This window comes from Humulus lupulus, chromosome X (assembly GCF_963169125.1).
Source record: "Humulus lupulus chromosome X, drHumLupu1.1, whole genome shotgun sequence".
NCBI classification, from domain to species: Eukaryota; Viridiplantae; Streptophyta; class Magnoliopsida; order Rosales; family Cannabaceae; genus Humulus; species Humulus lupulus.
In genome coordinates, this window is record NC_084802.1 from 68873087 (window position 1) to 68945175 (window position 72089).

The 72089-nt window shown below is 37.6% G+C and overlaps 2 protein-coding genes, 1 long non-coding RNA gene and 1 other non-coding gene across 5 annotated transcripts; 3 read left to right on the forward strand and 1 right to left on the reverse strand.

Moving 5' to 3' along the window:
* Nucleotides 1-35299: 35299 nt before the first annotated feature.
* LOC133805071 (uncharacterized) lies at nt 35300-39215 on the forward strand. 2 transcript variants are annotated; one of them, XM_062243172.1, is made up of 5 exons: nt 35300-36333; nt 36874-37011; nt 38265-38504; nt 38582-38720; nt 38936-39215. In XM_062243172.1, the coding sequence occupies exons 1-4, from the start codon at nt 35458-35460 to the stop codon at nt 38669-38671; spliced, it is 1344 nt and encodes a 447-aa protein (XP_062099156.1). In that variant the 5' UTR covers nt 35300-35457; the 3' UTR covers nt 38672-38720; nt 38936-39215. The 2 variants fall into 2 exon arrangements, with proteins under 2 accessions (XP_062099156.1, XP_062099155.1); XM_062243171.1 differs by having other exon boundaries at nt 35301-36333; nt 38582-38714.
* A 4344-nt stretch (nt 39216-43559) lies between these two features.
* On the forward strand, nt 43560-51934 carry LOC133805072 (uncharacterized). The gene is made up of 2 exons (XM_062243174.1): nt 43560-43735; nt 44387-51934. The coding sequence occupies exon 2, from the start codon at nt 45870-45872 to the stop codon at nt 47004-47006; it is 1137 nt and encodes a 378-aa protein (XP_062099158.1). The 5' UTR covers nt 43560-43735; nt 44387-45869; the 3' UTR covers nt 47007-51934.
* On the reverse strand, nt 44982-45088 carry LOC133807561 (small nucleolar RNA R71). The gene has a single exon (XR_009879467.1). It is a non-coding gene; the product is annotated as a small nucleolar RNA R71 (small nucleolar RNA).
* Nucleotides 51935-62982: 11048 nt separating the features above from the next.
* LOC133803789 (uncharacterized) lies at nt 62983-66346 on the forward strand. Its single transcript, XR_009878152.1, has 3 exons — nt 62983-63058; nt 64078-64151; nt 66291-66346. It is a non-coding gene; the product is annotated as an uncharacterized LOC133803789 (long non-coding RNA).
* Nucleotides 66347-72089: the final 5743 nt, after the last annotated feature.

Below are 72089 nucleotides of genomic sequence, written 5' to 3' on the forward strand. Positions count from 1 at the left end.
GAAATAATTCCCAAGGAATTTGAGTGAGTGTGTGAACATGAGAGAGACATAGAGAGCCGATTGTTTTTCCTTCTGTTTTTTGTGTTCTGTGAGGTTTACTTAGACTCTAAGTAACCTTAAGCAAATCCTGAGGCTCGGGGTACCAAAAACGTCCCCGATGGCAAAATGGTCAAAATCCTCGATATTCTCTCCTAATCACACTAATACCAAATATATCCTCAAATATTCATTCCCGTTACCCGATAACCCAGTAATGTACTAGATACCCAAAATACCCCTTGACTCACCCTGAGTCGGGTATTAGGTCCCGTTGTGACTTTCCCGCTAACTTGCTCCCTAGGATTGCCTCGTGTCGAGTAACTCAAATATATCCACATAATAATGTGGTCTCACACACATATGCACATATATACCCGTAATGGGTCAAATTACGAAAATTGCCATTCTAATAAGAAATGGGCCCACATGCATATTTAATACACCTAAACATGCATGTCTAGTCATATTATAATATAACTCACATAATCATATAATTACACATATATACGTCACATAAACACATAAATTTCCATCTTGGCCCCCTAATCAAGGCCCTAAGCCTTATTAGGTAATTTGGGACGTTACAATTATCCCCTCCTTACAGAAATTTCATCCTCGAAATTTTACCTGAACAACTTGAGATACTGATTCTGCATATCTGCCTCCATCTCCCAGGTCGCTTCCTCGACCTTGCTGTTCCTCCATAATACCTTAACTAAAGGTATAGTCTATTTCCTTAGGACCTTGTTCTTCCTGTCTAAAATCTGAACTGGCTGCTCCTCATAGGATAAATCTGTCTCCAGTTCCACATCCTCATAACTCAACACATGAGTCTTATTTGATACATACTTACTCAGCATGGAAATATGAAACATATTGTGCACACTAGACAGTGCAGGGCGTAAGACCAACCTGTAGGCCACCTGACCGATCCTCTCTAGGATCTCAAAAGGACAAACAAACCTAGGGTTCAGCTTGACCTTCTTCCCAAATCTCTTCACCCTTCTTAGTGGTGAAACCTTAAGGAAGACATAGTCTCCCACTTGGAACTCCACGTTCCTTGGCCTTGGGTCTGAATAACTCTTCTGTCTACTCTGAGGCGTGAGCATCCGAGCTCTAATCTTTTCAATAGCCTAAGTGGTCCTCTTAACTGCCTCAGGACCCAAATATTTCCTCTCACCCATCTCATCCTAGTGAATGGGTGATCTACACTTCCTACCATACAACATCTCATAAGATGCCACTCCAATAGTCGACTGGTAGCTGTTGTTATAGGAAAACTCTAACAAAGGTAAATATTTACTCCAGGACTCTTCAAAGTCCAATTACATGTTCTCAGCATGTCTGCCAGTATCTGGATAGTCCTCTCAGACTGACCATCAGTCTGAGGATGATAAGATGTACTGAACTTCAGCCATGTACCCATCGCCTTCTATAAACTTCCCCAAAGCTTGGAAGTAAAGATAGGGTCCCTATCCGACACAATAGACGTCAGAGTCCCATGAAGGCATACTATCTCTGTCACATAGAGATCTGCATACTGGTCAATCATGTAATTCATCCTCACTGGTAGAAAGTTAGCTGATTTTGTATACCGATCTACAATGACCCAGATTGAATCATGCTGGTGTTGGAAAAACATTCAAAGCACGCAATGAAATTGGCATGGTGGGCCCACTGTATACAACAATAAAAAATTTCATTATTCATATAAACAGTTTATATTAGGGGTGGAAATTTGGGTCACGACACGATGACACAACACGACATGAAAATAAATGGGTTTGGGTGACACATTTGATAATCGTGTAGTGTTCGTGTTTGAGTTTTGACACGTTTAATAATCATGTCGTGTTCGTGTTTACCTTAATCGTGTCGTGTCATAATCATGTCAGACACGATAACACGAATAATTTTCATGTCGTGTCATGTTGACCCATTTAATAACCATGTCGTGTTCGTGTTCAAATTTTTGACACGTTTAATAATCGTGTCGTGTCATAATCTTGTCAACACGAATCTGATAAGTTTACATGAATTGCCAGCCCTAGTTTATATGACCAAGAAAACAATCCAGAAACATTAACATACAATATTATTAATCATGCAACAAATATATAAATATACAATATATTTATATCTAAGATAAACACAAAAATTCAAAAAAAAATATACAATTACCTCTTGAAGCCTATTGTTGACCCTGGATCTGGCGGAGTCAAGTAAAACGATAGAAATAAGATGAATTCCAAACAAAAAGATAAATGACACAAAGATTTATACTGGTTTGGCCCCAAAGATGGTAATGACCTATGTCCACTTAGTGTTCTTATTAATTTATGAAAACTTATGATCAGTAAACTAGGATCTACTGAGTTTCACAAGCTCCACCAAAGACACAAGGTATTGCATAAAACAATAATTCTCTCTCTCTCAAGATCTCAAAAGTCCCTCAAATGAGCCCCTTTTAATCTTATTTATAGGCTCAATGATCTTCTCATGGGCCAGTAGGCCTAGAATACATTTAACACAATCGTTTCTCAAATAATAATGGAAATTCCAATTATCACATAAATGTGTGATTACATATCTATATAAAAATTATCTGATATACTGCGACCAGCTTGGTCGACTATGAAACATGCCTTCTCCTGAGTGAATTCTCCTCTGGTCGGTGGTCGACCGGAAACGCAACTGCTTAAATGGTCACGCGCATTCTGCGTGCACACTGGACTTGCCACGTCATCAGATGAATCATGACCTTTACAGTTTCACAAAAATATTATGATGGCTAATACAATTTCCAATGCATAAAATCTCACCCCCATTATTACCTCTTTATCTGCACCACGATCAGTATAAATATCTCTCCTTTCTTACTTTTCACTTTTTAACGTATCCTTCTCTCTCCTCAAGAACTCAAAAACTCTTAAGAAAAACCCAGAAAGCTTCGGTGATCCGAGACGCGTTCAATTAGCTTAGAGCAACAACCTTCGTGACTTCTCTGAAAACCACCATCCAAGTAAGTTTTTGAACTCGTCTTCTCTGTTATACAATGTAGAATAAATTTCGTAAGTTTTTCGGTTTGAGTTCTTAATGTTCTTGAGAAATTTTTTTGGGTGATTGGGCTCGTATGCAGAAACATGATAGAATAGGAATTTTAGGTAGTAAAAAACATTAGGTGAGGCTTAGAAATTATTGTGGGAAACAGGAATAGGGCCTGAAATCGAAGTGAAAATTCGATTTTACTGTTTTCGAAAAAACCGGGTCTTTCCCGCCTTTTTTCGGAGTAGAAAAGTTTTTTAACTTTTCACTTCCACTTTTTGATCTGTTTTTCCAAACTGCTCGTATAAAAGCTTAACTTTTATACATGAGAAACGTTATCATTACATTTCCTCTTCTTCTATCTATTGGTCGTAGATTCTCATTTCCCCTTTACTCTTCTCAGATATTTATACATGATTCTTGGGGAGGTGAGAGGCCAATAGACGACGATCTTCTCGCACTGCTATTCGAAGATCAAGAGCAACCGTCATTGTCTTTCTCTGACTTTCAGTCATCTCAACCAAACCCCACGACTAGCTCTCCAAACCGACAGCCACACATGGGTCGTGTTAAAGACGTAGCTTGTAGGAAAAAGAAAGTTACCCACTCTCCTTCTAACCATCCAGCAACATACATTGAGGGTCCTTCAAATGATCCTCAACCTGTAAATGTTGCACCACTAGAAATCCAACCCAAAGCCCGACCTCGTGACAGCCTTCGACCAGAAGTTGATTGGTATGTCGCGCCTCCTACTGTCATATCAAATAGGATGGTGTCAAGGTACCTCAAGAAGTATGGTCTTCCTTGGGTGACCTTAATCAAACCTACCTCCAACCAATGGGCAAACGTGCTTGGAGGCGCCTTCAGCGCCTGGTCGAGGTTCCACATTGAGGCAGGGGCAATCTTGCCCTTGCACGAATTTTTCCAAGGGGTGGCCAATTGCTTCGAGGTCGCCCCCTTCCAAATTACACCCAACGGATATAGAGTACTATCAGCACTCCATATCCTTTACAACCATAAAAAGTGTCATATGCCCACACCGCACGAGATCAACTATCTGTTCGATCTCAAGTCCAACCCCAACCAGAACAACACGGGGTTTTTCCATTTCTATCACCAGGAATCTACTCGCATATTCCCGAGTGATGTCACCTACAAATCAAACGTAGGAAAGTACTTCCTTACAACGGACCTGGTCGCCAAAAACTTGGCCTTCCTTCGAGGAGGTAAATTTCATAATCTCTGGTCGTTTCTTTTTATTGGTTTTTCCTTCACTATCCTTAGAACCCTGATGTTGTGTCTAGGTCCATGGTACTGACTAGACCCTACTCCAGAGATGGAGATGAGGGCCGCAGCTCTAGCCAGCATGATGAATATTGAGAAGAGCCTCAAGGAGTTGGTCACAGAGAGCATTCTAAGGTTGGTCAGCCTTTTGACACCTCACCAGGAAGTGAGGGAGTCCACCACGGGGAGTGCTACTAGAGAGGAAATCCTCGAGCAGCAGCAGGATGTGTCTTAACCCCCGAGACAGTGGGCAACGAGAGTGACCATCCGGGAACCCTCCAGTAACCCCCAACCTGTTGTTGCCCCTACCCAACATAGGAGAGGCAAGCAAAAACTTTTGGGGTACAACGAACCTGTACTCGAGTCTTTCGATGAGAATGGTATTGACTTCTCACTCTTAGATAGCTTGCCAATCCCCTATCATTTATTTGACAGGGAATGCAACTTTAAATTTACAACCAGTAATTTTAATTCAGACTTCTTCGAGGTAGAGAATGAGTGTAGCAGTAGTTCTATAGATAATATATCGACTAGTAATAATAGCTTGGGTATATTACTTAGAATTTCCCTTTTTCATTATTTCCTTGCTCTTTTAAATTATATTGTTTAATCGATTGTTTTTATCTGGCAGTCATGCCTTTTGAGGAAGCCTTCAACATATACACTAACGTTGAAGCTCCTGTGAGCAAAAAGAGAGCAAGCAAGAGGCACCCAGGGGAGAGCAGCAGCGATCCCTCCAAGAAAAAAGCTCGAACAGAGGATCCTCCAGTGCCTCCCCCAGCGCCCACTCCTTCCAGAAATATGACACCTCCTCCTCGCAATAGCCTTCCCCCCGAGCAGACGAGGAGACCCTCGACCAATGACCCACTGAGTAGCTCCTTCAATGCTACTTATTAGAAGCTGCAAAGGCTAACAAAGCATCGTTGTAGTCAGGAAGCCTTCTCGTATCTTCCTCTGCTATAGAACAGCCAGGTCATTAGCCACGGACTGTTTGAAGTCCTCAGCGTAAGTGTGTTTCTTCTTTTTTCTTTAATCGAACAACAATTTCATTAATAGCCCCTGACTGGTTTACCTTTCTTTTTCTGTTCGTAGGGTATCCTCACCATAGGACACAGCTGGCGCCGAGCTGAGGAGACTGAAGCCAGATTTGCTGAGGAGATCAAGGCAGTCGAGGCCAGATATGCCAAGGAGATGAAGGTGGCCGAGACCAAACATGTCAAAGAGATGAAGGCGGTCGAGGCCAAACATGCTAAAGATATTAAGGTGGTCGAGACCAGAGTTGCCGACCTGAGCGAGGAGCTGAGGAGATGCCAAGAGTCGGTGGTCAAAATTACTATTGTCAAGGAGAATTTTAAGGAGGCTTCGAAGATTAACTTCAAAGAAGCCTACAAACTTCAAGATGACCTGGTAATCAGCTGGAAGGAGACCGCCAAGCTGGAGGAGCGCGCTAAACTGCTCGAGGAAACCAACTCTCGCAATCTGGAGAAGTTCAAGGGGGCGATTTTCATCTGCTTCTACTTGTTCTGGAAGAATAATCCATAGGCGAACTTTGATTATCTTCCCGAGCAGGTAAAGCAAGATAAATTGGGAAAGTGTGCCGCTCGTCTGGCGGAGGAACAGAAAGCTCAGGAGTCCCCTGAAATCTCCTTGACGACTGGCACCGAAGCTGCTGAAGAGGATGCAGGGACCACCGTCGACCAGCAATCCCAGCCAGATCCTCCTGTTGCTCAGTGATATATATATATATTATATTTGTAACTGGAACATGCGAACTACGATTCACAATGTTAAGACAATTTTGCTGCTCAAGGCAGCTATCCTTTTAATTTATTAATTTACATCCGAGCAGTAACTGCTCGCGGTGTAAAACATTTCATTTTGATATTATAATATTTGTTATTATTATAATATTTGTTATTATTATAACACCTATTCATATGACCGAACTTAGCATAGCACTTTGTTTTGATTTTACAAAATTTAAACTGAATTTTTTGAAAAATACTCTAAGTACCATAGTATGCTTTCCCTTATTTTGCTCGTGTGTTTACATATGCCTGTTGATATGCTTTGCTTGCTTAGTATCTTGTATGCCCCCCCAAGTGATTGAGGAACTTAGGGTTCTCAGTCACTTTCCATGACCAAGTCTTGTTTGAACATTGTTGCGCACGTACTCATAATCAAAAAGGGTAATATAGCAAAACAACACACGTAATGAGCAAATACTTGTAATAAATACTATAATTTGGCAAGAATAACTGGCTGCGCATAGTTCCTTTTATTTTTCGTAATAAATGGACAATATCGTGTCTATACGAGTGGTCAAAAATTTATCTTACACTTGAAAGCAACCAATCAGATAATTGACTAGCCCTTATTCATAAACTTGTAAAAAGTGAAATTAATACAAGCCAATTCTTTAAAAAGAATTGTTTATTGATAATACTTGTGCAGGTGTTCTCCATTCCAATAACAAGGAATGAGATCTCCGTTTAAGCGAACCAGTTTATATGTGTCTGTTGAAGAACTTCTTCAATCTGATACGGACCTTCCCAGTTTGGCCCGAGCACTCCGGCAGCTTGGTCACGACTGTTAAGGAAAACTCTTCTAAGTACTAAATCTCCCACGTTAAACTTTCTTTTGCATACTGTTGACACCATTTTTTGTCAACTTAAAATGTAGAGCAATTAAACGATAGGAACTATGGCGCAGATAAATAAGATGGTAGAACAACAAGAATTTTACGTGGTTCAGCAGTTAACTCTGCCTAGTCCATGAGTCTATTTTATTAAGACTTGGAGTTTTCTGGAAATCCTTTAGGGATAAATTCTCCAGAATTTCTCTCATTATATCAAAAGATCTGTCCTTTACATATGCTCATGAAATCTCTATTTATAGAGAGTTTCTAGAGTTCATTCCCACATATTTCGGGAAGATACTTCTACTTATTAATTAAAGTAATGACATTAAATATTGTAACTCCTATATACAAGGAAACGTCCCTTAAAGACCAGGGGGCGAATAATAGATTTGTTAATATCCCTTTAATGTTGGGATGTTACAACAATAAATATCCTTAAACGCATGGAACGCGTTACATCAGATGATTCGAGGTCGGCAATCAGCATCATGTCGATCCAGGTCTATAGATAAGTTACAAACTAGCTGCCATACTCCAAGACCAGCTCAGAGTGGGTAAATACCATCGAGATTGTTACATTCCGAGCTTGTACTCTTTTTAAGCTCGAGCTACTTGATCCAAAGACACCCGACAACGGATATACCCCGATGTTGTGTTCTTTTGAGCTCAAAAAGAACTTCGAGGTTAAATGTCTTTGAGGTTACCATCTTGATTCGATGGTTTTTCATCTGGGCCACGAACATGCATTTTAGATATCTCAAGCTCACACTTGACAAGTCCAGCCTTCGAGGTCACAATCTCAGGTCTCGAAATCTGGGTGTAACATTTTGCCCCCTCAAAAGTATTAGTTCGAATCCTATGAGAAGGAAACTTTTGAACTACTTTCTTTGGGAACCGTTCCGTCACACACTCGAGTATGGACACGCGTCAGTTGGGTATTGCTCACTCAAGGTACTTGAGTGCCTTGAAACTCTGCCCATGTCTATCCGCTTGCCCTCCTTTTGTGTACTATCATTTCACTTGTCCCTGGTCGTCATATCTGATATGGAATCTAGCCAATGGCCCAGATTAGTTCAACTTTTAACATCTCCATGGGCCTATAAATAAGCCTCTGGTCGTCTTCTTCATTTTTCTTTCACGTTCAAATTCTCAGAGAGAAAAAACCAGAAACTTTTTTGCCCAATTCTTGCATGTTCTCCAAGCCGAGAAGACAAAGCAACCTTGGACTTTTTGACTCAGTGAGATCGCACTTGCAACCGCTCGTACAATCGTCCATTTCTCTGTTTCCACCGATCACATTGTGTAAGTTTTCGATTCATGGCTTCTTTGCGTTATATATACATTTTTTTTTCTTCGTGTATGCTTATGCTTTTGTTACACTGTGGGCACTATGATTTATTTTCGACCCATTTATTAGTTTAATGCAATAGGATTAGGGTGCTTCGACTGATAAGCATTAGATTCAAACCCAGTTTTTGCGAAAAAGGGTCTAAATATGGTTCCTTTTTTGGGTTTTCAAATTTCAGAGACCATATCTTGCACACCAAGATATCGGGTACAAAATCAGGGTTTTGAAAGGAATACACGATTCCCAAAAATATCACCTTTTTAATAACCGCCACCTTTTTTCCCTAACATTTCAGGATTTCCCATAACTTATCCACCTTCCCTCCTTTCGGTGGAATACATGCTCTAAGATTGGCCTCATCCTTTGGATCGAGCTTGCCTTGTAGCCTCGATCATTCGAGCTTAGGTCCTATTTGTCTCTTTATTTCTTGTTCGCTTGGCCCTCACCCTTTTGCTTTCTTGTTAGATGCCGCAAAATTCGGGAAAGTGGTGGGAGTCAAAGCTCGCGATTCCTTACTCACCAGTAGCTTCGAGCCCGGAATCTCCTTTTACTTAGAACCAACGCTTAATTTGGGAGCATGAATTGAGGCGTGAGCAAGAGGACGCTCGAGACCACTTCTGACGTCAGATAGACGAGTTCAAAGAAGGGAAGAGGAAAAGACTAAGGGTTTCCCTTTATCCGGATCCGGACACCAAGCTTAGACCGATTCTTCTCGACCCTAAGCTCAAAGTGACAATTGCCTTTAAGCCGAGTGATCTTCAATTTTCGCTGATGGGGGAACCCTCTTCCTCCCAGCCAAGGAGAGAATTCTTCAAGGCCGAGCATTACTGGAGTTCGGTTACGTTGCTAGGTCAGATAACTGATATTCTGGCCTGTCACGGCATAGGACTATCGGGCTTGCTGAGGTGTCGAGCTCCGACCTCCCACGAGCGGAGTTTTCCGCGCTCTAGGAGATGGAAATCCTGACAGCAGGCTGAGATACGCAGCTTGGAGCCAGGAGCATATGAAGGTAGGGGCGGTACTGCCCTTGAAGTCTTTTTTCAAGGACTTCACAGACTTTGTTCGGTTGGCTCCCTTCCAGCTCAACACCAATTCTTACAGGGTTCTGTCTGCCCTGAGGTCGCTGTACCACGAGTTAAAGTGGAAAGGACCTTCGCCTGAAGAGATCTTATATCTCTTTTGCCTGAAAAGCAATCCCTCTCGAGGTCGGAGAGGAGATGGCTTCTACTATCTCTCGAGCTATCCCAAGGAGAAGAAGATGTTTGAAGATCTTCCCAACCACCCTCTTGATTTCAAGAAGGCCTTCTTCTGGACAGATGGCCTAGCCCCCGTCTCAATTTTATTCATTCAGACAGATTCGTAAGTATCTCAACTTCCCTCTATTTTTGTGCTCGAACTTTGTTTTAGGCTCGTGCTTAGTTGAAATGTGTTTAATCTTTTAGCCAATTACCATCACCCTACCCCCACCACGGAGATGAGGGAGCATAGAGAAACTTTGCTCCAACTTCCCTACGGCAGGAGATCCCTCTCCTATCTCCTACATGAAGGCAAGCTCCGGGCATGTGGTCTCTTGGGGGAGGATCAGTCTACATCCGACTGGTCCAATAAGAAGTACGACCGGTGGGAGCTCGTGCCTCAGCCGACCGGCAACCTCCCCCAAGGAGAGATGCGAGGCCTCCATCTCTGGCTTAACATCGAAGGAGTCCACAATCGGGGAATGAGGCCAACGACGAGGCCTCGAGCTCGGGCTCGGATGAACAAGGTACAGTCATCCTTAGCTCAGATTTGTGGTCTCCCTCACTACTAAAACATAAACCTGATAGATTAATATTGTGTGAGGATGATAGGAACCATTTTTATGTATGGTCTTGGGTAGATGAGAGGGTCCATAGGTTTGATAGCTGACTCAGGAAATACGACACCATGTATAGCCTGAACGGGGTATGGAACGGACTAGCCGTCCAATACGGGACTAATGACTATAGGGACCTTTCGAGGCTGACATCCACCTATAGGGAAGGTACTCCCCCCGCCTCTTCTAAAGATGGAGGAATTTTGTTGTCGACGAGCACAAGCTCGGGGGAGAGTTCCAGTTAGGTTTCTCTCCACTTGTCTTTTTATCCCTTGTATGTCTGCATTATGTTAAATTATTTTATTTTACGATAACTCATAATGTGGTGTAAATGGGCAGGCGAGATAGACTCCGACCTTGACAACATCTTGGTGAGTGGCGGAGCCAAGAGAAGTAAGTGCTCGAGGGGATCGCAGAAGTCTGAGAGACCCGCCAAGGTCCTCAAGAGGAGTGAGAAGACACCTCCTCCACTAGCTCCAGCTGCTATGAGCCCAGCTGCGGAGCCGACTCCTCAAGTCAAAGCGTCCACTACGGTCGAGCTCCAACCCCCTCCAATCATGGTTCACTCAACACTCGGCCCACCTCCAAAAAAACCCTCAGCTTCCACAACACGCAGGTTGTCGGTTTCTACTCACGTCGATGAGTATGTAATTAACAATGCTGCCAAACCCCATGGGGCTACACTTGGCTCGGACATTCTGTCTCGAGTGGGCCAGAGCTTTAGTGGCTTTGACGCCCCCCATTGCCAGTTTTTTAATAATGCTCAAGACTGCAATACACTTTATGAGAAGAGTATCGAGCTCACTGGTGTGGTAACTTCCCTCATCTTGTTATTAATTGTACTTGTACTTGGTTCATATTCTAATTTAATTTTTTTTTTGTGTCAGACTCTTGCTATCTCTGCTCAACTTAATTATAAGTTAAATAATGAGGTCCATTCGAGCAAGTCTTATGCCCAGGAGGCAAAGGATCTTAAGCTCAAACTGAGTGTCGAGCTTAAGGCAACAAAAGCAAAAGTGGAGGCAGGAGCTGAGGAGCTAAAGGCCAAGACTTCCAAGCTTGAAAAGCTGAATGCCCGGCTCGCGGAGCTTGAGAAGGAAAATTCTCGGGTCAAGGAGACCAATGCCAAGCTTGAAGAAGAGAAGGCCGTCACTTTCGATATCATGGAGGGTGAAAAGACTCGTCTTCTTGAAGAGTTTAAGGAGAAGAAGGACCGGGCAGTCGACATGGCCATGTATAGAATCTGGGCCAACAATGTTGACCTCGACACCAACTTCTTAGGCCCTCTTGAAGCGGAGCTCGTAGCCAAATGGCAAGTTAGGCTTGATGATGAGGAGACTGCTCGGGATGAGGCGGAGGGAGCCGGGGAGGATGCTGACGCTGAGAAGGCCAAGGAAGATGTTGAGAAGGCCAAGGAGAATGCTCCTCCTTCTTAATTCTTGCCTCGAGGCTGCGTCCCTCTGAATCTTTTGTAATAGCCTTTTATGTTTTTTTATTATTATTTATGCCCATGGGGCCAAGACGATTCTACAGCTCGTAAAGGAGCTGCCTTTTTATGATATTTGAGATACCACTTTTTGTCTTCACTTTAATATATATGCTTTACATTTCTTAGGCTGAAATATTTTGCACAATTTATATTAAAGTTTCATATATGCCTGTTTATTCATACAAACATAGTTTGGATTTAAGCTTGAGGTTCAGTGCATTCATGCACAGTTTGCTCGAGTTATCCGCTTCCGATCTCGTTATTTGTCAAGGTCGGATATTACTTTTACCATGCACCCGAAAGTGCTTTTATGGCATGTAATGCAAATGGTTTAGTTATATCTTACTTTTTTAGTTACTTTTTCTCATCCTCGGTTAGCTCTCCGAGGTTATGAGGTCGAAACTATTGTTTTGCAAGGTACTCCAGCCTCGATCTTGACTTAACACAAAGTGGGTTATGCTCCAACTTACTGTCGATTAGTTTTAGCTGGTTTGGTCCAAACGTATTAAGGTCGTGTTAGGTTTATAATCCATACACTTATATATATTTTTTCTTGATAATTTGGTTATGTTCAAACTTTCTTATCTCGCGCATTTGGTTTCGTCCAAACACTTGTATGTTTATGATAGTTTGGTTATATCCAAACCATCTTAACTAGCGCATTTGGTTATATCCAAACACTTGTATGTTTTTGATAGTTTGGTTATATCCAAACTATCTTAGCTCGCGCATTTGGTTAGCTCCAAACACTTGTATGTTTTTTGTATATGCTTTTTTATTTTTTCAAGTTGATGGTATATGTACCACTAATGCCCCCTTAATATACTATGAATGCGACCATAGGTTATTAAATTAAGAGAGATTGTAAAAAATACAGCATATTAAAACGAAATCAAACTTTATTTGATAAATCCAAAAATAGAAAAACAGTACAGACAAACAAGCATGGTTATAGACGACATCCTTCCTACGCTATTGATAGTAAGGTCGTAGGTGCTCGCCATTCCATGCTCGTGGCACCAGAATTCCATCCAATCTTGCCAACTTGTACACGCCTGGTCGAATGACTGATTCTATCTGATAGGGTCCCTCCCAATTTGGCCCGAGCACGCCAGCTGCTGGATCCCGTGTTGCCAAGAATACAAGCCTCAGCACCAAATCTCCTATGCCAAATTTTCTATCTCGAACTCTTTTGTTGAAGTACTGGGTAGCTCGCTGTTGATATGCAACATTTTTTAATTGAGCTTTGTTCCTTCTTTATTCGATCAGGTCCAGAGTTTCTTCGATATGAGAGTGGTTCGAGGTTTGATCATAAGCGATGGCTCGAATTATGGGAATTTCAACCTCGATTGGCAACATAGCCTCGCAACTGTACGCTAGAGAGAATGGGGTATGTTCTGTTGATGTACGGGTCGTGGTCCTATATGCCCATAGAACTTGGGGCAATTCTTCGGGCCATCTTCCTTTAGCTTCTTCCAACTTTTTCTTTAGCGAACTCTTTAGGGTCTTGTTTACAGCTTCGACCTGGCCATTCGCCTGGGGATGGGCCACTGATGAGAAGCTCTTTATTATCCCATTTTTATCGCAGAAGTTGGTAAACAAATCGCTGTCGAACTGGGTACCATTATCGGATACAATCTTCCTTGGCATCCCATATCGGCATATGATGTTCTTCACCACGAAATCAAGGACTTTCTTCGAGGTTATTGTTGCCAAAGGTTCAGCTTCAGTCCACTTCGTGAAGTAATCTACGGCGACCACTGCGTATTTTACTCCGCCCTTGCCAGTCGGAAGGGAGCCTATGAGGTCGATTCCCCAGACCACGAATGGCCATGGGGAGGTCATCATAGTTAGCTCGGATGGTGGAGCTCGAGGAATTGTGGCAAACCGTTGGCACTTATCACACCTCTTGACGTAGTCGAACGAGTCTGATTTGATGGTAGGCCAGAAGTATCCCTGATGTATGATTTTCTTGGACAAGCTATGCCCCCCAATATGGTCTCCACATAACCCTTCATGAATTTCTTCCATGATTTTCTTAGCTTCGGGTGGGGTCACGCATCGGAGTAGCGGCATGGAATATCCTCTTCTATATAGCTTTCCATCTACAATGGTATACCTAGGGATTTGGTACATCAACTTTTGGGCCTTGACCCGTTCTTCCGGGAGAACGCTGGTCTCAAGGTATTTAATTATCGGAGTCATCCAGGTTGGTTCGGAATTGATCATACATACATCCTCCTGTTCTGGCTCGTCAATACTGGGTGCCGCGAGATGTTTGATTGGCACGACATTCAGTTCGTCATTCTCGGTAGAGGTAGCAAGCCTGGCTAAGGCGTCCGCGTTCGAGTTCTGTTCTTGGGGGACCTGTTCTATCGCATAGAACTCGAAATGCTCCAATGCCGATTTTGCCTTTTCTAAATCTGCCGCCATCCTCGTACCGCGAGCCTGGTACTCTCCCAAAATTTGGTTAACCGCCAACTGGGAGTCGCTGTAGCAATGTATGGCTTTGGCTTTGAGCTCCTTGGCTATGCGAAGTCTTGCCAGTAGAGCCTCGTACTCGGCCTCGTTATTCGACGCGTCAAAGTCAAATCTTAAGGCAGAGTGAAATTGGGTTCCTGCAGGGGTAATCAAAATTATTCCTGCTCCCAATCCATTTTCATTAGAGGATGCGTCAACATAAAGTTTCCACAGCTCGCGGGCCGGGGTTATAACTTCATCGTTGGCCACACCAATACACTCCACTATGAAGTCTGCCAAGGCTTGTCCCTTAATGGTCTTCCTTGGATGATAAGTGATCTCGAATTGTCCGAGTTCAATAGCCCATTTGAGTAGTCGACCTGAAGCTTCTGGCTTGGACAAGACTTGTCTTAGTGGTTGATTAGTAAGTACATGGATGGGGTGCGCCTGAAAATAGGGTCGAAGCTTTCGAGATGAGTGTATTAGGCTGAGAGCTAACTTCTCCATCAAGGGATATCTTGATTCTGCCCCCAGTAATCTTTTACTGACGTAATACACAGGCCTTTGCACTTTTTCTTCTTCCCACACAAGTACCGCACTATGGTGTGCTCGGTCGTAGCAAGGTACAGGTACAGAACTTCTCCCGTAATGGGTTTTGACAAGATGGGGGGTTCTACGAGGTGCTTCTTGAGCTCTTGAAAGGCCAACTCGCACTCCTCCGTCCACTCGAATTTCTTGCCTCCCCTCAAAAGGTTGAAAAATGGAAGACAACAGTCTGTAGATTTTGAGATAAACCTACTTAATGCCGCCATCCTGCTAGTCAAACTTTGGACATCCTTATGTTTCCGAGGTGAAGGCATATCAATCAGAGCCTGGATTTTGTCTGGATTAGCTTCTATTCCTCGAGCTTTTACAATGAAACCCAGGAATTTTCCTGAAGATACTCCGAAAGAGCACTTCTAAGGGTTAAGTTTCATGTTATATCTCCGTAACACAGCAAAGCACTCTTCGAGGTCATCCACATGGTTATTTTTAAGTAGCGATTTAAATAACATATCGTCAACATAAACTTCCATGTTATTCCCTATTTGTTCGGAGAACATCATGTTCACGAGCCGCTGGTAAGTGGCTCCAGCATTTTTGAGCCCGAATGGCATGACATTATAACAATATAGCCCTTTGTCAATTATGAAGCTCGTATGATCTTGGTCGGGGGCATGCATGGAAATCTAGTTATATCCAAAATAGGCATCCATGAATGACATAAGTCCTTGCCCTGCCGTGGCATCCACGAGCTGATCGATCCGCGGTATAGGGAAGCAGTCCCTAGGACAGGCCTTATTGAGGTCCGAGTAGTCAATGCAGGTTTGCCACACCCTGTTAGGCTTCGGGACTAGTACCGGGTTGGCTACCCAATCGGGGTAAAAAGCATCCCTGATGAATCGGTTTGCTTTTAACCTGTCGACTTCCTCTTTAAGGGCCTTCTTCCTATCGTCATCCAGTAGTCTTTGCTTTTGCTGCTTCGGCAGGAAGCTTTTGTCAATATTTAACGCGTGGCTCACTACATTTGGACTTATCCCTATCATGTCCGAATGTGACCATGCGAAGACATCTTGGTTCTTCTTCAAAAAGGAAATTAATTGCTATTTGGTTTCTTCGTGAAGGTTTTTCCTGACCTTTACCGTTTTCGGGGGGTCTGATTCTTCGAGCTCTTCCAATGGTTCGAGATCAGCTCTTTCCTCCACTCTTGGATTGATCTCTTCATCTATCTCCAAGACTGTCCCGTCCTTATTTTGAATAACGACGAGCGCTTGTGCGCTCTCCTGTTTCTTTCCTCTTATGGAAATGCTATAGCATTCCCTTCCAGCTAACTGGTCTCCCTTCAGCGTCCCGATGCCACTAGAAGTCGGGAACTTGATGGCCAAATTCCTTACAGACGAGACTGCCCCCGGCCCTACTAAGGCGGGTCTCCCGAGCAGCACGTTGTAGGCCAATGGCAGGTCCACTACTACAAACTCCATCATCTTCGTTGTTGAGACTGGGTAGTCTCCCAAGGTCACAGGGAGTTCAATGGATCCCATACAGGCAATCCCTTCTCCTGAAAAACAGTACAGCGTCGTTGCACAAGCTTTTAGGTCACGAAGCGTGAGTCCCATCTTTTCTAAGGTGGCCTTATAGAGAATGTTCACTAAGCTCCCATTATCAATGAGAACTCAGTGAACCCTCTTGTTCGCGAGCTGGAGAGTGATGACTAGTGGGTCGTTGTGAGGAAATTGAACATGGGACGCATCGTCCTCAGTAAAGGTTATAGGCTGAGATTCAACCTTTTGGTACTTTGGAGCTCTGGGTTCAGGTTCATAAAGGGACCCGTCCCTAGTTTGCAGCTCGTTCACATATCGCTTCTGGGCATTCTTGCCCGATCCTGTGAGGTGAGGCCCGCTCGAGATGGTTACCACATCTTCTCCATCAATCAGAGGGGATCACTCTTCTTCCCTAGCCCGGGAATTGTTGTTTTGAGCATGCGGCAACGTAGCTGTCCTCTGGCTGGTAGAAGCCTAATTATTGTTCTGGTTCCTGACATACTGCCTGAAGTATCCTCTCGAGATCAGTCCTTCGATCTCATCCTTCAGTTGCCTGCATTCATCAGTAGTGTGCCCAGTATCTTTGTGAAATCGACAGTATTTACCGGAGTCTCTCTTGGAATTTTGATTTCTCATGGGGTCTGGACGCCTGAAAGGGACCTGGTTTTCATTAGCCAGGTAAATATTTTCCTGAGACTCGTTGAGCTCGGTGTACACATTGTACATAGAGAAATACCTTTCCCCTTTCTTCTTCTTTCCCCCTTCTGCCTCGGGGTTACTTCCTTCATTCTTCTTTCTTTTGGAAGGGTTTTCAGCAGGGGGTTTCGAGGCTGACGGGTCCGCCGAGGTCGATGCAAAGTTTACGTTTATCGTTGTAGTTATGGGTTGAGAGGTCATATTCAGCGTTGACCTCACCTCTTCTACATTGACAAACCTCTGAGCTCGTCGATTAAACTCGGTTATGGACCTCACAGGCTTCCTCTACATATCTTCCCAGAGGGGAATTCCCGGCATTACCCCAGCCTGGATGGCCATTAAATGACCGCTGTCGTCTACATCCTGAGCTCGAGCGACTTCCAGATTGAATCTTGTAAGGTAGCTCTTCAACGTTTCATTTGGTTGTTGCCGGACGTTGGTCAAGGTCGATGTCTCGAGTCTTACCCCGATCATGGCTCTAAACTGCTTCTTGAAATCTTTCGACAACTAATCCCAAGAAGTGATTGAATGTCTCTTATATTTTTCGAACCAGTTTTTTGCTGGTCCTGTAAGCGATGCTGGAAATAACATGCATCTGAGCTCGTAACCCACATTACTTGCTCTCATTATAGTGTTGAATGTACTCAAATGACTATACGGGTCGGATTTCCCTTCAAAAGGTGGGACATGAGGAATCCGAAACCCTTGAGGAAACGGAGTGTTGGAAATGTGGGGAGCGAATGGTTTGAGCTCCTCCTCAGAATCTTCGTCCTGATTCCGACCTTGCTCATTCTGTAAGAGCCTAAATGCTCTTTCCAGTTGGTTAATTCTATCCTGAACTGGGTCCACATGGGGTCTCACCTGAAATTGGTTATCATTGATCACAATTCCAGGCTCGCGCCTTTGCAGGGGATCCTTGCGCCCATTTAGGCGATCTCTCAGATCTGGGTTCGAGGGATTACCACTACCCCAATTCTGATTCAGGTGTTCCCGCAAGTCAGGGTGGTTCCTTTGGCTCCCAGTATTTCTATGTCCTTGATCATACATACTGATTGATCTGGTGTCCCTTGAGTCGTCGCTGGCGAGGCTCGTCACATGATTGTTTTGAGATGGATTCCTTTCAGGCTGCCTCGTCTTTGCAGTGCGAGACCGAGACATTTGGCTTGTCGTAGGCTAGGCGCCTCTTCGTTCTCTAGCCGCTTCTCCATTCCCCTACTTCCGTCCAGCCCGCCTTTCTCTATCACCCTGAGTCGGTTGTGTTTTCCTTCGAGGCGGTGAGGGAAATCTTATTGGCAATGGAGGGAACCGTATGGGTGATGGTGGCTGCCACCCATTTCGGGGTTTGGGTGGTCCCGAGTTCGCCTGTGCCGGCTCAGTAACATTTTGCCTGTTACAAGGATTCTGAGTCCAAGCCTCTGCAGGGGCTCGGTTATTCCCAGTTTCTGCTGGTAACTCAGCAGTTGAGTTAACCGGAGCTCTAGCCCGGGTGTTTCTTTGGCGCCTCGAAAGAGCAGGTTGCTCTGCCGGTGGCAGATGTTGTTCCATTCTTCTTGTGGCAGCATTTTTGCGAGGTCGCCCACGAGGCCTGCGGGGAGGAACATGAACGTCCTGCGCAGGTGGGGCTTTGTTCTTAGGCGGAGGTTGAGGCTAAGCAGCCTGCGCCTCCGCAACTAACCTAGCCAGCTCCTCGTTCCGCTTTTTGGCCTTAGCCAACTGTTTTCTTAATTGTCGATTTTTGAGTTCCACAATGGGGACATACCGCTCGAGATTATAATACATGTCCTCATCGTCTCTGGGAGCCGGAGGTGCCGGAGGTCCTCGAGAATTGGAGGACTCACTTCTTTCTTCTGGTTCTGGATTCATCATTGGCTGCTTCCCAAGGCGTCGTGGATAGTTTTCTTCAGGAATATTCTGATCATTTGTGGCCATAGCTAATCAGGGATTGTACTGCTTAAGGCTCTCATTGAAAGCACCAAACTGTTGACGCTGTTTTTCATCAACTTAAAATGTAGAGCAATTAAATAATAGGAACTATGGCGCAGATAAATAAGATGGTAGAACAACAAAAATTTTACGTGGTTCAACAGTTAACTCTGCCTAGTCCACGAGTCTATTTTATTAAGACTTGGAGTTTTCTGGAAATCCTTTAGGGGTGAATTCTCCAGAATTTGTCTCAGTATATCAAAAGATCTGTCCTTTACATATGCTCATGAACTCTCTATTTATAGAGAGTTTTCAGAGTTCATTCCCACATATTTTGGGAAGATACTTCTGCTTATTAATTAAAGTAATGACATTAAATACTGTAACTCCTATATACAAGGAAGCGTCCCCTGAAGACTAGGGGGCGAATAACAGATTTGTTAATATCCCTTTAATGTTGGGATGTTACAACAATAAATATCCTTAAACGCATGGAACGCGTTACATCAGATGACCCATTAAATCTTTCGAGGTCGGCAATCAGCATCATGTCGATCCAGGTCTATAGATAAGTTACGAACTAGCCGCCATACTCCAAGACCAGCTCAGAGCGGGTAAATACCATCGAGAATGTTACATTCCGAGCTTGTACTCTTTTTAAGCTCGGGCTACTTGATCCGAAGACACCCGAAAACGGATATACCCCGATGCTGTGTTCTTTTGAGCTCAGAAAGAACTTCGAGGTTAAATGTCTTTGAGGTTGCCATCTTGATTCAAGGGTTTGACATCTGGGCCACGAACATGCGTTTTAGATATCTCGAACTCACACTTGACGAGTCCAACTTTCGAGGTCACAATCTCAGGTCTCGAAATCTGGGTGTAACACGTACTTTAGAGTTAAAATATCGAGTGACCCTTTGCTGGTAAGCTACTACTCGAAGCTGAGCTTGCTCGCGCCTTTCATCGACCAAGTCTAAGGACTCCATCAATAATTGATTATTAGCGCTTTGATCATATGTCAGCCTTCTATGTGATGGTGGGTTGAGCTCAACGGGCAACATGGCTTTATACCCATAAGCCAAGGAAAATGGAGTATGGCATGTTGTTGTTCAATGGGATGTTCTATACGACTAAAGTACTTCGGGTAATTGCTCTGGCCATGCGCCTTTTGCTTCTTCAAGCCTTTTCTTCATGTGTCCTTCAGAGTTTTATTGACAGCTTCAACTTGTCCATTTGCTTGCGGATGAGCTACTGATGAAAAACTTTTTATAATCCCATGCCTCTCGCATAAATCAGTGAAAAGGTCACTGTCAAATTGTGTGCCATTATCCGAGACAATTTTCCTTGGCAGCCCATATCGACACACTATGTTTTTGACAACAAAGTCCAAAACTTTCTTGGTCGTTATTGTTGCCAGTGACTCAGCTTCGACCCACTTTGTAAAGTAGTCAACATCAACAACTGCATATTTGACATTCCCTTTTCTAGTAGGTAAAGACCCAATCAGATCAATCCCCCATACTGAGAATGGCCACGGGCTTTGCATCTATTTGAGCTCATTTGGGGATGTTCGTGGTATCTTGGAGAATCTTAAACACTTGTCACATTTTCGAATGAAATCCATAGAGTCCTCATTCATTGGTAGGCCAGAAATACCCTTGCCTTAAGATCTTTTTCAACAAACTCTGTCCCCCAGCGTGATCTCCACAGAAGCCTTCATGGACTTCTTGCATCAGCTCCTTGGCTTTCTCCTTAGAAACGCACTGCAACAAAGGCATCGAGTACCCCTTTCTATATAAAATTCTGTTGACCAGAATAAATCGAGTCGATTGCCTCTGAAGCGTCCTCGCCTTGTTTCTTTCTACTGGAAGCAATCCCTGCTCGAGATATTCAACGATGGGTGTCATCCATGTGTCTGTCGCTTGGATCATTAGTGAAGACTCTTCTACTTGAATGCCTGGTGCCGACAGGCGTTCAACTAGCACTATGCTCAAGGTGTCAGCATCTTTCGTGCTTGCTAACTTGGCCAAGGCATCAACATTTGAATTCTGATCGCAAGGCACTTGTTGGAGAGTATACTTTTCAAACTGCGCCAATAAGTCTTTTGCTTTGTTCAAATAAACCACCTTCTTGAGACCCCTAGCCTGATACTCTCCCCTAATCTGGTTAACCACTAGCTGGGAATCGCTATAAATTTCTAGTGACTTTATATCCATATCTTTGGCTAGTCTTAATTCTACGAGCAGAGCTTCGTATTCGACTTCATTATTGGACGATGTAAAGTCGAATCTGATTTCACAATGGAACTGATGTCCTTCGGGTGAGATTAAGATCAAACCCGCTCCTGCATTATGCTCATTGGAAGAGCCATCTACGAACAACTTCCAGGAAGGAGTTTGATTTTGACTTTCCATTTCTTCCATCGGATCGCTAATTGGAATCCCGGTGAATTCTGTAACAAAATCTGCTAGAGCTTGTCCTTTCATAGCTGCTCGTGGAGAATAAGAAATGTCGAACTGCCCAAGTTCGACTGCCCATTTTAACAACCGACCAGCGGCTTCTGGTTTCTGCAAGACTTGTCGTAATGGCTGGTCGGTGAGCACCACGATGGGGTGAGCTTGAAAGTAAAGTCGCAGCTTCCTTGAGGCTGAAATCAAGCAATATGCTAACCTTTCAATGGGTGGATACAACAATTCTGCTCCCACTAACCTCTTGCTCACATAATATAATTCTTTTTGAATGTTGTCTTCTTCTCTGATAAAAATAGCACTAGCAGCATATTCGGTGACTGCCAAATAGATGAACAAAGTTTCTTTTTCAATCAGTTTAGACAAGATTGGTGGTTGTGACATGTGGGACTTTAACGCCTGAAAAGGCTGCTCACTCTTCTGTCCATTCAAACTTCTTGTTTCCCCTTAGTAGATTGAAAAATGGAACACACTTGTCTGTTGACTTGGATATGAATCTACTCAGGGCGGCGATCCTCCCAGTTAGGCTTTGAACATCTTTAATCTTGGCAGGAGACTGCATCTCGATCAAGGCCTAAATCTTTTTGGGATTAGCTTCAATTCCTCGCAAGTTTACTATGAATCCCAAAAAATTCCCTGATCCAATGCCAAAGGAACACTTGAGGGGGTTTAGCTTCATCTGATATTTGTTCAAGATGTTGAAGCATTTTCGAAGGTCCTTGATGTGTTCTTCTGCTTTCTTTTACTTAACCAGCATGTCATCAACATATACTTCCATACTAATGCCGATCAGTTTGATGGACCCAAAACGGGTATGTTTTAAATATTTATACTCGCAAGCGCACGAATCGTATATATAGAATAGTGATCGTAAGCAAGGATGTAGAACCCAAAGGAGTTGTCTAAAATCGAAAATGAAACTATTTTAAATCAAAAATAATAAATTCTAACCTAGCTCCAAAGATTGATGAGTTTTAATATTATGAACATGAAATAAAAGATTGAAAAATAAAGCTATTTAAGAGAATAAAAAAAAAGCAATAATGAGTTGAAAATAAGTGTTAAAAGAAAAGATTATTAAGATACTAGAATCCACAAAATGTAAGTTTAATAATATTTATTAGTATATTGATTCCCAAGTTTTAGTGATAGTTAAAATAATTTAAACTATCATTTTCCAAAAAGATTTATAATTTTAAGCACAAATTTCTTATAAAAAGATAGGATTTTTCTTCACTTATCAAAATTATAATTTCAAAGCATTTAGTGTAAATCAATCTAATGAAATAACAAATAAATCAATGAACATTATTTATAAGGCAAAACATAATATTTTTGTTCTAAGCATGGATGTGTACAATTTAATGACACATCTTACACAAAGAATATTATGTATTTGCACTAATGAAGAACAAAGTTTAAATATGTGCTAACAATCCAAAATACATGATATTTAAGATGAAAGAAGATATTTGAAGAAGAAAATTCCATAAACTTTGTTGCACAAAAAGGGAAATCAACATACAAAATAAATACTATCTAGTTACAAAATGTTTCATCATCACCTTAATAATCTTATGAAGATTAGAAACTCATAACTAGAATAGAAAATACAAACAAAAAAATTACAAACATAGATAGGAAAATTTGGAGGGGAAACCCCCAAATTTTTCCTCTAAAAATACATAGAAAAAAATAAAAAGAAGAAGAAGATGAAGAGAATTGAGAGGTTTTTGAAAGTGTAGAAATTATGGTATAGTAACCTCTCTAAGAATGGACACCCTAAATGGTCTTCAAAACTCCCTATTTATAGCCACAAATGAGGTATTAAAATAATCAATTCAAATTAATTAAATTGATTAAATTAATTTAATTAATTATAATATGGTAAATAGAGGTAAATTATAGGGTGTAATAATTATGTTTTGGGGTAAAATATGTATAAAGTGGGGTAAAAAGTGGCATTTTTAAATAAAGAGAAGAGTACAAAAGCAAGCTTTTGTTGGGCTCAAGACAAATAAAGGGGCTGGTGGTGCACTGGCGTGGGCTGGCATTTGGGATTGTGGCTGATGGCTTTGGGTGCTTTGGTGGTGTGAGGCATGATGTGCTGAGTGCTTTGGTGGAGTGTTGATGCCCAGGCATTGATTGGAGCTTCAGCCATGTGATGAAGAGATGCTCAACGTGGTGGTGGTGGAGAAGCTATTGGGCTTGGGCCCAAATGAGCTTTTAATTTCATAAATGCCAATTTCCTTAGCTTTCTCCAAAAATTACTACTTTTCTCTTATTTTTCTTGCTTTTTCCAAGAGCAAAAATTGCAACAAATCCTCTACAAAAATCAACATAAATTAAATTAAAACTAAATATTTTCAATAATAAAATACACAACAAAAGTTCCATGAAAATATTAATTAAAATTTAATTTACTTAAACATTTAAGCTCAAAATTGCATCTTTTTACTCATAACTTAACAATATTAATTTTAAATAATTAAACTATAACATTTTACAACAAAATAACTATAAAAACACACAAAAATCTATAAAATTAAAATAAGACTAATAAATTCAAAATTAATTAAAAACTTAATAAATCAATTAAAAACTCAAGAATTAAGCAACAATTAGCACATAAAAAGTGGTAAAATAACTCTATTTTGTAGAGTTATCACACCCCCAAACTTAATATTTTGCTAGCCCTCGAGCAAAAGAAAAATTAAAAACACACATTTTTTTTTTAATTGGTGATATCTAATGATTTAGTCAAAAATTATATAATGGAAATAATTCAAAGAAAATCACAAATAAAAGTAAAGCTTATGTAATTAATTTGAAAAGTTAAAATTGTTTTCAAAATAGATATTTAACATATAAACACAAAAACATCAAATCATCATGTGAACATTTAAACAAGCTTATGCAAACAAAAATAAATTAAATCTCAAGAGATAATTAAGCAAATTCTAATATTTTTCAATTTTTTTTTTTTTAGAGATTTAAAGAATTTAATGTTTAAATAAACTTTATCAAAATACCACAATAATTCAAATGGAATAGAAAAGTGTCATATAATGAAAAATATATATTTAAACAAAACTAACTTAAAAATTAAAAGTAGAGCTTAATAATTATTTATATTTTTCTAAGAACTAAGAACAATTTCAATCATAATTCTTATCATTTAAAAAAAATGAATATCACCAATATTTTTTTCAAACAAAACAAAGAAAATGTTTTTTTTTTAATTTTATAACAAATGAAAAACACATAAAAACAAAAAGAAAAACAAATAATTTTTTTTTTTTTTTGAATTTTACAACAAATGAAAAACATGCCTAAACACAAAGAAAACACACATAAACACCAAGAAAAACACATACACAATACCCACAAACTTAAATGAAACATTGTCCTCAATGTTTAATAAAATAGAAAAAAAATTAAGAAATACTCCCTTTGATGAATGCTTCATTGATTTAGCTCTTTTGTTCTCTTCTCTTCTTTTCTTTTTGGGCAAGAAGTTTCCTTCAAGCTTTTTGGAATTTGAAAAACATGAAACAAAAAACACACAACAACAAGTGAAATATAAAATGAAACATTAAAAGTATGGGTTGCCTCCCACAAAGCGCTTTAGTTTATAGTCTTTTAGCTCGACTAAATTTTTTTTTTTTTTCAACCTACACCCAATCGATGGTGTAAAATTTCATTAGTAGGGTGAGTTATGACTTTGATGCAAATGCCATAAATAATAATTAATAACATCACACCTACAAGAAAGTTAGAAATATACAATTTTAATGGAATTTCAATAAAATAAGAAAATTGCATATTTATATTAGACTCCTTTTCATTTTGAGTAAATATACAAATTTGTTCATTTATGGGCTCTTGAAATATAATTATATCTTTTTCATTTTCCTTATGAGCCTTGAAAATTATTTCATCCAACTCTTTTGTTTCATTAGGGGGTTGGATGCATATTACAAGTTCTTCAACAACTTCATTCTCCTTTTCATTTTCAATTTGACTAATTGGATTGAGAATGGGTTGGTTGGGGTAAACTTGTTTTTCCGACTCTATAACAGTTGCAAGATGTCCTACTATTGTTTCAATTTTTGAGATTGACTGAGATTGGGCTAGTAAAATTTGGTAGGTTGATTGCATAAACTGTTGTAGGGTATCCTCTAAAGATTGGCTCGTTTCTTGTTCAATGAGATATGATAGGTCGGATTGGGCATGACTTTGATTAGGTATGTTGAATTTATGCCCTATTGGAGATTGGGTATGACTCCATGAAAAATTTGGATTATAGGTGGGGGCAAATGGGATATCAAATGATTCATGCATATCATACATATTATTAGTTTCTCCATAATTTAAATTTGAATGCTCATAATAGTTGTACTCAGAATTCCAACTATAATTAAAATGATCCATATGGAAGAAACTAAATGACAATTTTTTTTTTAAAGATGACAATTAAGGGAAAAAAAATAACAAGAAAATAAAAATTAAGAGAACAAAAAAACAATGTTAAGAAATGAAAACAAGAGCTAGGACAAGATTTAAGTTCCTTTTTTTTTTTTTTTTAGAATATATATATTTTTTTCAAGTATATTTTTTTTCACAATAAAATGATAAAGGATAAAGAGAAATAAGGCAAAATTAAACAAGATTATCCAAATTTAAGCAAGAGTAGGGAGGCATAGTATGCCATCAACCATAACAAAAATAAGGTAAAAATTAGGAGGCACAAGTGCCATCAACTAAAACATAAGATAAAATACTAGGAGGCAAAATTGCCATCAACTAGTAACTTGCGGAAAAAATAAAAAATTACAACTAGATAAATAAACAAAATTATAACAAAATTAGGAGGCACAAGTGCCATCAACTATAAAAATTAAAAAGATAGATAGGAGGCACAAGTGTCGTCGACTAAAAAAAAACAATAAATATAAATATATAAGTATATATATAATTTTTTTAAGGGTGGTAGAACTGTCCCAAATTTTCTTTTTATCTTTTTTTTTTTTATAGATTTTATATATATATATATATATATTTTTAGTTTTTTTTAAGTGCAAAAATTAAAATAACTAGTAGAAGAATTTACTAACCTTGAGATAAATTTCATTTCTTTTCTCTTGCAACTTCCCGGCAACGGCGCCAAAAACTTGATGGACCCAAAACGGGTATGTTTTAAATATTTATACTCGCAAGCGCACGAATCGTATATATAGAATAGTGATCGTAAGCAAGGATGTAGAACCCAAAGGAGTTGTCTAAAATCGAAAATGAAACTATTTTAAATCAAAAATAATAAATTCTAACCTAGCTCCAAAGATTGATGAGTTTTAATATTATGAACATGAAATAAAAGATTGAAAAATAAAGCTATTTAAGAGAATAAAAATAAAGCAATAATGAGTTGAAAATAAGTGTTAAAAGAAAAGATTATTAAGATACTAGAATCCACAAAATGTAAGTTTAATAATATTTATTAGTATATTGATTCCCAAGTTTTAGTGATAGTTAAAATAATTTAAACTATCATTTTCCAAAAAGATTTATAATTTCAAGCACAAATTTCTTATAAAAAGATAGGATTTTTCTTCACTTTTCAAAATTATAATTTCAAAGCATTTAGTGTAAATCAATCTAATGAAATAACAAATAAATCAATGAACATTATTTATAAGGCAAAACATAATATTTTTGTTCTAAGCATGGATGTGTACAATTTAATGACACATCTTACACAAAGAATATTATGTATTTGCACTAATGAAGAACAAAGTTTAAATATGTGCTAACAATCCAAAATACATGATATTTAAGATGAAAGAAGATATTTGAAGAAGAAAATTCCATAAACTTTGTTGCACAAAAAGGGAAATCAACATACAAAATAAATACTATCTAGTTACAAAATGTTTCATCATCACCTTAATAATCTTATGAAGATTATAAACTCATAACTAGAATAGAAAATACAAACAAAAAAATTACAAACATAGATAGGAAAATTTGGAGGGGAAACCCCCAAATTTTTCCTCTAAAAATACATAGAAAAAAATAAAAAGAAGAAGAAGATGAAGAGAATTGAGAGGTTTTTGAAAGTGTAGAAATTATGGTATAGTAACCTCTCTAAGAATGGACACCCTAAATGGTCTTCAAAACTCCCTATTTATAGCCACAAATGAGGTATTAAAATAATCAATTCAAATTAATTAAATTGATTAAATTAATTTAATTAATTATAATATGGTAAATAGAGGTAAATTATAGGGTGTAATAATTATGTTTTGGGGTAAAATATGTATAAAGTGGGGTAAAAAGTGGCATTTTTAAATAAAGAGAAGAGTACAAAAGCAAGCTTTTGTTGGGCTCAAGACAAATAAAGGGGCTGGTGGTGCACTGGCGTGGGCTGGCATTTGGGATTGTGGCTGATGGCTTTGGGTGCTTTGGTGGTGTGAGGCATGATGTGCTGAGTGCTTTGGTGGAGTGTTGATGCCCAGGCATTGATTGGAGCTTCAGCCATGTGATGAAGAGATGCTCAACGTGGTGGTGGTGGAGAAGCTATTGGGCTTGGGCCCAAATGAGCTTTTAATTTCATAAATGCCAATTTCCTTAGCTTTCTCCAAAAATTACTACTTTTCTCTTATTTTTCTTGCTTTTTCCAAGAGCAAAAATTGCAACAAATCCTCTACAAAAATCAACATAAATTAAATTAAAACTAAATATTTTCAATAATAAAATACACAACAAAATTTCCATGAAAATATTAATTAAAATTTAATTTACTTAAACATTTAAGCTCAAAATTGCATCTTTTTACTCATAACTTAACAATATTAATTTTAAATAATTAAACTATAACATTTTACAACAAAATAACTATAAAAACACACAAAAATCTATAAAATTAAAATAAGACTAATAAATTCAAAATTAATTAAAAACTTAATAAATCAATTAAAAACTCAAGAATTAAGCAACAATTAGCACATAAAAAGTGGTAAAATAACTCTATTTTGTAGAGTTATCACAGTTCTTTGAACATGTGGTTGACTAGTCGTTGGTAGGTCGCACCAGCGTTTTTCAAACCGAAGGGATTTACTTTGCAGTACAGCCCTGTATCTGTTCAAAAGCTAGTGTGATCCTCATCAGGTGGATGCATACTGATTTGATTGTACCCAGAGTATGTGTCCATGAATGATAAAATCTCATGCCCTGATGTAGCATCGACCAGCTGGTCGATCCTTGGAAGTGGGAAACAATCCTTCAAGCAGGCTATATTAAGGTCTGTAAAATCCACGCTCGTCCTCCACTTTCCATTCGGCTTAGGAACTAGTACGGGATTAGAGACCCAAGATGGATAAAATGCTACCCTTATGAATCCATTTTCTTTCAGCTTCTCGACTTCATCTTTTAGAGCCTTTGATCTGTCTTTGTCGAGAAGCCTTCATTTTTGTTGTACTGGGGGAAAGTTTTTGTTTATATTTAAGACATGGTTGATCACCGCTGGGTTTATCCCAACCATATCTTTATGCGACCAGGAAAACACCACCTGGTTCTCCTTCAAAAATTCCACCAGTTTATTTTTTGTTGTTGTCTCTAAGTTTTTACCGACTTTCACAACCCTGGTCGGATTTGCTTCTTATAATTGGACCTCCTCAAGGTCCTCCACAGGTCCAACATTTTCTTCAAAATCCCCAAAGCGAGGATCTAAGTCTCTATCCTCAACACCCTATTTGGTGACTTGTTCACTTGATTGGGCTTGTGCTTCATTTACTAACATCAACCTTTTCTCGAATTTTTCCCTCGATCCGCCTCTCTTTGCCTTGGTGATCGAGGAATTATAACAGTCCCGCGCTTCTCGCTGGTTTCCCAACACGCATCCCACTCCTGTGTCGGTTGGAAACTCCATGGCTAAGTGCCAGACCGAGGTCACGGCTCGCAGGTCGAATAAAATAGGCCTTCCAATCACCACATTGTATGCAGAAGGAAAATCAACTACTATGAAAGTAACGAGTAATGTCATGTTCGCAGGTGCAGCCCCTGCTGTGATTGGAAGCCTGATCGACCCAGTTGGTGCGAGCCCTTCGCCGAAAAAACAATAAATGGTCTGGTTGCATGGTTCCAAATCTTGCATTGATAGTTTCATTCTCTCCAGTGAAGATTTATACAAAATGTTGACTGAGCTTCCTGTATCTACTAACACCCGCTTGACCATCATATTGGTGATCTAAACATCCATGACCAGAGGATCTGAATGAGGAAATTGAACATGTTGAGTGTCAAGCTCAGAGAAGGTTATTAATTCTTCTTCTGTTCGAGCTTTTTTGGGAGTTTTCTCCTCTACGTTCAACATTTCAATATCTTGGTCGTGACGTAAGGTTCGGGCATAGCTTTCCCTTGCCTTCCCACTATCACTTGCTATGTGTGGTCCTCTGCAGATGGTCAGCAATGTACCAGCAACTGGAGCTAGCTGTAAAGGGGGTGAGTGTTGGCGTACAGGTGCCTGCTCGTTGGCTCCTTGAGCCTCTCGCTAAGAACTTCCAGTTGCTCACACATACCTCCTCAGGTGTCCTTGTTTAATAAGGAACTCAATCTCATCCTTAAGTTGATTGCACTCATTGGTGTCATGGGCATAGTCGTTATGAAAACGAAAAAACTTGGTACTATCTCGTTTAGAGATATCTTTCCTGATTGGGGTTGGTTGCCTGAAGGGAACAGTTGTGTGAGTGACTTGGTACACTTCTTCTCGGCTATCGACTAGGGCCATATAATTGGTGAACCTCGGCTCATATCTATTTTGTTTCGGGCGCTTGCTATTGGATGTTGTCGGCTCGTGGTTCGCTCTTTTCCCCCCATTCTTCCCATTATTTTTGTTGTTGCCATTGGTCTTCCTAGACTCATTGGCGGCTTTGGCGGGAGATTCTTTTGGGCCCTGGTTGTCTGTAGGAGACTTCCATTCATTGGCAATGGCCTCCTCGAGCTTGATGTACCTGTATGCTTGATTCAGAAATTCCTGAGTACTCTTGACTCCATTCTTCTGCAAACTGTTCCAAAGAGATGAGTGGCGTCGCACCCCAGCAGTAAGAGCCATCATCTTTTCTTCATCTCCAACCGTCTTGGCCCCCGCAGCTGCTCTCATGAATCGTTGGACAGACCCTTTTAGGGTTTCTCCTTCCTTCAGGCATATCTCAACCAGCTGATTGGCCTCAGTCGGATGTACTCGACCAGCATAGAACTGTCCATAGAACTCCTTTACGAAAATTTTCCAAAAGACTATATTGGCCGGAGGGAATTTAAAGAACCACTCCTGAGCCATTTCGGATAGAGTTGCCAGAAAAATTATGCACCGAGCATCGTATGACATCTTCTGGATGTCCATCTGTAAGTTTGTTAACATGAGATACAAGATCTTCTAATCCAGTGAAGTTTGGCAAGACCGGCATTTTGAACTTGCTTGGAGTCTTTGCCATTGCGATTCTTTGCACAAATGGAGTGCCCTTTCTCCAATCAAATTCATTATGAGATGTCCGGTTCCCAACTAGTTGCTAGACGGCCTGATTTAAAGCATCGAGCTGGGCCTGTACGGCATCTGGTACTTTTAGGCTTTCTTGCTAATCCTTAGAAATTTGTTAGACCCAACTAATTATTTATAAACTAACTTTCCAATTAATTTATTTAATTAAAACTAACTTTTAATTAAATAAAATTTTTTGTTATCTTTTTAATTTAGTTGAATTTAAATAATTAAAGAATAAAATTCAAATAATTATTTAAACTTAAGATAAAATCTCAACCAACTAAAATATATTTTATTTTTCTAATAAAAATAAAATAAGATAATTAAACTTTTAAATTCAAACAATTTAAAATATTAATTAAATAAAAGATTAATTGCTCAAAAATAAGATCTAGCTTTGGGCACCAAGATTAGTGCCCTAGACCACTAGGGCCGGCGGCACCATGGGAGCCAAGGGCTCAGGTTGGTGGGTGCTGCAGGCAGTGAGCACGACACCTGGGGTGCGCATGGGCTGCAGTGGCGCATGCAGTAAGCGGTTGGGATGGGACACGCCTGTGCATGTTGCGCAAGGGATGCGACAAGCGAGCAGGGCGCAGGGCTTGGGAGGCCTAGGGCGCACACGACAACAGGGAGGCTCGGGCTGGACACTCGGGTGCGTAGGCAGGCGCAGGGGCTCCTGGAGGTTCAGTGTGCGTGGTGCTTAGGAGCTGCAATTCGGGCTAGTGTGTGTGGCTAGGGCTCAGGCCATAGGCTTGGAACCTTTTTTCTTCTTTGTGTTCAGATTTTTAAAATACATATTTCAAAAATAAAATTTTACAAAAATCCTATGCCCTTTATGGCTTACACAAGACCTAGAAAATCAAATTCCTAACCCAATAACACCATATAATTAACGATCCATCATGCAACCATACATTCAAAAAAACATATCAATCCATTCAATATACATATCAACATACATATAACAAATGCAAGAAACTCACACAACATTTAATATATATATATATATGTAGACTACTCTCGTACCAATTGTTGGTATTAAAAGAGCAAATCAAAGATACGCAACGAGGAATTGACCAGTTTTAATAATTATTAATACCAGCCAAGATTATATACACACACACACACACACACACACACACACACATATATATTAAATCACATACAATCAGATTAGAGATTACCTCTTGTAGCCTATCAAGTGTCCTCGAATCTTTTTTTTATAAAATCAACGATCTTCCTCTCCAAGTTCTGAAAGGTCACACCTTGATCTTCCAGACCAATCCTCAAACACACAAGGACGTGTGTGGGCACGTATGATTCAAAATGTTGATTTATAACTCTCTAGATGTACTCAACACATGAGATCTAGAGAAGTTTGATAGAGAGAAGATATATTAGATAGTTTTTTAGGTTTAGGAAAAACTATTGCTTTCTTTTTCAGAGAGAAAGTCTGACAGTCTATGAAAAACAACTCTTGAAAAATATCGATTTTTTTGTAGGCTTATAAAGATAATTAACTAATTTAATCAATCTTTATTTTATTAAAATAAAATTGATCAGTTATAACCTTATTTAATTTAAATCATATTAAAAAATAATAATTAAATAAAAAAATTATTTGAAATTCAAAATTCAAATCCAAGTGATAGAAAATCCCTGTGTGTCGACCACACCATTAGGGTTATCCCTAATTTTCTCATTTGTTTATTTAATTGATATTTAAGACAATATATTTATCCCAAAATAAATATGAGTTAATTCAAAATTAACTTTATCTTAAAATATTTGTTTTACGTAAATAAATAAATATCTTATTCTAAATAAGATAATTATTAATTTCTCTTTATATATTAATCCAAACAAGATTAATATTAATTTTAACCTATAGTTTTGCAAAATAAAAACTATATAGTTAAATAATTTATTAACTCATAATTAATCAATTGCCTATAATTATCACATAATTATTTCCCTGCCCTGAAAAATTAATTCATTTGCAATTAAGTCATTCTCTCTACAAATATTTATTTTGACATCCTTGCCCATGACAATGCAGGACAGATGTGATTTGGGGACCATGGATCTATAATATGAAGCTCCAATAAACCAGATTATTAATTAAATTCTTTATTCCAATAATCTTACTTATTAATTCCACGATTACTCTATTATAAATATAGAATTGCACTCTAAGTATTTATCTAATTATATTTACAAAGTTTTCTCTTATAGTCCATCGATATAATCAATAAATGCAGTTTTGTCCTCCATTTATTGGTTTGTTAATTAGAGCTGGTCAAAATTACCGTCTCACCCTTCTAATTACCTCTTGATCCTTAAGTATCATTAATTCACTAGCGAATAATTATAATTATAATTAAATTATAGATTTGAGCTCAATAACTATTAAGTTCTAAACTTAACCATCAAGGGACCAATATTTGATCCGTTAGGAAAGTATGAATTCCATTATTGTAATTCATGTTCCCATCTATTCATGATATTGAATCTCCAAAACAAAAGTCATTAACCTCATTATACTAAGAAACATTAACGAGTGAATCAAAATATCCAATAAACACAAACAGAAGTTCATAAGTACTCATGATTTAGACTGATCTACAAATGATCATCTATTATGATAAGAGTCAAATCTTTATGTCAAACGACAAGTTTATAAAGATAATTAATTCTTATTAGCCCTGTCATATATAATCTCTATGATATACAACACCTTTACTAAGATTTCTATCCACATCAGTAATTTGAATCTAGATCACTTGTATCTCGTATGCTTAGGAAACCGTAATAGTAACCATTAATTAAAGATTCCATACTTTAATATGCAACTGACTATTTTCTTCATTATATATGATCTTAATTCTCTCGTACTAATACAAGATCATATTCTCACGAATGAATAAGAATTTTTCTTGATATTATCATATAATTAATTCAAACATTAATTATAACATTCAAACATAATAAAATTGTACTTTTATTTAAATCAATAAAATATCTTTACATGCTTTTAGGGCATTAATCCTAACATTATTTACTTGATATTGATGGATATCCTCTATTTTGGTTGTGACTAGGGTACCGCTAGGGCTCGGAAGGGGAACGCGCTCGAGGGTCATTTCTATTTATCCAGTGCTTGGACTAGAGGTAAGAAAATTGGACCCTGGGTTATGATTAGGGCTCGAACCTCTGTGAATGAGCATGATTATGATTATGTGTGTGATTGTTTGATTAAACATGCTTGAGTGCTCTGTATTTGGATAATTGTTAAATGATTTATGCTTGTCTGTATTATCTGATTGAAAGGCTTGACTTATACATCAAGGGCGGCAATAATGTGCTGAGCGTAGGCCGAAAGACTTGACTTATAAGTCAAGGGCAACAATAGCGCACTAAGCGTAGGCCGAAAGGCTTGACTTATAAGTCAAGGGCGACAATAGTGTGCTGAGCGCAAACCGATATGGTTAGGCATATCCAGGAGCATGGTATACGCTTTACCGACCCTATGGTCGCTTGGAAAATAAAGCGCCAAGTACGCTTGGCCAGCCCTAAGGCTAGTTATATAGAGAATAGGGAAACATTCCTCGGGATGACTCTACAATCACTTATCTAGGGCAACGAGCCCCAGGGTGCTCTACAGTCACTTATCTAAAGCAGGGGGCCCTAGTGTGACTCTATAGTCACTTATCTGGATTGAATGCATGCATGAGTATGATTATTATTGCTAGACATGCTAATTATGATTCTGTAATATGTTATTAACTGCTTGTGAGCTTGTTTAAGTTTTCTTGCTGAGCCTTGGCTCGCGGGTGCTATGTGCTGCGGGTAAGGAAAAATGGAAACTGGACCAACCATGAATTGGAGAGCTTCGATGGCATCGTGTACATATGCAGCTTACTCGACCACCACGACCAGGGATTCACAGAGGAACTAGGGTCGAACCCTAATTTTGTTGCTTAGGTCAGTCAGTTGTATTCTTTTGAATTGTAAATGATCTTTAACGTTTTATTCTGGAATCCCGTATGTAATCTTAAACTTTTCAATGAAGTGATTACTTCTTTTGATCAAATTTTTTAACCCTAACTTGATAATTACCTTTAGTCTAGCACTATTTAAAAACACACAGTGTAACGATCTTGACTATCCAAGACATTACAAACGTACTCTTCCATGCCATGACTAACCACACCAGTCAGATCTTCTCATGAACGCCAAATTTACAACGGCTGACCATCCAGAGAGAACAAACCATGACAAAAGACAAGACTCCAACTTCAATAACACAAAGAATTAGTAAAGTACTGCTAACCAATCGTATACTTAGTCCATATGGAATCCTAATAATACATTCCCCCTTAAAGTTGAGTGTGACCTCTACACCCATCAGTTTATTTTTGTTTGCTACATTTCAGAAATAATTTGTGCACCAAATGGCTGGTGCTTCCGTGTTGTCTTACTTCACTGATGAGGCAGCCAGGTTGACCGAATCCATAAAAAAAACATCATCGACATCCTACAACTAAAAATCACATCCTTTACACCTGAAGTTGCGCTCACACTCCAGTTGCCATGGCTAAAACTCACACCTCTCTTCTATCTCTCTTTATCCTTTTTCTCTTTACCTTCCTATTGACCCCGACCCAACAACAATCCCATGGAGAAGAAGAAGAAAACACACTAGTAGACGATCCCATTTCCCGCTTCCGAAACTACCTGCGAATCAACACGGCCCATCCATCCCCAGATTACTCCTCCGCCGTCTCCTACCTCCTTTCCCAGGCCATTTCCCTCGGCCTCCAATCCCGAACCTTCGAGTTCTCCCCCAACAAGCCTCTCCTCCTCCTCACATGGTGGGGCTCCGACCCTTCTATTCCTTCTATCCTCTTCAACTCCCACCTCGACTCCGTCCCCGCCGAGCCCTCTAAATGGACCCACCCACCATTCTCCGCCGTCAAGACCCCAGACGGAAGAATCTTCGCCCGTGGAGCCCAGGACGACAAGTGCATCGGGATGCAGTACCTCGAGGCCATTCGCAATCTCAAGGTCAAGGATTTCCAACCCACTCGAACCGTACACTTGTCGTATGTCCCCGACGAGGAGATCGGAGGGTTTGAGGGCGCGGCCAGGTTCACGGCGTCGCAAGAATTCAGGGATTTGAATTTGGGTTTCGCCATGGACGAAGGTCAGGCCAATCCGGGGGATTCTTTTAGAGTTTTTCACTCGGATAGGTCGCCTTGGGAGTTGGTGATCAAGGCGAAGGGAACGCCAGGGCACGGGTCGAGGATGTACGATAACAGCGCCATGGAAAATTTGATGAGGAGCATGGAGATTATGAGCCGGTTCAGGGAGAGCCAGTTCGATGAGGTCAAAGCCGGTCGAGCTTCCAACTCGGAAGTTATTTCGGTTAATCCTGTTTATTTGAAATCTGGGATCCCTTCTCCGACTGTGAGTTCCATATGTATATGTCCATTTATAGGTTTATGCATATATATTTATATGACTTCAGAAAGTGAAATTAGCAAAGAGTAATGATATATATATGCACCCCCAAATATACACCAAAAAATATTGTACACAGTAATTTGCCAATTTAATATAACTAATCATATTTATTAAAACTGTAACACAGTTTATAGTAATATTTGAGTATCATTACTCAATTAGTAAAATAACAAACTTAGTGAACAGTAAAGTAGTTTTGCAACTAAAAATTTGTACAGATGAAAGTTTTTGTTAAGGTAATTCTGCTAGAAATGGGTCTATTCTTTTACCCCTCTTAAACAGTGATTTAGGCTAATGAGGTTGTGTCAAAAGTCAAAACTCTCATGTATTCAGTGAGAAATTATTGGAATTAGATTTTTGGTGGTGTTGAACATGGTCAAGAAAATTTGATTTGCTAAGAGGTTTAAAACATGGGTATTTTACTAAATGTAACCCGTATTATGTTGTTGGTTATTGAAATTTGTAGCTTGGATTTTTGTTCAGGGATTTGTAATGAATATGCAACCTTCAGAGGCAGAAGCTGGGTTTGACCTGAGAATGCCTCCTACAGCAGACCCAGATCTTATAAAGAAAAGAATTGCGGAGGAATGGGCGCCAGCTGTGAGGAACATGACCTACGAGGTGAATAAATGTGTTTTTGTGTTTACTGATTTGCAGTAATGGATATATATAAACATTAGAATTTTTTAAGACAGAGGAATTAGCAGAAGGGCTCTGAGAGAAAGTCAAATTTTGGGTAGCAACTTGGGTTTATCAAGCTAAATTTTTTGAAGCCTTATATTTTCGTGATCTTAGCAGAGAATGGACAACTTTCCTGTATTGAGAATAATTGCGGGTTTTGTGTTACTTGTTTCTCTTCTATCTTGTGTTTGTGTTTGCTCTTTATATGTTTAAATGTTTACGTTGCTGATTGTTACCATGGTTTTCCGGGCTCCTAATAAATTTGGGAGGAGGTCATGTGACCTTTGTCTCTTTTAAAAAAAAATAAAAACATGGTTTTATACACTTTATTTATTTATTTGAAAAGAAACGTCTTTGTATTAATAACGTGAAAAAATATTGCTTGAAACATGAAACCATAAATAGTAAAACAATAATAAACAGGTGAGCCTATCTTATTACAGAAAAGTTGCCCATTCCCTTTACGTGTAGTTTTGTCTCTTTCATGGTAGTTCAGGAAAGCATCACTGGCTGAAATCTTACGTAAGAGTTTGTTGGTAAATTTCAATTCCATCAATGTATCTGGCGTTATTCTAAATATTATAAAGTAGCCATGATTATAAGGCTTTTCAAGTATATATATGTATATTTATTTATTTATACTCGTGTGTGTGCATACATACATGTGTAAATTTTCCTTATTGGGAGCTGCGTTTTGTTTTCGAAATAAAGAAATACAATGTTGAAGTTGAATAGGTAGTGGTGGCTTTCCTGTAATTGTTGCTAGTCTTATTTTTCTTGATTTCACACGTTCTCCATTTGATGGGCTATATTTGATCTAGCAACTGTGTGCTATTATCTTTTTACCGCTTGAATTTGTATTATTCATGCTCTTTCCAACATTTTAATGCGGATTACTTTGTAGCTAACATGTCATTAATCTAAAAAGAGTTTAGCGAGGCAACAAACATTAGCCGAGCCATTTCTAATAGATGCAGTTAATATACTATTTTTAACTTACAAAAAATCATCCCATACAGGTGGTTTGTGTCATGTTAAGTTTGTTTAACCAGTATGTGGACATCGTGCTTTTGATATTTATGTAGTAACTACTCTTTCAGTCTTGACTCGAAGGTATTACATTATTTTCATTGCTAGCAGCTTTAGGTAGCATAAGTGAGGAAGTGCTGATGATGAACTTTATATGCATGCAGATTCGTGAGAAAGGGCCTATTAGAGACTCCCACGGTCGCCCATTAATGACATTGACAAATGATTCCAATCCCTGGTGGCCTGTTTTCAAAGAAGCTATTGCTGCAGTTGGAGGGAAACTTTCAAAGCCTGAAATATTGTCTTCAACTACAGATGCCCGATACCTTAGACAGTTGGGAGTTCCTGTTGTTGGATTCTCACCAATGATAAATACTCCCATCTTGCTACATGATCATAATGAGGTCTGACAATTTCTTGATCTACTTTTGTATCTGTTTGTTGCTTAGTTCTTTTCTCATTCCCTGAAATTATCCTGCAGTTCTTGAAAGATACTGTATATCTGAGGGGTATAGAGGTATACGAATCAATAATCAGCACATTGAGTTCTTTCCTGGAAGCATCTCAATAAGTGATCTTGTTATTCAGTTGTGAGGAGCTATGCATGATCATCGGTACGGGTAATTGCGACTATGTTTTGTATTCTTGTTTCAAGTATTGTTCTATACTTTATATTATTATTTATTAATTCATTTGGTAATAAACACGGTGGCTTGCAGCTTTACCTAGGCCTTATTGTTATTATTATTATTATCATCTGGAAAGCCTTGTTATATAGGGAGTACTAGATTGATTCCTTCTCACTGTAATTTGAAATCCTACTTACGCTTTGCAGTTTTCAAGTGAAGGAGCAGCAACGTGTATATATGATGGGTATGAAAACTCAATTACCTTTAATACATAGCTCGTTTGTGCAGATGAATGTACTATTACAATAATAATGTCTGCCTCAGATTAGGATTTTCGTAGCTTCTAGAAACTACTGGATTAAAATTATTTTGCTGATGAAATTTGTCAATTTGAAGAAGAGTATAGGTTTCTTTGTAATCTAAATGCAAGTTGTATTTGTGTTACCTTGATTAAAATGAAAGTAAAAATGAACTTGAAAACTAGTACATTGATTTTAATTGCAAGGTAATATGTTCAAAATTTTAACCTTTATTCAATTTTTATTTGTGGAAAAAAAATTTATTGGTTTCTTCCCCATTGGCAGTTCATCTTCATTTTGATTTTCCTACTGCATCATAAACATTATGTGAAATCTCAACATTGGGTAGATTAGTAACAATAACAACTTCTTTGCATTATTCCTCATATTAATCCAAAGGTGTTTCTTTTAAAAAAAAAAAAAGATTAGTAACAATAACAACTTTGATTTGTTCTGTTATACTTCATTATATTCATAATTGTATTCGGACTCTTTGACGTCAAATTTGATCTCTTGTGTGTATTTTTCACAATATTAATACAGAGAATTTTTTTTTAAAGAAAAAGAACAATAACAAATGCCCTATATTATTTATTTATTTTTAGAGAAAACAGCAATAGTATTATTTAATAACAGAGAAAATTAAATAACAGTGAATTAGGGTGCTGGAAACGTGCACCCCAAAAATTAAAACAAAACAGGAAAAAAAAAATGAAAACAATTTTCCCGCTAACAACAGACAGAAAAGAATAGGAAAAACAGCCAGACTCTGTTAAGGTAGTAGGGATAAATCTTGCTGGGATCTTTATTTGACTTGCTGAATTTACAATCTTCCAAGCATTCGAGTGGCTTGGTTCTCTCCAAGATTAACCTAGACAACAAATTCTCTAGCTCCCTCCCTCATGAGCTAGGCTCATCAATATATACAATGTAAAAAATAGGAAAAGGAGAAAATGTCTACTTTTTCTTCTTCCATCAGCCATGAAATATATGAATTTATATAGATGAATACAACCCTAACTTTCCCTAACAATCTCCCTTCATCAAAGAGAATCATTCCCTTTAAGGAAAGTTTGACATTTGGCCATTTATTAAGAAATACAAAATTGGGTAATTACTCCTAAGCTAACCAACACTCCTTGAGTTGGTGCATATATATTAATCATGTCCAACATGCTTGCAAAGAAATTAAAGTTTTGCCCGATCAAGACAAATCAATTTTCCTATCAAACACTGATATTGACCTCTATCAACAAGTGCTCCTTTCTCCCTTCCTAGCATGGAGTTAATTCCATAGGGGTATTTAATGGCTTGCAACCAGTCATTCTTGTTTCTTTCAAGAAACCTAGGATGTATTTTTGTTGAGACACTACAATGCCTTTCTTAGATCTAGCAATTTCCATCCAAGAAAGTAATCTATGTTGTCCAAGGTCTCTATTCTTGAACTCAGATGACTGACTTTTCTTTGGTTTGTTCATTTCTTCATTATCATCATTTCCTGTGAAAATAATATCATCTACATACACGATCGTTATTTCAATCTTTCCTTCAATTGAAGTCTTCATGAACAATGTGTGGTTTGCATTTCCTTGTGAAAAGCCTTGTTTTTTTAATCTTGTGAACCTCTCAATCCAAACTCTTGGAGATTGTTTAAGCCAATATAAAGATTTTTTTTAGCTTGCAAATATTCTTGCAAAACTTGTCATTGAACCTAGGAGGAGCTTCCATATACACCTTATAGATCATCATTTAAGAAATTTTTGACATCCAACTGATTCAATGACCATTTCAGGTTTACTGCAAGTGATAGCAATACCTTCATTGTATTTAGCTTGGCAACTAGAAAGAATGTTTCACAGTAATCAATGCCATAAGTTTGTGTAAAACCTTTAGAAACCAGTCGAGCTTTGTTTCTTTCAAGAGAACCATCTGAGTTGTATTTTATTGTGAACATCCATTTGCATCAAACTAGGGTCTTTTCGTTTTGAGGGTTGATTTCCTAAGCTTGTTTTTTTTTTTCCAAGGCTCTCATTTCTTTAAGAACTGAGGGACTTCTAGAGTTTCCTATATATATTTTTTTGAAATAACCTCACACGACAATTTAGAGGTAAATGTCTGAAAAGATGGAGACAAACTCTAATAGGACAAAATTATGCAAAAGATGTTTAGTGCAAGCACTAGTTACTTTCCTGAGGGAAATTGGCATTTCTAGTACGGATGTTCATCAAATTGCCCGTACCGCACCACATCGCATCAAAATTTACAGTTTGGAATTCTTCGTGGTACAGTTGTGGTTTGTATTTTTGTCAAATCATGTAGTGCAGTTTGTAGTTTTTAATTTTATAAATGTAGTTCAAACATGTCCGCACCACATCGTTGTATATATATTAATTTTTTTTATATATTTTTTCAATTTAACCATATTTGAACTTAATGCATTTATATATATAATGTACACAATATTGAAAAATTATTATATTTCATAAAATACTAATACATATTCTACTTCAACTTAAAAATATTCACCCTTAATCAAAACATTTATTTCCATATCACATTTTTTCTTTGTTATTGGATTGTTGTATTTTTATTGTTTTGCTAAAAGTTTATTAGTTTGTTGTATATTTATTATTTTGTCGAACTCTCTTTAGTTATGAGTTTTATTATGAACCTTTATTCATTATAATATTTAATTGTTAAATTATTTGGAGAAATGTATAAACTGCCTATACCACATCGCAAATGTGGTGCACTTTATGCAGTTTGAGGTCTATGCGGTGTGAGTTGCAATTTGAAAAATTACTCAAACCGAATATGAGGTGTGGTTCAAAAAATTAGCAAAAACCTGCACCGTCCGCACCACAAACACCCCTAATTTCTAATTTCTAGAGTTCATACTAGGACTAGAATTAAAATGAGAGTTACCTAATTGATCTTTAACTTCTTGGTTTGGGTTTGGTTCAGATTCTTGGCTATACTTTGAGTGTTCGATTCCTTTCCCCGTATGGGTATTTCCTCACATTCGGTTACCATCTTGTCTCGTACATATCTCTTCTTCTCTTAGAGTTTCATCATGCAATGACACAAGTATTTGATCTCTATTTTCATTAGTTGAGACATTATTATGAATAATATTCATTTCTTCCCCTAGTGTTCTCCGTAATATTAGGTAAAAAATCATTAATCAATCATTCATATTAATCTTCACTTAAAACTCCCCCTGAAAATGAGTGGATGAAAAAAAATGGTTGATTTTTTTTTAAAAATGACATCCATGGAGACAATATTTTTTTGATCAATGGATCAAAATATTTGTAACCTTATTGATTTTGAGGATAGCCAACAAAGACATTTTCTAGTTCGAGGCAATAAATTCTTGAGAAAGGAAAATACTTTATATTTAAAACAATGTGATGGGGTTTGAAATTTAAATGGTTTTTATAGCCTTATACGGTCAAGAAGAAAAAACATGCGACGATGTTTCGAAAGTTCATAAATTTCATAATTACACATAGATGGATTTTAATATATTTGTAAGATCAATAGACATAATATAAGAAATTGTGTAACTTAATATCCAAACACTATAGAGAGACTCTGGAATGAGTTTTCGTTTTCATGGCCTCAATGGCCATGGAAAGTCTGAGTGCCAATCATGACCCCGCTAGTCTTTATTTTGACTGTCTATAAATGGTAGATCAATTAGGCTCGCTGAGAGGATGAGGTTATCGGGATATGAGATTTCAGTCACTATGGACATTGTTTGGTTAATGGATGCTTTAGGAACGCTATGTATGTTAGCCAAGCCTTCGAGTTTCAAGAAACAATATAGAAATAGGGAGATGAATTTGTGGTTGGAATGCTTCTTGAACAAGACAGGGGATTTTGAAGATTTCAAAAGTAGTAGCGTTAGGAGTATCATAGTCTCGACAGAGGAGAAAGTCACATGGTGGAGGAGGTTGGAAGACTGCTTTCTGAATCTAATGGGGGAGAAGAGATTCTGGGCAAGCTCTTCAAACCACATGAAACTTGCTATCAACGTGAAGAGATCATGAGTTGATGTGGTTACCAATAGATCAGTTTGGAGTAGAATAAAGTCATCAGAAAACAAGACTCCTTACTTGCCGAAAACAAGGGATTTAAACCCAAAAACAGGTTCCATGGTGGGCGGTGGAAGCAACCAGCCTTCTCCAATTATAACAGAGCCAAGAAAAACTCAAAGAATTGGAGATAGGTTGTATTGAATTTTAGGGAGAATATCCATCATCTTCCTGGGGGGAGAATTCAAAATGGCTTGATGAGAATTTCTGAAAAGAAAATGAGGTTAGCCAGTTATAAAATGTGATAACTCTAGAACATAGAGTTATTTAAGCCACTTTTAGGCTAATAAAATGAATTATTTTGAGTGATATGTGTTATTTGTGGCTATTTTGTATTTAATTTCATTTTTTTATTTTATGTGTTATTTCTTGTTGACTTTATTGTTTAGTTGTTGCAAAGAAGTGATTAAAATGATTCAAAATAATTGAGGAAGTTGCTGAGTTAATGTAGGATTCTATGATTTGTAAGTGTTGTAACTCACTTAGCTTAGTTGTTGCAAAGCAGGAAAAACCCAGGAATGCAGCCGCATTGGATTTCGGAGCATTTTCTAAAGGCTTGAGAGAATGACGTGGAATTGACTTAAGTGAGGCTTAGTCATTAGCTGAGGTGACAATTTTTCAGAGAGGACAACTGTGTTTCGTTTTATTACATTAGAAATGGTCCCAAGTGAATTTTTCCCGTGAGAGATAAGGTTTTTTGCCAAATTGGAGACATAACCATAAAGGAAAAAGAGAAGAAAAGAAGCCCATTCATTCCCTTACCATCTAGACCACCATAGACACCAAGAATGAAGAAAATCAGTCACCCATACCAGATTTTCAGACCCTTTTGGCTGCATTCTTGCCCGCATTTGACCCAAAATTATGTATTAGGGTGAATTAGTTACTCTAACTTCTCATAATCATCGAATTCAACACTTTGTTTCTGTTTTAATCTAGTTGAGTCAATTAGTTTATTCCATTTATTTCCTTGTTCATTTAGTTTAATTAAATCATTTTATAAATTTTAGTTCCAAATTGTTTGGTTTTAATTCATGCAATATTTAGCTTAAGCAATCCTTGAGAATACGATTAAAATACTTACTACTTTATCACTTGTTTGATGATCATGTACCCTTGCATATTCTAAAAGAAAAATCGCAACAAGTTTTTGGCACCGTTGCCGGGATTGTTTAAAGTCATTTATTGTGAAATTAATTATCTTGCTATTTGGTTTTTTTTGTGTGTGCTAATTTGGGTGATTCTTTTGCTTAATCAGGTTCAAACAATTTATGAACAAGGGTCAAGACCCTGAACTACTTCCTCTTGATTAAGAAATTGAATGCACATTCATACAAAGAAGAAGATAACAAAGAGCCCAAGGGGAAGTAGTAGAAATGGATGCCGAGCAAGAGGCTCAAGAGGGAGTCGCTCAAGGGGCACCAACCCTTGGGGGAGCAACTATTAATAATGGGCAGAATGTTGTTACTATAGTTGATGATCGAGATCGTGCCATTAGGAAATACACTCTCCCATTCTTCCGTGAGCTCAACCTGGGCATCACGAGACCAGAGATTCAGGTTACACCGTTTGAGTTGAAGCCAGTTATGTTCCAGATGCTTCAAACTGTGGGCCAATTTAATGGGATGCCAACTAAAGATCCTCACCTTGATCTTCGCTTATTCATGGAGGTGAGTGACTCTTTCAAGCTGCCCGGAGTTACGGAGGATGCCCTGAGACTAAAATTGTTTCCATACTCCTTGAGAGACAGAGCAAGAGCTTGATTGAACTCTTTATCGTCAGATTCAGTGACCACTTGGCAAGAGTTGACTGAGCGATTCTTGATGAAGTACTTTCCTCCCACTAAGAATGCCAAGCTTTGCAATGAGATTACTTCATTTCAGCAACTTGATGAAGAATCTTTATATGAGGCATGGGAGCGGTTCAATGAGTTGTTGAGAAAGTGTCCCCACCATGGCATTCCTCATTGCATCCAGATGGAAACTTTCTATAATGTTCTTAATGCTCACACTAGCATGGTGGTGGATGCTTCGACGAATGAGGCTTTTCTAGCTAAGTCCTATAATGAGGCATATGAAATTCTTGAGAGGATCTCTAACAACAACTATCAGTGGCCTACTAATAGAGCACATACAGAGGGAAAAGTGGCTGGGATTCATGAGGTTAATGCACTCACTTCATTGGCGGCCTAAGTTTCTTCTATGTCGAATATTCTTAAGAACATGAGTGTGGGTATGAGTCTACAAATGGGTCAACCAAGAAGAAAACTTGTAGAAGTTTGTTGTGTGTATTACGGTGATGGTCACACTTTTGATAATTGCCCTTCTAATCCCGCGTCAGTTTGTTTCATGGGAAATCAAAATAAGAGTAACCCACAAGCCAATTCTTTCAACCAAGGATGGGGGCAACACCAAAATTTATCATGGAATGGTTAAGGAGTTGGTCCTAGCTTATATGCTGAATAGATCCACCTACCCATTGGGATATGCTCAACAAGTCTCACGACCAAGACCTCAACAAGCGACCATACCTAGTTCTTTAGAGAGTTTAATGAAAGAATATATGGCTAAGATTGATGATGTGTTTCAAAGCCATATTGTTTCTTTAAGAAACCTTGAGATTCAAGTGGGGAAATCAGCCAATGATTGCGGAGTTGACCCCAAGGTTCTTTACCAAGTGACACAGAAAATCCAAGGTGGGAAGGTAGAGAACAGTGCAAGGCAATCACTTTAAGGAACGGTATGGACTTGGAGACAGCAAATGAAAATTTTGGGCATGAGGGTGAGCCCTCTTCAATCCAAAGTAACGAGAAAGCAAGAGAAAATGTAGGAATTTCAAGCTTGCCAAAACATGCCTCTGCTCAGAATGCTATAGCATCAATATCACAGCAAAGCTGCCTAGAAATTAAAAAATATCAGCAACAACTACCATTCCCACATCAATTTAAAAAACAGAAGCAAGATGATCAATTCAAGAGACTTTTAGATGTTTTGAAGAAGCTGCACATTAGTATTCCGCTTGTGGAGGCCTTAGAGAAAATGCCCACTTATGTGAAATTTTTGAAGGAGTTCTTGACTAAGAAGAGAAGACTTGGGGAGTTTGAGACAGTTTCTTTGACTGAGAGTTGTAGTGCCATTTTGACAAACAAGATATTTCCAAAGTTAAAAGATCCAGGCAGCTTCACAATTCCAATTTCTATTGGAGGCCATGATGTTGGAAGAGCTCTTTGTGACTTAGGGGCAAGCATCAACTTGATGCCTATGTCTATCTTCAAGAAGTTGGGTGGGGAAGCAAGACCTACCACGTTGACCTTGCAACTAGCAGACCGGTCCCTTACCCATCCCGAAGGAAAAATTGAAGATGTTTTGGTGAAGGTATACAAGTTCATTTTTCTGGTGGACTTCATTATTCTAGGTTATGACGAGGATAGAGAGGTGCCAATCAGTTTGGGGAGACCGTTCCTTGCCACAGGGAGAACTTTAATTGATGTTGAAAGGGGAGAGCTCACTATGCGAGCTCAAGATGAGCAAGTAACTTTCAAGGTGCTTAATCCTATACGTTCTCCGGATGAGTTAGGGGAGTGTCTAGCCATTGGTATCATAAATTCTAGCATGGATGAAAAGTCACAATTACAACGTAGCAAGAAAGCAAGGGAAAGACAATGTCACACCCACAAAGACCCAATGGAAAGAAAAGAAAGAGAAATAAGCATGAGAGAGATATTCATCCCCAAATTATTCAAGTTGGGCAATGGGTATTTTTCTCTAATTCGAAAGCCCATTGCTATCAATAAAGGGAGAGTATTCAGATTGGGTTTCCAATCAAAAGGCTTCTCATGCAATTTCCAGTTACAAAAAAAAAAAAAAGATTTTTATTGATGCTTTTAAGTGTCGGTAAATGCACAAAAAAACATCTGCAATAGTCTTGCTGATGTAAAACTAAGTGAAAAGGAATGAAAGAAAGGTCTTGGTCACTGGATGACCAAAGAGACCAAATGCCTTTAATTATAGAAGAAAGAGTTACAAGAAACAAATAATAGAATACAACTGAAAGTAGTTAAAGAATAACAACCCGAGCAACTAACTAACTAATCAACTATTCTAACATCCCCCTCAAACTGACAGGCTTGGAAAGAATAGTCAGTTTGGTACACAAAATTGAGAACCGAATTGCTAGGAGATGCTTAGTGAGGATATCTGTAACTTGATCTTCATAGGATACATATTGCACTGAGAGCTCTTTGGGATGAACCAAGTCCTTTATGAAATGAAAATCTATTTCAATTTGCTTGGTACGAGCATGAAGGATTGGATTTGCAGCCAAGTGAGTTACTGAGATTTTGTTACACCAAATGATTGGGGGTAAAGGAAGAACCAACTTCAACTCAGAGAAAAGTTGTCGATACCAAAATAGTTCAGCAACTGTATTGGCAAGAGATCTATACTCATATCCGATGCTACTTTTAGAGACAACCCGTTGTTTTGCTGAGGACCAAGACACTAGGCTATCACCAAGATAAACAAAATAACCTCCAATGTTGCGTCTATCATCTAGGTTGGATGCCCAATCTGCATCGATGAAGGCAGAAAAAGGAAGAGAGGAAGATGCAGTGAGTGTGATGCCATGTGTTGGAGGGCCTTTTAGGTATCGAATGATGCGTTTCACAGCGAGCCAATCGGTAGAGGTAGGCTGATGCATAAATTGACAAGCCTTGTTGATTGCAAAGGCAATATCAGGTCTTGTCATGGTGGCATATTGAAGAGAGCCAACTACACGACGATATTCTGTAGGATCATCAAGAAGTGAGCCATCAAACTATGATAGAGGCTTTGCAACAACACTAGGTGTAGGAGCTGACTTCGAAGAAACCATATCTGTCATGGAAAGTATATCTTGGATATATTTTTGCTGACATAGATCAATATGACTAGAAGATTAAGTAACCTCAATGCCAAGGAAATAATGTAGCTGTCCAAAGTCACGAAGGGTAAACATATTATTGAGTGTCTTGATAAAAGCTTCGATTTTTCCTCTGTGATTGGCTGTAACTATCAAATCGTCAACATATACTAGGACATATATCATAAGAGTATCAACATGAAGAGAAAATAACGAATTGTCAGCCTTAGAACAAGTGAACCCCCATTGAAAAAAGACTTTACTTAGCTTTGAAAACCAAGCCTATGGGGCTTGCTTGAGGCCATAAAGTGCTTTCTTAAGTTTGCACACATATGGGGGGTTGTTGGAGTCTAAGAAGCATGAAAGTTGGTTCATATACACATGTTCTTCAAGGTCACCATTTAGAAACGCATTATGCACATCAATTTGCCTAAGAATCCAACCTCTTAACAGTGCTATGGTGAGAACCACTCAGATTGTACCTGTTTTTTACAACATGGGAGAAAGTGTCAAAGTAGTCTACCCCTTGAGTTTGAGTGAAGTAATGCGCAACAAGTCTTGCTTTGTGCCTATCAATTATGCCATCTAGTTTGTACTTGAGCTAAACATCCATTTACAATCTATGACATTATGACCAAGCGGTGGTGGTACAAGAGTCCATATGCAATTGCGCCGAAGAGCGCTTAACTCAGATTCCATAGCAAGTTTCCAATGCGAAATAGTTAGGGCCTGCCTGTATGATTTTGGAGGAAAATTGATGTCATTGTGTTGGTGAGCAACATAGGCCTTTGGGGCTTGTGAATGCCACACTTCGCCCTAGTCATCATTGGATGAGTGTTGCCACGAGAAAGAACTTACATAGGTAGCTGATCAATAACATTAGTATGCTCAACATTAGAGGGAGAAGGGACCGAGTGGAGTGGGGAAATGATATGAAATAGAGGGTGAGGGAGAAGTAGAAGGAGATGATGAGAAAGAAGATGATAAGGGTGAGGGAAGAGGAGCGGGAGAAGATGAATTGGGAGAATGTGAGGATGAAGTAGACCGGGAGGAAGTGATAGGAGGAGAATGGGGTGCTGATGGATCAACTGAGAAGGGAAGTATAGCTGGAGTTATTGGAGTTGGAGTGTAAGATTGTGATGTTATAGAATTATGAGAGATATTGGAGAATGTGAGAAAAGAATTTTCATCAAAAATGACATGCCTTGAAATATAGATCCTATGAGTGATTCGTTCTAAGCATAAATAACCCTTATGATTTGTGCTATAACCAAGATATATACAGGAGACAGATCTATATTATAGCTTATTGGCATTATAAGGACAAAGACAAGGGAAACATAGGAAACCAAATGTACTAAGTAATGAGTAATCTAGTGTTTTGTTATAAAGACACTGAAATGGAGATTTAAGTCGTAATACCTTTGTGGGAAGTCTATTGATTGTATAGAAAATAGCTTGAAAAGCATAAAGCCAATATTGTAATGGAATAGAAGCATGAGCAAGGAGGGCTAAGCCTATTTCGACAATATGGCGGGGTTTACGTTCCACATGCCCATTTTGGGTAGAGGTATAGGGACAAGAAAATCTGTGAGATATACCACATGAGTTGAGGAAGGGAAGACATGATTTGAACTCACCACCATTATTAGACTGAATCTCATTTATAGTGGTGTCAAATTTGTTTTCAGTGAGAAATTTGAATTTTTTGAAAGTATTGAGAGCTTGATCTTTTGCATGAAGAGGATAAAGCCAACAAAATCTAGAAAAGTCATCTAAGAACAAGATAAAGTAACGTGACCCATCTGTGGCATGAGTTGGTGAAGGACCCCAAAGGTATGTACGAATGAGCTACAAGGGTCATGTAGCATGAGTATCAGATAGAGAAAAGGGAGCCTATGGCTTTTTGCACATTGACAAGATGGACAACCAATATATTTATTCTTATTATATGAAAGTGAAAAATTACATTGCTTGAGGACATTATTGACTATGTCTGAGTATACATGACCCAACATGCCAAATAGCTGTAGGTGGATGAGTTACAGTATGAAATTGAACATGAAAAGCAAAACATGAAAATGGTTGAAGGACAGTCGTGTGAAAGGCTTGCTTGGAGGCAGGAGAATTGGTTGAAGCTTTGAGAGAATTGGCTACTTGAAGGGTGTAGAGACTCTGATCAAGGGTACCTTGATGTAACATCTTCTTCGATTGGAGGTCCTTAATGTGGTAGATATTGGAATAGAATTCAATGGACACATTGTTTTCAAGACAAAATTTGGAAGCAGAGAGAAAGTTAGTAGACAATTAAGGAACATGATAAACATTGTGTAAATGAAAAGTATGGGAAGAAGTTGGTAAAGAGGAACGACCAAACGAGAGATATGAAGAGTATTACCATTTCCAACTATGACAGAGTTAGATCCATTGTAGAATGAGTGGTAATCAAGATTGCTAGAATTGGGAGTAAGATGGTAAGAAGCACCGAAGTCGATCAACCAAGAATCATCAACTACCGTAGTAGAGTTAGCAATCATATAAGAAATAAGTGATGATGATGTCGGGGTCGAAGCATTCGAAGCAGGAAGATTGGGGTCAAAGCACCTATAACAATTGTATGCATTGTGACCTGGCCGAAGGCATAGCTGGCAAGTAATTCTTGAACTAGAGTTTGTGTTCCTGCCAGAAATAGAACAACAAGAAGCATGGTTGTTGGCACCATTAATGGAGTAATTTCCTTGAGTAGGAGGTGGGCGATTCTAGTTGCGATGTGGAGGTTGATGATAAACAACATTTGCACCAATCAGATCCGTTTTGTTGATGGAATTCTGTTGCTCAAGGCAAGACTCATGAGCAAGGAGTAGAATTGTGACATGTTTGAAGGTGATACCTTTGGATTTCGAAGTGACTGAGACTACAAAGGAGTTGTAATTGGCACTAAGGCCAGCAAGAAGATATAGTACTTGATCTCGATCGGAGACTCGTTCTGAAACCATAGCAAGTTGGTTTGTGAGACTCTTGACCTTGAGAATGTAATCCATCATTGCAAGTACCCCTTTCTTGATCGTTTGCAGTTGTAGACGAAGTTTCATAATCGAGCGTTGGAGGTGGATGAATAGATCTATTGGAGGGCAGTCCAGGTAGCAACACTTGTTGTATGACCCACAATTTGACATTATCTGTGGGGTAAGGGAGGAGTAGATCCAACTGAGAATTAGTCAATCTTTCCGACTCCAATTAGTGAAGTCGGGATTGAGAGTAGTGGATTCTCTGATCTGTTGAGGAGGGGCAATGTTGGTTCCATCAAGAAAGTCTTCGATGCCATTGGCCACTATGACATTTTCCATTTGGGCTCGCTATAAGAGGAAGTTGGAGCGATCAAGTTTGACTAGAAGTGTGTGATTCAAGGCTTGGGAGAGAGCCATGAATTGTTGTTGTTGAACTGTAAGAGCAGAAAAAGAAGAAGATGGAGTTGGGGATGGCAGGGTTGTGGACTGAGCAGGTGGAGCAGAATCTTGAGAGGTGGTGGTGTTGTCTGCCATTAGAGTAGCTCAGAGAAAGGAAGCAAGAATGGAAACAAGATAGGATCTTGGGGCTTCTAATACCATGTAAAGCTAAGTGAAAAGAAATGGAAAAAAGGTCTTGGTCACTGAATGACCTAATAGACCAGATGACTTTATTTATAGAAGAAAAAGTTACAAGAAACAAATAACAGAATACCACTAAAAGTAGTTAAAGAATAACAACTCAAGCAACTAACTAACTAATCAGCTATTCTAACAACCGACACCAAAAAGCATCGGCAATAGTTTTGCCAACGCCAAAAAGCGTTAGTCACAACATCAATATTTTTTTTTTGGGAAAAATACTTACTGACGTTGCCAACGCTTTAAAGCGTCAGTTTTTCTCTTGGTTTATGACGAACAAATACTTATGCAATGCCTGAATGGCATCAGTAAAGGTGTATTTAATTTTATTTTCTTAGCTTTCAAATATATTTTATAGTTAAATATTTATTTATGATTTATTTAAATAATTAATTATAATTTAAATTAATAAAAAATGTTAATAAGTATCATTCTCTCAAATTAGTATATAGAAATAAATATTATTCAAAACATACACTGTTCCAGAGTTTAACAAAACATACCCATAAGAATACACAGTTTAACAAAACATGCATTGCTCCAAAGTTTTAAAAAATATCAGCTAAAATATAGAAACTACTATGTAGATCATTGAGGGTCGATATTCAATTGATCTTGACCAGTAGGTAGTTAATATAGAAAATGCAGAAACAAAACAAACATTCAGCCAATTTAATCCCAATGTAGTAATCCTTATGATAACATGAAAATAGTTATCTAAACCTAGCAGTAAAAAAGGCAAAACCAATGTTATCAGATCATTGTAGTAACATTTATGTATCAGAGTCTTGAGCTGAATATTTTCACAGTTAAATATTCTTGGCAGACATGTCCAACTAGTTGTATAGCATCTAATTGTTTGATTGAAACTTTAGAGCCATTAATAATTGGTGTAAGCTTTATTACGTACATCAATGTACAAACACACTACAACATTAAAGTGTATTAGCGATGGGAAGGTCTGCTGCTAATAACATCATGGCCTATCGGTAATTGGTATTAGCGGCGGGGTTTCGCCGCTAATACCCTTCGCTAATAAGTATTATTAGTGGCGGACTGACACACCCGCCACTAATAATATATCATTAGCGGCGGTTGGTGGCGGCGAAGTCCGTTGCTAATACATGTGTCAGAGACGCAGTTATTAGTCGCGGGGTCCGCCGCTAATAATTTTTTCATTATACATTATAATATTAATTTATTTTAAATTAATATTTATTAAATTTAAATATTTTTAAAACTAATTCATAATAAATTTTAATAAAATAACCAATTAATTAATTTAAACATAACTAACATTAAAATTAATATATAATTTTAATATTTATCAAACTAACTAATATCGCTATTGTCATTACAAATAAATAAACTGTTAATTTAATCAAAATACATAAACTAATAACTAAATATAATCATTAAGGTCAATATTGTAATTATCCTCTTCTTCAACATTTTGTTGTGACGGTGGCGGTGGCGGTGATTGTGTCTGTGGCGGTGAAGGAATATAAGGCTGCTGTGAAGATCGTCCAAGCATGAGGTCCCCAAACTGATCCCAAGGGTGTGGCTGTATTGGGGTGGATAAAAAAAGTTGTTGTGACCCACCCCCAAACTCACCATATCTAACAAAAGGCTACTGCTGTGAGGAACCCCCAAGTTCACCATACCGAGAAAATGGTTGTTGTTGCGACGAACCTCCAACCTCACCATACTTAAGATTAGGTTGCAGATATTGCATCGATCCTCCTTGAAAGTTGATAAAGTTAACAAAATATAGTGGAGGAGATTGGGAAGAGCGTCCAAACATGTAATGGTTTTGATACTGCGGAGGTTGTTGCGACGACATATATGGTGGATATTGTGGAGGAGGCTGGTACTGTTGCTGTGGCAGTGTATGAAGGTTAGGATGGGCAGTGTTACTCTGAGAAGACGTACCAGCTTCAAATTGTGATGGAAAATACCTCTGCAGAAAGCTGTCAAATCGTGGGTTATACAGATTATAGGGTTGCTGAGGTGCCACCATCTGAATCATCTCATGCATTGCCTTCATCATCAGAGCCATAGTAGTCATATCTTCATTAGGCATAGGGGCAATATGTGCTTGGGACTGACTTTGATTTGTAGAGCTGGAGGTTGACTTTCTTGCTTTTCCTTTCACCCTATAACCCACTCATCTTTGGTAGTCAGATCTCTCACTGAGTACTTTACTAAGTATCTCGTATTGATCGACCGGGGACGAATCAACACCAGATATATTACCAGACCCCTCACTCTGATGTTGAGACTGCCTATCAAGCTATGACCTTTGAAGCTCCGCCGCCATTTTTTCCTGTATAAAGAAAACATTAGAAACAAAAAACTAAGATAATTTTTCAAATATGAGAACACAATAATATTCACTTACATAATCTTGTTGAGCTGACTCGTTGACAAAAGTTTTTGTCGATTTTTTCATATGAACATCCCTCCAAGTATCAACAACATGTGCATTTGGGTGCTCCTATACAAATGTAAACAAAATATTTTAGAATGTGTTATTTTGTAAAATTAAATTAACATCTTCACTTACATATTCATGACGCTTAGCTGCCAACGATTTTGTGCCATGTGTTGTTACATAGTTATTTGTTTTCTGTTTGCTTAGTTTTTAGCAAAGCGAGCCAAAAATCTTTCACTAAAAAACAATTCACAAATATCCTTCCATGTTTCCTTTGTGCAATGGTCAGGTGGCTTAGAGAGGACATTCTCCCAATCTTCTAGTCCCACGTAATGATTTTTGAATTGTCTATGTCTGATGGTCTTTCTCTCACGATATCTTTCACCCATCTCCTTATAGACAGTTACCAGAATTGACCCAGGTTGTGGATGACCGTCTATATTATAGTAATACTGCATTAAGAAAAAAATTTAGATGACTTTGTAAATAATGTCAATAAATAATGTAGAGTATAAGATTTGTAATATTTTACCCTCATACGATCAAGCAATTGATCCTTAAACTGTTGAGGTAAATTAGCAGAATCCAAGTAATGTCCCGGACACAACATTGTAACTTGAGTGCCCAACATGAAAATAAAAGCTTGGTCCTCCAACCCAACCACTTTGTTCGTCACAGGATCAAGCTCTGGAACCAATGGTTTACCGGCTTTTTTTTGCAAACATTGACAAATTATTGCCAATTACTCTAACTGGTTACTAATTATGTGCAAATGACTTGTCTATGCTGTGAAAAGCAATGACCTTTTTCTCGGACATAGAATTGAGAAGAACAATACCAAGCAGCACGCCAAATAAGACCAGAGACCGTATGCTTCTTCTTTCCATTATTAGTATAAGCTTCAAATAATTTTATCTTTGGAACAAATAACTACAATGCCATAATAAATTGTATTTTTCCTCTTTAGATCCAGAATAACAGAGAAAAGTGTATTTATTGAGTGTATCAAGCTCAAATTTTTTTTAAGAGGGTAGCTCAATGAGACATGTAGTTTACACCTATAAAATTTGAAGTTCGAGCTTCTCCTATTATGTACAAAGCAATTTTTCTGCTCCCAAATATTATGGAATTAGACAGGCAGAGAATAATGAGAAGAAAACATAGGAATGAGATGATGTTTTTTTTTAAAGATTAATGCAATATAACACCTTAAAGTTGAATTTAAGACCGTAACCACTCATTATAACTTAGCAACACTCAAAACAAAATTTAACCCATGACTATCTCTAGAATGTGTCCATGACTTTCTCCATAAATGACACATTGGCACTACACTCTTAGATTCTATAGATAAATCACATACTGTTATGAAAAAGGCACTAACACACACATTACAAACCATGCAGGATTCCAAACATTGCGGCACAAGATCAAGATAAGCAGTATAACCGAAAGCAAGAAGTTCTAATGGGAAGCAAAGAATAAATGAACAAAGAAAAAACCATGGATTCTTCTTGTAGATGCTTAATATATATATATATATACTAACCTTGTGGCTGTTGGGTCACTGGCGGAGGGTCAGAGTCAAGGTGGGTAAGTGGCGGAGGGTCGAAGCCGTGGTGGGTCACTGGGGGAGGAGAGAAGCTTCTGATGCAATACTTGAGAAAAGAAAACGAGAGAACGAGAGAGGGACGGATGGACGAAACGATGTGAAAAAATTAAAATATGCAAGATTATTTGCGGCAGGACCCGCCGCTATTAATATTAGCCTGCCGCTAATAATATTATTAGCTGCGGGTACTCCACCGCTAATACTATTAGCGGCGGGTAGTCGGCCTCTACTAAAGGTAAATACCCGCCACTAATAATTCTAAAAATAAAAATCCTTTTGTTTCCCGGGCATTTCTTTGGTATATTAGCGGCGGACTGCCCGCCTCTAATAATAATAAGTCTGCCGCTAATAAAAAATATTAATTTTTTTTATATATTTACACATTATTAGCGGCGGATCCACTAGTCCGCCGCTAATGACCTGTACAATACATGCAGACAGTTTGCCTCTAATATTAGATTTTCTTGTAGTGACATAACTACACTCACGCCAAATATTGGGTGCTCATATACCAATGCTCCAAAAGTATCAGTATTGCCAAATGTATTAGTTTCTGACGCTCTCTAGTCATGGTTGTTGGTATTTTTTTTTTTTACCTACGCGTTGGTAAAAAAAACACAATTCCTGTAATTTCGCGTGTTTAGTTCTTTGGGTATGCTTGCACCATGGTCTACCATTAATTCTTCATTGCTTGTCGTTGTTGGCCAGGATCTTGATTTATATTATTCAAGCTCCGAAAAAAACTCATGGTAACATTGAAAGTATGAATTAATTAATGTCATTGAATTTGATATGAGATGTTGTGTGTGAGAGAAAAGTATAATAGGTTATAAGGAGAAGAGAGAGTGTAGAGATGTGAGACTACAATGAGTTCTCCCCTCTATTAATAGTTTGGTCGGTTTCTTCTTTGGAATGTTTATTGTCGTTTTTCTTTTGTTTTTGTTGTGGTGTCCTTGCCCCTTTTGACTTTTGTTCTGTGATATTGTGTGTAATTTATGCTTTCGTTTGGATTTTTATGCTATTTTCTTGGACATTTTAGTTTTGGACTTGGTATTCTGGCTGTTTCTTTTGCTATCGATTAGTTTATTCCGCTTCAGCTTCTGATATATTTTTCTGGGTGCCCCTGCCTTACGAGAAGGTCATGTGAAGAAATGGTTTTTTCTTATTTTTATTTCAGTGAAAAGGGATACAATTTATAGGAATTTAGAATTCTAAAAATAGAATATACTAATTGATTACAAATCAATCTTAGTCAATTACAAATGATCTACAGAAATCACTAATTGATTGTAGAATATTTCAACACTCCCCCTCAAGTTGGTGTATAGATGTCTATCATGCCCAGCTTGTCCATAAATTTTGAAAATATGTGAACTGAGACTGCTTTGGTGAGAATATCTGCTAGTTGATCTTTTGATAAGATTTCTGGTAGCTCTAGACTTTTCTCCTCTAATTTTTCGTTGATGAAAAACCGATCAATCTCAACATGTTTTGTTCGATCATGATGAACCGGGTTATGGACCATATCATGAGCAGACTTGTTATCATAGTATAACCGAATAGGTGTAGTTGTAGCATAACCTAAATTCTGAAGGAGCAATTTCAGCCACAATCCTTCACAAACACCAAGGGCCATTCCTCGTAGTTCTGCTTCACCACTTGATCGGGAAACCACACTTTGTTTCTTGCACCTCCAAGACACAAGATTCCCACCTACAAAGGTTAAATACCCTGAAGTAGATCACATGTCACTTTTATCACCAGCCCAGTCAGCATCTGTGTACACATCGATGGTTTGTTCCTCTGTTTTTCTAGAAAACAAAATCCTTTTCCCGGGGGCTAACTTCAAGTATCTCAAAATTCGTATGTCTGCGTCCATATGCTGCTCACCCAGATTATGCATAAATTGGCTAACGATGCTCAAAGCATAAGCAAGATCTGGTCTTGTATGAGCTAAGTACATTAGTCTGCCACAAGTCTTTGGTATCTCTCTTTATCAACGGGAACTTGACCATCTACCATTCGTAATTTTAATCCTTCCTCAATTGGTGTATTTATTGGTTGACATACAGACATCCCTGTCTCCTTCAAGAGATCTAAAGCATATTTTCTTTGGGACAAGAAAATACCTCTTTTGGATCGAGATACTTCTATTCCCAAGAAGTACTTTAAGGGGCCTAAATCTTTCATTTCAAATTCTCTGGACAAGTATTCCTGAAGAGCATTCTTTCAACTGGATCATTTCCTGTTACTACCATGTCATCAACATAAACAATAAGTGTAGTAACTTTGACGTTTTGCTTCTTCAAGAATAAAGTATGGTCTGAATTGCATTGATGATAACCAAACGCTACCATAGACTTTGTGAATCTTCCAAACCAAGCCCTGGGAGATTGCTTCAGACCATATAATAATTTCTTCTGTTTGCACACCTTCTGGCTTTGCTTTTCTGACACCATGCATCCTGGGGGAAGATCCATGTAGACTTCTTCAGTGTGTTCTCCATGTAAAAATGCATTTTTCACATCAATCTGCTGTAGAGGCCAACCGAAATTAGCAACCAAGGATAATAAGACCCGGACTGTGTTCATTTTTGCAACAGGTTCAAATGTCTATGTGTAATCAATTCCATAAGTTTGAGTATACCCTTTTGCCACCAATCTTGCTTTAAAACGTTCAGTTGTACCATCAGCTTTGTGTTTCACAGAAAATATCCATCGACATCCAACAGTTTTCTTTTCTGTAGGAAGATCCACAAGCTCCCATGTTTGGTTCTTCTGTAAGGAGGCCATCTCTTCATTAATTGCAGCTTTCCATTTTGGATCAGTTAAAGCTTCCTGCACACTGTTAGGAATAGTTACAGTAGATAATTAATTTACAAATGACTGATTTGTTTTTGACAATTGATGTGTAGACACATAATGTTCATGGGATATCTTACTTTACTAGACAATTCAGGTTCATATGTTGGTTTTGGAATACCTCTTGTGAGACGGTGTGATAATTGTCTTTTACATGGCTTAGGAATATCCTTAACTAACGATTGGCTTGGTATATTAATTGGGAGAGCCTGCAACTCAATGTCTGAAGTTGTTTGTTGATCTAAATTATCACTTATATCCAAGCATTGACCACTAGAATCCAATTCATCCAGTTTTGTGTTTTCGTATAGGGTGTCACCACTTATGTCCAAGTTTTGACAACTTGTATCCAATTCTCCTACACTTTCATCAGATATTTTTGCCAGATCAAGTCTTACCTCTTCTGCATCTGTCACAAGGTTGTATTCAAAAGTTTGAATTTCTTCAAGATACTCCCCCTGAAATTCAAACTCAGAGTAATACATGACATCTTCATGGAAAACAACATCCATAGTGATAAACATGCGCCGAGTAGGGGGATGGTAACATCTATACCCTTTTTGATGCAATGCATATCCAACAAAAACACATTTCAAGGCTTGAGGCATTAACTTACTTCGTGGATCTTTTGGAAGGTGAACATATGCAACGCAACCAAAGACACGAGGTGGTAGGTTGGGGACAGTGGGAGCTACAACTGCGTCAGTGAGAGCTTGAAATGGTGTTTTAAAGTTGAGTGATCTTGAAGGAACTCGATTGATGAGGTAGGCAGCTGACAGAAGAGCTTCACCCCAGTAATGAGGGGGCATGTGTGCTTCAATGAAAGAAGCCCGAACAACTTCCACTAAGTGTCTATTTTTCCTTTCGACAACATCGTTCTGTTTTGGTGTATCTGGACAACTGGTTTGATGAATGGACCCATGAGAGTCCAAGAATTGTTGAAGCTCATTACTATTATACTCTCCCTCGTTATCACTGTGAAGTACTTGTATCTGGGCATTATATTGTGTTCTGAAAGTATTGTAGAATTTTTTAAATAATACAGTAACTTCTGATTTGGATTTCATGAGGCATAACCAGGTCATTCGAGTACAATCATCAATAAATGTAACAAACCAATAAGAGCCTCCCAGTGTAGGAATTTTGGAAAGGCCCCAAACATCAGAATGAATAATCATAAATGGATTTGGACTTTTATTTAAAATCAAATGAAATGAAGCACGATGGCTTTTATCAAGTTCACAAACATCACATTTGAAAGTAGAAATATCCAAATCAGTAAACAAAGTAGGAAACAACGTTTTAAGTATCCAAATGAGGCATGCCCTAAACGTCGATGCCAAAGCCAAATCTTAGTTGTTTTCTTGGTACTGTTGATGGTGAAAGCCTGTTGCAGTTTGACAGAATTTGTTGACTTCAAATCCAAGTAGTACAACATCCATTTCTTAATACCATAACCAATCGTTTGCTGAGTCTAAATATCCTTAAACACACAAGAGTCAGGACCAAAAATAACCACACAAGACAAGGTATCAGTGATTGAAGAAACAAATATAATATTATAGTTCAAGGAAGGTACCACCAACACAAAATCAAGATGTAAAGTTTTAGTAAGATACAAGACCTTTCCCCAAGAACTGAGGTGGTATTACCATTTGTAGTAGAGGCACAGTTTCTAGAGGAGGATTTTGTTTAAAGACTTGGTTCCATCAAATGTCATATGATCAGTAGCACCAGAATCAATTATCCATGCATTATTCAAAACAGGTGTAAGATTTATTTTACCTTCTTCTGTAGTGGTAGTCAGTGCTGATGACGTAGATGGACCAACATATTCTTTTGTTTGAGTAATTGCTGTTGTAGATGGTCTCCTAGCATTTCGATGTCGAGTTGGATCCCACTAGTCTGGATATCCAATTAACTCAAAGCAACGATTTTTTGTATGGCCTGTTTGATTGCAGTGAGTACATTTCAATGAGGCTTTATCAACAGTGGACTTCTTTGAGTTAGTGGGCTGCTGATGAGAGAGCATTGTGGAAACTTCAGTTTTAGTATTCTCTTCATTGAAGGTTGTGGATTGTAAGTCTTCACAATGAACCATAGCATAACATTCTTCTAAACTAGGTCGAGGTGCTTGGTGCAGAATCTCGTGTCGAAGATGGTCAAAACTTTTATCTAGCCATGCAAGAAATATGTGAACTCGGATTTGCTCAATGGACTTCTGGTATGCCGTTACATCATCAGGATCCTTCATAGCCACTGTATCTCAATGATCTAGTTCTTGGAATATTTCTGTTAACTCTCCATAATAAATAGATTGTGTTTTGGTACCTTGGTTGGCTGAGAAAGCTTTCAGATTCAAAGTATAGACCTGCATCTCATCATTACCATCATAGAAATTTTTGGAAAGATTACTCCAAATTTCACGAGCAGTTGGTAACTAAGATATCGCTTCATGATATCAAGAGACATGGTCATTAAAAGTCAACGTTTCACTTTTTGATTTTCAGCTTGCCATTTTTCATAACCTTTGTCTGATATGATAGGAGGATCAGTTTTGCCCGTAATGTATGTGAGTTTCTCTCTTTCAGCAATGTGCATTTCCATAAGTTGAGACCACACATCGTAATTTGTTTTAGTAAGGAGAATGCCAACATTAAAGGGACTTTCAGGGACAAGAACAAACATAGGGGCTGATTTAGTATCATTTTGTTGACTAATTTTTTTTCTCTTTCTTTTTTTTTTATTTTTTTTTAATTTTTATTTATATATATATATTTATTTATATAATTAGACACAGACGAACAAAAGTATATATATTATATAAATACTAGAATAAAGTAGTAAGACTTGGTACACTTAAAACAAATAGAGCCCAAATATAAAACTAAAAATAATAAAACAAGGCCCAATGCACATATAATAAAGCCCAAATGTCTAGAAAAAGAAGAAAAAATAAAACCTATTTACTGTTGCATTGTGACAGAATACACAGTACCGCAAGGCAGAAGTTTGAGTCTTTCAACTGTAAAGAAGATGCGATCAAGGAGAAGATGACCTTGATAAAAATCTGGTAAAGGTGTTAGAGAATCACCAAATGTGGGTATATATATATTGTCTTTGTATTTGGTGGGTTTTGGACGAAAGATTGGCAGAAAAAAACTGGTTTGTAATTGTTTATTTTCCCTTTCTTCTAGCCAGGATTTTCTTCCTGCTCTGATACCATGTGAAGAAATGGTTTTTTCTTATTTTTATTCCAGTGAAAAAGGATACAATTTATAAGAATTTAGAATTCTAAAAATAGAATATACTAATTGATTACAAATTAATCTTAGTCAATTACAAATGATTTATGGAAATCACTAATTGATTGTAGAATATTTCATCAGGTCACTCAAGGAAAAAAAAAGATGATAAAAAATATAGATGATTTTTTCTTTTCTTTTCTTGGAAGTGAGATATATGAGACAGAGAAAGTAAAGAAGAGTATGGTAAGTTGTGAAAATAAGGAGATGTGATAGAAAATGGAAAATAGAGAGAATTTATACTATCATTTTATTTGTCCTCTAAATTAGAGTCTTGCTCCCGAATTTTTGTTAGATAAAAATAAAGATTGTGGAAGATTTGAGTTGATGGAACCCTAAAATTGTTATATCATATTTTAGATCTTTATTTGCTTTTTTTTTTTTTTTCAATAATTGAGACTACAAAAAATATGCTTAAAAATATTAATGAATCAATTCATGGTTCATTACTATCATTAGTATACAAGTTAAAAAACCTTTAAAAAGCAAAAGAAAAAAAACTTAGAAACCTTACAACATAATATCCCATAGTATTTAGTTAATTACTAACCAAACATACATAAAACAAATAATTAAAAATCTATAGTCCATAGTCCAAAACTAATCCGACTGACTCACACATATAGTGCCTAAGAGAGTAGCGAATCAAAGAAGTTACAAAGCACATTGAACTAAATGCAAATAACAAAGGGCCTGTTTGGCTCATTAACTCAGAAACAGTTTTCTGTTCTAAAAAATAGAAAATTGTTTTTGGAAAACAAATGATGTGTTTGGCTTTGTTTTTTGAGAACAGTTTTTAAAAAACAGAGTTAAAAAAGACAAGAATTTAGAAAACACCTTATCTATGTTTTCAAAAGTTGTTCTCAGATCTTTCATTTTTCTCTCTCGACGAAAATGGAAGAAGCAGTAATGGAGCTCTGAGCTCCTTCTCCTCCATCTCTCCGCCTCTGAGGACATTCTCCACGCACAAATCAATTGTTCTCTGCTGACTGAAACTTCTCTCAACATTTTAATTGTGTGTTTTTCTTATCTTACACACTTTTGTGCCCTAATTTTTTTTTCTCTTCTAATTTAACATCTCCTCACATAGAAAGGTCTTTGATCCTCTCTTGCAGATCATATCTTGATGTTGCAGCTAGACCTTCACTCTGCCATTCGCCTGGTTTTTTAAGGTATCTCCTTCTATATATTTATATATACATAAATATAGAGTTCTTCCTTGGCGTTTTGTCATTTAGCAGCTGGGTATGAGTGTCTGATATGTATAGTCATGGATTTCATGTTTTTTGAGCTTGACCAAGTTTTGAATATTCACATATTAGCTGGTTTGTGATTAATATATCAAATAATAACATATATCTTTGTGATTGTGGCTATATATAGCTAGCTACTCTATAAATATATATACATATATATATATATGTGGTCAAATCCTTAACAGTGTTGATTGATGAAAAACCCTTTGAGTGTGTTTATGGGTATTGTTGTATTTGGATGATTACATGTGGAAGTTTGTTATATAGAACGTGTATAGATTGCTTTGGTACTGCAACTCTTGCATATATATATATATATCTGTTTCATATATATGGATTCGTACCCGGCATCCCTGTTGGAGTTATATATATATATCTGTTTCATATATATGGATTCGTTAAAATCTTTTGTCCTATTGTCTTCTATCAAATATGGTACTAAATACTATCTCTCTTTTGCAATTTTATTGCACCACTTGTTTCTAATGTGCAAAAACATTGTGCTCTGCTCCATGTTCTTTCAAATTGTTGTTGTGACTATCCCTTGTGAAAGTATGAAGCAAAATTGAATTGAAAATCTCCTACTCTTCATGATTCAAGTAGGGAGATAGAATCGGGATTCTATAATAATTGAAAGTGATCTGAGGTTTATTTACGAATTCATGGTGTTTCTTTTTTCAACTTAACATTCTGTTTTAAAAATTCGAATGCTACTTGGCATTTTAGGCCGAATCTATGACAGGTTTGGAGTGATTGAACACACTTTCAATCAATGAAACTGTCCTTGTTAGCTCAGCTATCATAAATAAACCAAAAAAATAAAAGATAGAACAGACTGTCAAGTTCCTTCCAGTTCAAGTTCCTATACAAATAAAGGATAGTTTCATTAAACCTCTGCAACTTCAAGTTCCTTATGTTACTAATCATTGTTTCAGATTCACTTCCAGTTCTAGGTTCAGGATGCAACCCCCGAAAGTACTTGTCTGGCAAATGTGGAACATTGAGTAAAGTGGGTGTTCTTATTGCAGGTAAAATTTGTAATTATTGCATTATTTTTCTCTAATGTTTCAATTGAATTGATTATTTTATCAATGTATTGCTTGACAATCTTATTTTTAATTTATGTTATTCTTTTGGTATTGCTATGTGTTTGTCTCAACTTGAAGTTCATAAGTTCACCATTACACTAAAATATAAACTACTTTGATCACATTTATTAATCCTATGTTACATAAAATTTTACTTTGATATATATTAGGGTATATATATGCAATGGATTTTCTTGGAATAGATTTTGGAAAGAGAAGACATAACAATGTTGATTTTCTAGGTTGACATGCTAGATTTCTCTTCTATATGGCATTAGGCATTGGGCAATGTGCAATGGCTAAAGTTGAAGTGTTTTGTTTGACTATTGCCTTATTAGAGACCTTTCCTTTATCATATGATTGTGTAGGCAATGACAGGGGCTGATCTCAAGGAGTGGGGTTATAAGCTAATAGGAAATAAATAGGATTTATTGATTATAATATTTGTGTTTAGTGTCTTATATTGGCTATGCTCTAAGATAATTTATGGTATGGAATATTGCTAGATTTGAAATATGGCCATTGAGATCACAGATGTTGATGATGCATGTTTATGGGGACCAACTGTAGAGAAGATTTTCATCGATATCATGGTTGATGAAGTGAATAAAGGAAATATGGCAAGTGGTCAATTTGGCTCAAAAACATGGGCTAAAATTCTTGAGGAGTTGCAAATTAAAAGTAAGCAGAAATACTTAATTAAACAAATTAAGCAAAAGTTCAATAGGTTGCGCACTAAGTATCGCGAGTTTGCTGAGTTGTTGAAACAAACTGGATTTGGATGAGATCGTGAAACCAATACTGTGGTTGCTTCTAAGGAAATATGGCAGAATTATCTAAGGGTAAGAACAAACTAAGTCTATTATTTATATAAAAAATTAGTCTTGAATCAAATTAAGTGATGAAACTAGTTTTCTTTTTTATTTTAGGCACACCCAAAGGCAACACAATATCGCAAGAAAGGATGTGATCATTTTGTATTGTTGGAACTAATTTTTAGTAAGTCAACTGCCACTGGTCAGTTCCATCATTCTGCTGCTTCAGGTCCGCCCAACACTGATGATGAAAAGGAAATGGAGAATGAATTTGATCGCATAGACGCCCATGATATTGATGAGAATGATTCTACTAGTTGCTCTCGGCTTGTTGATGATGTTTTTAAACGTTCAACAAAAAATTCAACAACTACAAGTACAGAGCGAAGAGCTAAGAGACAAAGATCAAAACAAATGAGTGATGCAATTGTTGCATGGACTGAGGTAGCTAAAGTAAGAGCAGAGGCCACTTTAGCTAAAGCTGAAAAATACAAGAGTACAACCGAAGGAGGAGGAAGCCAAAATCATGAGTTTTCTCTCACAAATTGTATGCAAATCCTCGAAGGACTGGAAGAAGTCAATGATGATGCCTACATGAAAGCTGTTGAGAAATTTAAGGATCCAGATTGGAGAGAGATTTTTATTAATATGTCTACTATTAGAAAGAGAGCTTGGTTAGATAGGCTTTGACTATACTGTGATATGTTTGACTGTGTAGGCTTTGAGTTTTACTTTATGTGTGCTTGACATTATTATAGTATGTTATGTTAAGATAATCTAGTGGAGACTTTGTTATTGGTTTCAAATACGTATTGTTTTTTTCTAAGTTTATTATGCATGTCAAATAATTTGCAGGATTCAGAGTAATCAAATGGATGATTCTAGTTCATCTTCTGCAGATAGTGATTTTGATGATTTTTCAGATTTTTTGATGCTAAACTTTTTAAGTGATTACAATAAAAAGTTTATCGAGAAAATCCCTCAAAGAACATCTTCTTTATGTGGAGAAGATTTTGTGAGAGAGTTATTAGGTGGTCATGAGAGAACATGCTATGAATTATTGCGAATGGATAAAAATGTATTCATCAAGCTATGTACTTGTTTAAAACAAAAGGAATACATTAAGGACACACGAGAGATTAAAGTTGAAGAAGCAGTTGCCATTTTCCTTATAATTGTTGGTCAAAATGTGGGAATGAGACTTATAGCTGACTGATTTCAACATTCGCTTGAAACTATTGATAGGCACTTCCATTTAACATTAAAGGCAATATGTAAATTAGGACAGGATATCATTCGACCAACTCAATTTCCGTTACCTTCTCATATTGTCAACTCTTCAAAATACTACCCATGGTTTCGGGTACTTAATATACATCAAATGTATTATAACTTTATATATAAATTATATTTTCACATATTTTTAGTTTACATTTTTCTTCGATAAATGTTTATAATGGTTTTGGATTTTTGTACTATCAGAATTGCATTGGTGCCATTGATGGAACACATGTGAGTGCATGTGTCCCTATAGATAAGCAAGTCAGTTACAGAGGTCGAAAAAATGTGGTAACACAAAATGTCTTGTGTGCTTGTAACTTTGAAATGTTCTTTACTTTTGTATCTGCTAGTTGGGAGGGCATCGCAGATGATTCCAGGGTGTTTATAGATGCAATTACACAACCTAAATATAAGTTTCCATTGCCTAAAGAAGGTATTGAAAGCCTAGGATTGAATTATTATTTTATAATTTATGTGATGGTGCATATAGAAAACTAATTTTTCTTTTTGACATGTTTTATTATGTAGGTGAATACTATGTTTTGGATTCTGGGTTTCCATGCACAAAAGGTTTTCTCCCACCATATCGTGGTGAAAGATATCATTTGCAAGAATACAATAGTGGACGTAATCGACCACGTGGTATGAAAGAACTATTCAATTATAGGCATTCTTCTCTTAGGAATGTCATTGAACGGTGCTTTGGTGTACTAAAAGCACGTTTTCCTATATTGAAGATGATGCCACCTTACAAATTGAGTAGACAACATTTGATAGTTATTGCTTGCTGCACTCTTCATAATTTTATTCGTCAACGCACACAGTATGATCATATGTTTAGAGAATGGGAAGAGAAAGAACTTGAGGGTAAAGACAACTTAGAGGAAGCTAACACTAGCGTGTCAAGATGTGAAGTCAATTTATCTGATGAATCTGCTGCAGCAATGGCAAGATGTCGAGATCGTATTGCTCAAGTTATGTGGACAGCTTATAATAATATAAATTAGTCAACTATATTTTATTACTATAAAATAATTTTAGTATTCAAATTGTGTTTATGGGGACATATTGTAGATTAATGGTGATTTTCTATATACTTTAGATTAAATATTTTATTTAAAATTTAAAAAATTTCATATTTTTTAAGCATTATAATATTTTATTGATATTTTACTTGTAAAAATTATTTAGATATTTTTTAGATTCTATATTTTTTCAAACAATATGATATATTGTTAATTTATATGAAAATTAGCAATATTATAACTAAGTTAGATTAAATATGTATGTGACATATTGCATTTTTATTAAAAAAAATCATAATAATAAGTATTAAAACAATTATTGTAAAAAAAATATGTTTTCTAGAAACTGCTTGTTTTTTTATCATCCAAACATGTTTTTGGTTTTTTGAAAACTGTTTTTAGAAAACAATAGCCAAACACCATTATATTTTGAAAACTACAAAAACTGTTTTCTATTCTCATTTTTGAAAACACAATTTTGAAAACAGAAAACATAAAACAATGCCAAACACTCTCAAAGACTCCTAGACCTAGTACTCACAGAAATTATAGATTGTAATTTCTATAACTCAGGTCTCAACTCTACTATCCCTTCTTGTATGATTTCCATGCTAAAACTTCTATACACAACCAACCAATAACTTTCTATTCTGATTTCCTTTATGAAATTACTATTAAAAAAAAAAAAGCTAGTAACCTTCTTGTCAGTTTTTCTTGCTAACTATAATATACACAACTAGCCAATAACTTTCTTATCTGGTTTCCTTCCTAGAACTATAATTAAATAAAAGCCAACTATTAACTTCCTTGTTCGATTTTTTTTAGTGAAACTGCAATAAAACAAATAATTAGTAACATTCTTCTTTTATTTTCTTACTGAAACTGCAATATATAACCAACCAGTAACTAAATCAAATCAGCCAGTAATTTTTTTGTTTGATTTCCTTGCTAAAACTGCTATACAAAACCAGTGAGTAACCTTTTTGTGTGATTTATTTACTTAAATTTATATACAGAGCTAGACAATAGCTTATTTTAACTGGTTTCTATTCTTCAAAATAAGTAAATAACAAGTAACTGTCTTATTATAACTAGCTGAAAATGATATATAAGACAATCTAGTAACTTGTTTAATCTGGTTTGAATGCTTAAGATGACAAAACATGACTTCCAATTAAGTTTAGGTGAAAGCTAGAGATGTAAATAGAGAAGTTTACAAAAATATGTTAAATTTAAATTTAGTTTCTATAAATATGGACAAAAATATAATGCCACCATATTTTGGTAATATTGTATTTGTCACTGGTTACCAGTGTCGAATTAATTATTTTAAAAATTGATGTGGTAGTAACTGGTTACCACTATCAATATATATATGTATATTGTAGAGAGTAATCGGTTACCACTATCATTTTTTTAGTTTATTGGCATTATGGAGATAACCAGTTACCACTATGAAATTAGTTTTGATAGTGGTAACGGTTACTAGTGTCGAATTAGTCATTTTAAAAATTAATGTGGTAGTAATTGGTTACCAAAAAAAAAAGTTTATGGGAAAAAAAGCTCATAAAAAAACAAAAAACAAAAAACGCACAAAGTTGAAAATCCCATATTTATTAAACTTATAGAAAAAACAATCATATTTCATGTAATTTCCACTTGTAAATATGGGTCTACCTGGTTTAATACGACCAACATTTTTGTGCCTCCAAAACATTTGGGTTGGGCTGACACATTTGAAAGAAGTGGGCTCAACATGGACCATAAGCATGGCCCATTTAACCTATGTCGTACTCATTTTTTAAATTTGGGCCTGCTCGTTTTATAAAATCAGGCCCAATTAATTATTATAAACAAATAAAAAAGTGGAAATTATACTACATATGATTTTTTTTTGCCACTTCATATTTTTATTTATTTTATGGGAATTTGCATTTATTAATGTTTCTATGACTATTTTTCAATTTTAGAAAGTTTTATATATGGTTTTATGAGAAAATCTGAATTTTAATGGATAAAAAAAGTATGCCTTTTTAAAATTTAAGTTTAGAAAAGTTAGGAATATGGTTAAGTCATATTTTTATATATAAAATAATTAAAAGTCTATATTTTAAAAAAATTTCCAAAATCAAGAAACCAACTGTTGGCCCTTGATTTGGCCAACGACCTGGAGACAAATAAACGACAAAGAACAAAAAGAAATCAAGAAGAGAATCAAATGGAAAACAAATGACACAAGCGATTTATAGTGGTTCGGCCCCAATTGGATGGTAATGACCTACGTCCACTTAGTGTTCTTATTGATATTGAATCCCAATAATGTGATCAAAGAACTAGGGTTCTTGAGTTTCACAAGCCTTGGGAGGATTGCAATTCCAGTGGATAATCACACTATGCTTTTCTCTCTGAATACAAAGATAAAAAATTCAAAAGTTAAAAGTCCCTTCCTTGAGCCCTCTTTTTCTCATTTATAGGCTCAAGGGGGTTACATGGGCCAATGGGCCTTAATTACCATTAAGATTAACGTATCAAGGTAATAAAAGGAAACATAATAAATGTAATTATTACAAGATTGCGTATTCCAAAAGAATTAAATGAAAATATGCGACCAGACTGGTTGCACCCAATCACGAGACTTGAAGAATCAATGATTATCGGGTCGATGGTCGAACAGGATCCCTTCACTCAAAACTGCCACGTGCCAGTCACGTGTAAGAAATTCCTGCCATGTCATCAGGAGCCATTTTTGGGTAAACATTTGCCACCCAAGTTTATTTTACTGCGACCAGCATAAAGTAAACTTAGGTGACCGACCTTTCGCATGCCCCATAAAATCTGTCAGAGCCATCCATGCCTTCTCGAAAAATGCAACTAATCATGTCTTTTCGGTTTCCCAAAAGTGGTTTGACGGCTATTGCACTTACCCATGCCTTGGAAAGTTACCCTTCATGATTACCTCGGTAACTGCTCCTCGATTAATATAAATAACCCTTCAGAAACAATTTTCACTTTTTACGTTTTACCTTTATCCTCAAGAACACCGTAGAACAAGGCATAAAATCTTCAGAAACTCAGACGGTCTTTGACAATCCACGAAGTTCCTGCCCAGCCAGATCGACTTAGTGTCACAGAACTCCACTCCAGCTTCTATACAAGTAAGTTTCTCAAACTTTTCAGTCGTTGAGATGCCATGCAATATGCGTTTCATCCCCATTTTAGGTTCTGAGTTCTTGAACATTTTTTACTGTTCTTGAAAAATTTGTTTCGGGGCAGAAGAGGCACGTATATTTGAGCTTTGAAATAATACTTTGCAGGGGTTAAGGATTAGTTTGGTAGTTAGGATTATGAATTTAGGGTGTAAAATCGAAGTAAAAATTCGATTTTTAAGCTTGTAGAAAAACTGGGTTTTTCCCGCTCCTTCAGAGTCGAAAAAGTTTTTCCTAAAATACTTACCTCTGCTTTTTGATCCATTTTCCAAACTGTTCGCATATAACCTAGTGTTTTTGTTAGAATGCTTCTGGTCATATAAAAGCTTTACTTTTATACACGAGCAACGTAATTCCAACTCTTAACACCTCTTGGTCTTTTGGGCCGTAGATTCTTATCTCCCCTTTTCTGTTCGCAGATTTTCATGCACGACCCCTGGGGAGGTGAGAGGCCAATCGACGACGACCTACTTGCCCAACTGCTCGAGGATGAAGAACAACCGTCGTTACTCATTCCGGAGATTCCTTTTTCCCATACCCTATCCAACAGACCTTCGACCAGTCCATCAAACATGGGTAGGGTAAAATCCATCGCCCAGAAAAAGAAACCAACCAAACCTCCTGTAAATCAGCTTGCTCCTCGGGCTGAAATTTCTTCAACCAGCGGTCGAGCTGAAAACACCCCTGAGCCAGGAATCCAAACACAAGCCCAACCCCGGGACGTCCTTCGACCAGACGTCGAACGGTACGTTGCACCCCTTAGCAACATTACTGCTAGGATGCTAACCAATTACCTCAAGAAGTACGGACTTCCTGGGGTAACTTTATTCAAACCCACCGTTGACCAGCGGGCAAACTTGCCTGGCGTCGCCTTTAGCTCCTGGTCGAGATACCACATCGAGGTAGAAGCAATCTTGCCTCTCCATCCTTTTTACCAGAGAGTGGCCAATTATTTCGGGGTCGCTCCCTTTCAAATAACTCCAAACGGGTATAGAACGCTTTCAACCCTCTATATCCTCTATAGCCATAAAAAGTGGCATGTTCCCACAACACATGATATCAACTACTTGTTCGATCTCAATTCCAACCCCAACCAAAACAACATGGGGTTTTTTCATTTCTGCCACCAGGAATCGACTCGCGTTTTCCTGAGTGAGACCACCTACAAATCCAATGTAGGAAAGTACTTCCAGGAGTACTTTTTAACCACACACCTGGTCGCCAACAACTTGGCCTTCACTGAAGGAGGTAAAAAAAATTATTCACTGGTCGCTTAAATTCCTTTAGCTTTCCCATGCATTTATTAGAATTTTTGTACCGTTTAGGTCCATGGCTACGACTAGCTCCTACTCCCGAGATGGAGATACGAGCGACATCTTTGGCCAGCATGACCGACGTAGAAAAAAGCGTCAAAGAGCTGGTCACAGAGGCCAATCTGAGGCTAGTCGGCCTTCTGACACCTCACCAGGATGTGAGGGAATCCATAGCGGGGAGTGCCACTGGTGGTGAAGTCCCTGAGCAACACCAAGATG

Bases quoted from the DNA above. Each gene is read 5' to 3' on its own strand.
- LOC133805072 (XM_062243174.1), top strand. From the start codon at position 45,870: ATGGACTTGGAGACAGCAAATGAAAATTTTGGGCATGAGGGTGAGCCC.
- LOC133805071 (XM_062243172.1), top strand. From the start codon at position 35,458: ATGGCTAAAACTCACACCTCTCTTCTATCTCTCTTTATCCTTTTTCTC. The intron at 37,012-38,264 runs GTGAATAAATGT...ATATGCATGCAG, and splicing joins TGAGGAACATGACCTACGAG to ATTCGTGAGAAAGGGCCTAT. The intron at 38,505-38,581 runs GTCTGACAATTT...ATTATCCTGCAG, and splicing joins TGCTACATGATCATAATGAG to TTCTTGAAAGATACTGTATA.